Genomic DNA, 55,410 nt, shown 5'->3' with positions numbered 1-55,410 from the left:
CGTGAAAACGGACAAATCATAAAATATTTGATAAATACACAATACAATAAATTCCAAATTATCCACTAATTATTACTTATAACGCTACAAGTTACACAAATAGCATCGTCAGTTCTGCTAAGATTATGCAAATACAACGAGGGTAATACTAATTTACGGAATAAGAATGGTCGGAATGGTCGGAACGCTCACTAATTTAAGTGTTACCCCGTTAAAACAATTATTAAACCAACGCACAATATTTGGGTTAGGGTGGGGGTTAGCGTTTGGGTGAAGGTGGGTCAAGTGGTATTATATTTAATAATAATACTGTGCGCGTTCCGACCATTCCAACCATTCATCATTCCGTAAACTAGTGTTACCCATACAACGAAACACCAAAATTATATATAAATAAAAAAAACAACACTGCAATAAACAAACATCTGCGCAGGATTTTAAAATTTTAGACATGCAAGTTGTACAGAATTTGTCCAGAAGATTTAATATAAAAGAGTAAAGTGACAAGAAAAGTCAATCAACTAAAAAAAGGGAAAATTAAAAGAAAATAGTTCAGACAGGGTATGGCCCTGTTTTGAAATCAACAAAAAGTTTGTATATTAAAGTTTTGCAAACATTTTAATTGGCAGTTTTAAAAAAACAGGCCATATTCGATTCCGTGCACAAATATATAACTTAAATCTAGTAAAATCTAGGCTTACTTTCACCACAGCTCCAAACATTACTTTAATTAATAATATATGTAATAATAATCTGACGCAACAATCGATAACAAACCATCTTTGTTTTGCTGCAACTGTTTCTTTGTTTACAGTTCGGTTTAAAATGTTGCGAACTGCGGTAAATTACAAACTTTTAGCTTGTATTTTGTTTAATGAAATTCGCGTTTTAAATCAGCTTGTTGGTTAAACATTTGGCAGATTTGCGTAGTGAGCGTAATGGGTAAGTTTGTGGTGAAACGGAAACAAATACCTAAGACCCATAAACCTACAAGAACTACATCGACCCATATTATTACATTTAACGCAACAATTGTATCCGAACCGGAGCTTAATGAACTGGTTTAAAAGTAGCAATGGTCGAACCAGAACTTTTAAGTTGTTCCGCACCGAACTTGAAAAGCCAAACGGTTCGATTCTTGCTTCGAGATGGATTGCGGCTGTTTAAAAGTGCGCGAGACTATAATAATCAGTGACCCGTAAAGTTTTGTTTCTAGGGCGACCAGTTGACCTTTTCAGCCAAATAACAGAATTACAACATACAGGTGTCTAAAAGGCTAACATTGTCAACACAACTTGAAGCAAGCGTCTCAAAATGGTAAGTTAGATTGTTTTTCGGTGCTGATCTAGAATTATTTGGGTTAGCGTTTGGCTGGGTCAAGTAATATTATGAAACAGTGAATATAATAATACTTTACCCACCCGAACCTAAACGCTAACTCACATTAGGGTTCCTCTTTTTCCCGGATTTTTTCACTCCCGGGAAACGGGATTGAAAAATGAAACTTCCCGGGAATCCCGGGATCCCGACGAAAAAATTATACATAAAATTACGTCATTTTGAGGTTAGTATTTTTTTATTTTAGCTCCAAACATTTAATTAAGCTCATTCATGGGCGTTCTTTCACTTATGTACGTGGAAAGTTATGCAAAAAAACAAAAGAAAGAAATACCGCATACCACAGGTTAGCGTTAGAGTGAGGGTGTGTCAAGTATTATTATGTTTATTTTTAATAATAACCCTTGACCCACTCTTACCCAAACGCTAACCCGCATTCTAACCCAAATAATTTGCGTTGTGGTATGGTAAGCAGTATTTAAAGACCGTTTTTTTATTGATTTGTACGTTCATAACTGAAGGAGCGCCAGACCTTCTCTAATACGAGTCAGGACCGTTATTTGTACATGCATGCGCATGCATGACGCATTTTTTTTGTTAGAATAAATTTAATTAGGTTTTTTCGCTGGTAAGCGCAAATAAAACAACTCAGGCAATGACGTTAACATGGTTGGTACTATTTTTTTTATTTATATTAGTCAAAAACGGCAATATTTTTTAAGTTTTGCTAGGTTGCCGAATACCCAGGATTATAAAAAAAATTTCCCGGGATTCGGGATTGTTAATTCGCTGGAAATCCCGGGAATTTCCCGTCGAAACATTCCAGGAGAGGAACCCTAACTCACACCCTAACCCAAATATTGTGGGTTGATTTAATAATGTGGTAGAATTCTAGACCAGCGCTTACTGTTGTTTATATGCTCGGATTTGATATGTAGCAGCTTGCCAGATTACATTCCAGCCTGAGGTTTTTGATCAAAAGCTAGCCAGCACACAAAATCCCTGAAGAATGTTTAAAAAATATATTAAAAAGTAAAATATGTTAGCCTAAATTTGCCATAATTTTTAGGAAAAAATATTTTACACAGCGGGAGATCAAATAATTCGTGTAGCGCTTGATCATACCTTTCTAACGATGCCGAACAGGACCTCTTAAAATTTGAGTATATCGGCTTTTATCGTCGATAAGAGATACTAATATTTACAAGCGATCGCGGTCATTTTTAAACGCCTGTCACTTGCTCAATGTTCGAAATGACTTCTAAAATCACATATAGTGTCAAGAAAAAAGACCTTTGTTTAGTTACGTTGCAGGGCTAAGCTTAAAATTTGTAAAAGGTTGACGCTAGTTTCTGCTATGATTTGAATCCGAGTTCGTTTGTTAAAGGTTGATTGAAGATTGCGTGTTTCAACAACTTAGCCACAGCAAGGTATTAAACGGATCTGAGTTTATTGAATAACATCAGAACGGCAATCAACTTACAGGAATAGCTTAAAGTCCATGCACAGTACTAACAGTCCAGCATAATAAAGTCTGTCCATTACATTATTTAGTTGGGTGGGTTGTCTAGTTCAGTTCCAGCCACTGATTTACTGATTAAGTTAAGATCCCATCTCGTTAGGCTTTAGTACACATTGCCTGGCCATAAAGGTATTTAGCAGAGGCGTGTTAACGGGTAACGTCTCCGTGTTACTTGTTTATAGACACGGTCAAATGTTTAGCGGGGACAGGTCTGCGGTTTGGTCACATCAATAAGTTTGTTATAAAACAGTAAGTTTGAATAATACCAACAAATAGCAATACGTACCCTACAACGTCCTCTCATTCATTGTCTTTCTTTAAGTCTATGCGCCAAACTATTGTTCTTGTGCTAAAGGATCTGTTAACTTTTCGCACCGATTGCCAAACATACGAAGCAAAAAAAGTTCCTAAGTATGTTACTCGGTGAAAACTCAATTTCGCTGTTAACAATTCAAATATCGAATAATAAATCAGCATTTATCTTGTAAAACAACATCGAAATATGCAGGAGGACGTGGTTAGAACAAAGTAATTTTCTTGTTACTATATGTAATAACCTCTTCCATGCAACGGGGTTGTGACTTTTTAGTGACACCCTGTCACCGATTTAATGACACCTGTCACCGATTCAATGACACCCTGTCACCGATTCAATGACACCCTGTCACCGATTCAATGACACCCTGTCACCGATTCAATGACACCCTGTCACCGATTCAATGACACCCTGTCACGGATTTAGTGACGCCTTGTCACCGATTTAGTGACATCCTGGCAACGATTTAGTGACACCTTGTCATCGATTTAGTGGCACCCTGTCAGTGTCACCGATTCAGCGACACCTTGTCACTGATTTAATGACATCCTGTCAATGATTTAGTGGCATCCTTTTAACGATTTAGTGACACCTTGTCAGTGTCACCGATTTAGGCACCCTGCCAGTGTCACCGATTTAGTGACACCCTGTCACCTATTAAGTCACAACCGTTCCTCGTTCCATGTTTTTAATAAAATTAATCTAAAATTAGAATTGGCGTTAGAAACTTATTTACCTCTGGGAATCAAATGGCACTCTTTAACAAAAAATTGTATCAAAAAGTTTGTTCAGCCCTTATTGTTCATTTTTTTGACAATTAAGATGCCAAAGTTGAAAATGTAGGGGATCGCCTTATTATTTGTTGTTATTATAACAAACTAAGTCTTATTACCAACTTTATGACGTGACCCGCAATCCTGTCGCCATAAAACACTGACCTCATTAAGTAACACGAAGATGTTATTTGCATTCCGTTAACATGGCTCTGCTAAATGATGGCCAGGCGATGTGTACAAAAGATGTTGGCATTAAGCAAAACAATACTTAACACACTTAATCTTAACGTATTCAACTAAACGTAACGGACAGAAATTATTATGCTGGACTGTTAGTAGGGGAAAACCGGGACCTGTGAGCCACTTTTTGAACTTTCGCCTGTAACTTTTGCGTTTCTAACCCATTATGGCTAATAATTGGACAAATGGTGCTTTAGAGCTTTAGGTTGGCTGTGTTGAAGTTTTAAATGGTTTACGTTCAAACCCTTTAATTGAGAAACTGAAACGTCGGGGTCTTTAAAATGGCTCAAGGGACCCTCATAGTCGGGTCCCTTGAACCACGATGAAGGGACCCTTGAGACACGCTATTTAAAGGTTATTTATTTTTCAAAAACCAAGTCAAACAGCACATTGCTTTAAAATGCCTATTTAATAGACGAAAAACAACATTTCAAATAACAATACAAGTTTTCATTTGGAAGCAGCATTGGTACTCAGAAAGTTGCACAGAATATCTTTCATTGAGGACTCAACAAATCCGCTTTTATTGTCCTTACCTAAAAATATACTTTAAAATCACAATCTTTATCATAACAAATCACCCACATAATAATGCTTATTATCTTTATACTTATACACAACAACATAACTATTAATTTTTGCAGTTGAAGAAACTGTTATTATCCTTAACTTAACGTTTTTGCTGCATTCTTTTTTGTATCAGACTTGTGTTTCCAACAGGCATAGCAGTAGATAAATAAAGCCTTTAAACACATCTTTTTCATCTGAAGAGGGGCATTTTAGGAAGAGGGGCATTTTTAGGAAGAGGGGCATTTTTTTTGTAAACTAAAAATCAGGCTCTTGAAATCCAACTTGGCAATTAGACATTTGCAAACATCTTATGGTGCAAATAGTTGTTATTTGCAAGAGATTCCATGTCAATGTTTGTAAATGCCTGTAAAATGTATTAAATAAAGTTATTTGACAAAACCAAAACTATCAACAGCTCAAAAAGAAAACGATGGGTAAAAACTAATGATTAGACCAATAAGCAAACTAAACAGCTAAATTTATTCCAAAAGCCATGTAGAACAAAAATTCCACTTTAATAATAAACTTTAAGTCCTTATTGTGGTATTTTTTACATTTTCTTACCTGCATTGTGACATTTTAAAAGCAACTTGATTTTAACCCTTTAGGCTTGCTGTCTTTAACATATATTGACAGGGTTCTTTGGTCAACGAGTGAGCTTCTGCTTACAATTTATTGATTAAAATTTATCAGCAAGCTTCATAAAACCTGCTACAAAGGTGTCACATAGTATTTCTGCAATATTTTTTTAACCGACATTTTGTATTATGTTATTTCAACTGTAAATATTAATAATATGTGTTACATTGGACGCAGTTACCAAGAGACCAGTGGCTCAAAGGTCCCTGTTTTTATTGTCTCATCGGTCCCGCACCACTAATGTTGACTAAATTACCAAAAAAAAACGTTTTTAAAAACTTTCAAGTTTGTAAAATACTGGCTTATCTCAAAGAGTACTGTCCATACTTTGTATACTAAGTAAAGATAATTTTAATAATAACTCTTCGAAACACATAAAACAAAAATAGTAAACACCCAAAAATTTAGTGTCAACATGACAAAATACATTTTTCTACCTAAATTGTACAACATACGACCAATCCTGCTGATTTCGTTGTTAGGAAGCCATTATAACATGCTCGAAAGAGCTAACTAAGTTGGAGGCGCTAAAGTGTTAAAATATTAAAGTTATTGGGGGTGGCTCATCGGTCCGGCCTGATCATAGCAGTGTTGTAAACAAGTCATTTTGAAATGACTTAAGTCCCAGTCAAGTCATTCGTAAAGTAACTTAAGTCCAAGTCAAGTCTTTTCAAATAAATAGCCAGTCAAGGCATAATTAGAGCAAGTCAACTTCAACTCATGTCCTTGTCATAAAAATAAAACGTTAAACTATTAGAATTTTTAAACTCGTATGACTATGAACAATAACTGAACTAAAAAATAAGGAAAACGGAACATATAGCAAGCAATTTGTTTTTTGTGCAAAAATTGGACAAATAGCTTTAATTTAAAAAAAAAATACTTGCTTTATTACAAACCCAAGTCATTTGTTCAAAAGACTTAAGTCAAGTCAAGTAATTTGTCCAAAAGACTTCAGTCAAGTCATTTAAAAACAGTGACTTAAGTGCACTTAAGTCAAGTCATTGTCAAGTCATTGACTTAAGTCATTACAACACTGGATCATAGGTCCCGGTTTTCCCCTATCGTGCATGGACATTAAGCTATTCCTGTAAGTTGCTTGCTGTTCTGATGTTATTCAATAAACTCAGATCCGTTTAATACCTTGCTGTGGCTAAACTTTTAAAACACGCAACTTTTGATCAACCTTAACAAACAAACTTCGATTCAATCTTAGCGGAAACCTGCATCAGTGTTTCAAACTAATCAAGCTTAGCCCTGCAAAAACCTCATGTTATGTGCAAATGCAAACCATTGCTGAAATTACTTCAAACATAATAAAAAATATTTTTTTCTACTTACAGAAGATTCATTTCGCTTTTGCATGAGATAAGCAGTTTACCTTAACTCAGCAGTTCAGCAAAATTAAATGAATAAATTCAATTTCAAGTATTCATAACCATTACAAAAAGTCAACAACATGTAGTATTTTAATCAACTGTTTGAACTTAGGGATCTGGAACCTCCAAAACCCAAAATGAAATCTCCGATCAATCTGAAAGAGCGGCTTTGCAAGCTAGAGGTAAATTATTGTTGCTCAACCACAAAGTGAAATAGGAGGTGTAATGTTGTATGTTAGTTGGCCAAATGCTTTCGCACTGATGCGTGAATACATCTGTGTTATTTGAAAATACTGCAACGTTGCAGATTTATTTGTTATACGCATTCTGTGTCTCTTGCGCTCATACAAATTCAGGACAAAAAACCTTAGCATATTTAGGATCAAAATACTGGGAAAATCTCCAATTAGAAACCATAAAACTACCATTTAAGTTGTTTGTGAAATGGAATCAAAATAAACCCTGAGCAGATTAGCTGACTAGTAAAAAAAATAAGATACGCTTGGTTAAACAAATAGAAACAATTACTAAATAAGTGTCGCAATATACACAAATTTAACACCAAAAGATGTTTAATACTAATACGTCCTACGAAGTTATATAGTTTTTTTTCGACATAATCTAATTTGTCTTGTTTCATATATACAGTATAGTTAATATTCCGTCTTGCTTCATCTATATATATATAGAATATACCGGTCCGGTATTTCGTCTAATTATAATATTTTGTGATGTTTTTTTTCCGTTGAATATTTTTGAACTATTGGTATAGGTAAATTTATTGTTGGTTGATTTTTTTCCTTCTTTTTTTCACTGCGTTTCCGTCACCTACGGCGATAACAAAAATTGCTGTTATTTTTGATGTTTTTTCTTTTAATCACTTCAAGGTTTTGTTATGTGTAAGAATATTGTTCTTATCTCTGCGTTTTTATCATTGTATTAAAAAGAAATGCGTTTTGGTTGTTATTGTGACTGATTTTGCATCAATTTTCTTCCAAGTCTTTGTATGAGTAATTGTATTGTTGTTTTTGCACTGCGTTTACGTTGTTTTTTCTTTTTTTGCTATTATTATATGTTGCTGCTTTTCCTTTCAATCTCTTCGAGCTTTTCTTACACGTAAGAATCTTAATCTTTTGTTTAAACATTTATATATCCGTGTGTTTCAGTCATTTGTGCTTCCACTATAAAATTGCGTTCCTTGCTGCTATTGTGAATGAGTTTTTGCGTTAATCCCCTTGAACTTTTTGGTGGTAGTAATTGTATCGTTGTTTTTGCACTGCGTTTTCGTCGTTTTTTTGCTGTTATTGTTGATGCTTTTTCCTTTCAATCTCTTTTGTCATGTGTAGGAAACAACTTCTTACGTTTTCCTTATTTATGATTCTGGAAAAAAAATGCGCTTTTTGCTGTTATTGTAAGTTATTTTGCCTCAATCTCCTGAACCTTTGGTATGAGTATTTGTATTATTTTATTTAAGCTGTAAATATATCACTGCATTCCTGTTATTCCGACAGTAAACTTTCGTTTTGTTAATGACTTTTCGTTTGTTATCTTATATTTATTGTCAATTAGTTGTGTGTTGGGTATATGTTTTTTTGTTTTTTCTAATGAACATTTGTACAAACAGGGTGCAGTTGACTCGATGTACCTTACAGTCTTTCACTGCATCCTGGAACAAACAACTGTAATTTTCCTTGTAACTTTGTACTGGGTTCTAGTTGTTTCGGTTCCAATAAAAATAAAATCTATCTATCTAAACGCTCACTACCATTTGTAAACACATAAAATTGATCTGTAACGTTGTGTAAGGTTAATGATGATTTACAAACCTTGAAATTGTATATTTCTAGCTGACGGCAAACCTGATGAACGCTCCATTGCAGAGGCCGGTGAGTCATAGATACTTTACTGTGTTTAATACATTTGTTCTAAAATCAACAAAATTGCCCTTTTGGGGGTTGATGATCCCCAGGTTGGAACCACTTGATCTAAGGAAAATTATTTGTTTTTTAACTTAGGAGCTGGAACCTCAAAAAACCGAAATGAAATCTCCGATCAATCTGGAGGAGTGGCTTTGCAAGCAAGAGGTGAATTATTGTTGGTCAAAAATAAAGTTAAATGGATTGTTGATAACCAATTTTTTAGAAGTATTAGCTAGAGTTAAACATTATGGTTGAACAGCAGTTCTGTATGCCATCTTTTGCATGTAACTTTGTTTAGAAAGCAATATTTGTGTTTTGAAGCAAAATTCCTGTTTGTATTGTTCTATTGACTTAGTTTAAAACTTGCAGACAGTAAATAAATCCTAATTTTCTAAGCTTGTTGTTTATTCAGATAACGCCAACATCAATAACAGTATACTCGCCAATGATGTCCACATCATCCACCCACCTAATGGTGAGTAAAGTGATGCATTGTGTCACACATATAATGGATTGAACAACACAAAATTGTATATTTATTTCCTTGATTAGTCAACATTTATCCATGTATTTGGCCTTGTGCATTCAAACTAATGAGCTGCTAAGAGCTGAGTAAACTGTATTAATGTTTCTTTTTAACTCTTGTGTGGTGTTTAGTGTATGCAATTCACGTAATCTAATTTCACAATTCTTTAAACCTGAACGCTCACTACCATTTGTAAACACATAAGATTGACCTGTAATGTTTGTGTGGTTAATAATGTTTTATAAACCTTGATATTGTATATTTCTAGCTGCCGGCAAACCTGATGAACGCTCCATTGCAGAGGCCGGTGAGTCATAGATACTTTACTGTGTTTAATACATTTGTTAATTGGTGAGATGAGATTGTGGAAAGCATCCAGTGGATGCGGGAATTGAGGTTTACGTTTACAGTTAATTAATTATATTTATTGCCAGTGGTGTAGGTCTTATAACCCAAGGCTAAAATTATAAAGTGCTTTGAAATATTGCAAATCTTTACTGTTAAATAATTTTACTTATAATTATGTAAAAGCATCACAATTAATAACACTTTAACTTCATTGTCTTATGGTGTTTTTCTCAATTCCAATTGGTCTAGGACTTATAACATTTACCTTTAAAGTAGCAGTGAAACAAAATGCCAATCAACAACTTCTGTAATTATGTTTTATAGAAACCAAATTGAAAATTGAAAAAAAAATTTAAGTGGGTTCAAGACAAAATCTACAAAATTTAATATTTTAAATTGAGATGAATATAACAAAAAAACAAACAAATTTGCCATTTTAGCAATAAAACTAAAAAGCATTAGTTTTTCTTAGTTCCTAACTATTGAATTTACATTCATAATCTATAATAATATTTTAAAACCTCAATATATACATGACGGAATATTCAGGCTAAGTGTGAGTTAAAAATTAAAAAAAAATGTAATAAGTACCACAGTTAACGCCACTTTAACTTCATTGTCTTGTGGGTCGAACTTTTAATTTTTTACCAATTCTAAGTGGTCAAAAACAAACCTATGAGGTAGCAGTGAACAAAATGTCAACCAACAACTTCTGTAATCACATTTTTATGGAAACCAAAGTGTTTTATATTCACTGTGTAACAACATACTACTGCTGGCGAACCTAGGCATGTATAAACTTTTTTTTAACATAACTACACTGGTAAACAGATATCAGACGTGTAAGTAGTTACAAAAAAAAATAGCACTAAACAACTGATCTCAAGAGTTAGAAAATTGTGAAATAAACAGCATTAAAATAACTTAAGATTAAAAGTTTACAACAATGCTGCATCATTCTGTGTCTTTCGCAGCATTGTTGGCTGCGATTTGTTGGTAGTAAGTCGATAGAGTGTTGAAAGACAAACATAATTGTGATTTGTGCCAACAACTAATGGCATCTGGTCGGTTTGTGTTTGCCTGAGCTCAATAGATTTACCCCTGGTTCAAATCGCAGTGTTTTAACATATTCATAATATTGCAGCATAATTGTACAAGCACCCATGTAATGAACGATATTTGTTTAAAACGAAAACAGTTTTACAGAGAATGTTATTTTGTGTTTCCAGATGCATCCTTAAGAGAAGCCCTCAATGAATATGCTGAGAAGATCATTGGAACTCTGCCGACTGATCTGTGTGAACTTGAGGCCATAGTGGAGCGTCAATCAACACCGGAGATGTTTGGTGCAAAAGGATTGATTCCCAGCAAAACATCAAACTCTACCAGGGTTACAGTGGTTGAACTGGGTGCTACTGCAAAGAAAAATGCAGTTGAAGAGGCTAAAAGTAAGAAATTCAGCAACAAAGCTGCATTTAACGATCATATTAAAAGGTATGGGAACATTATTACTTTGATTGGTTCCGCTGGAATTGGCAAAACTACATTTGCTAAGCAGTATTTCAAGCATAGTAGAAACATATTAGAAAAGCATGTCAGAGATGCAATAACTGCTCACGATAGTTTGTATTTGGCATTTCTATATCTTAAGGAATTAGATAATGATAAGGTTATGAGTGTTCTTGAATTTCTTACAACCTCAACCAGAAATTCCAATCTAAACTGGAAGAGTGAAGCAGGTTTAGAAAATCAACTTTTGGCCAGAATTTCTAAATCCAATAACGTATATATTGTAATGGATGGTATGGACGAATGTAGGTTTGAAGGCCTTTCATTGAATGCTCCAGTCATAGGTTTGTACGATAGCGCTAAGCCAGTTGTCATTCTCCAAAACCTTTTGCGAAGCGACATTCTTCCAAATGCTCACAAGCTGCTTGCTTCACGACCGGGGGCTTATCACAAGCTACACCCAAGTTGCAAGCCCCACTTTCCAGTACGGGTAATTGGCTTTAATGAAAGCTCCCAAGATTGGTACTTCAGAAAGATTTATCCGAGCCAAAAGGATTATGACAAGATTAAAAAGTCACTAGAACAAAACCCATCAGCTAATGCTTTGTGTTTTATTCCAATGTTTGCCAAAACCATCGCACCATATATCATAAAGTGTCATGCAAATGATAGCTCATTCACCCTTAGTGATGTTTTTGCTGAGTTTGTTGCCACCCGTATTCGCTCAGATAAGTTAAAAGATAATCCTGATATTTTGCGTAAACTTTCAAACTTGGCTTTCAACGGAATGCTCAATGACAAGCTACAATTTGACAACGAAGAGCTTGTAGAAGTAGGGCTTGATTCTACTGTGTTGGAGGATTTTTTCCACATGCAAATCGACATGAAAGTTTCTTCCACAGACCTCGATCTTGAAATACTAGACGGGGACAAAGTTTTCTTCTTTATCCACCTCCTTTGGCATGAATTTTTTGCAGCACTCCATCTGATGTTTGATACAGACCTAGACACTTTTTCGAAACAGCTTCAAAGCATGGAAAGTGATGAGTGGGAGATGGTTCTACGATTTCTTTTCGGGTTGCTGAACACTGAAATCCATCGTAAGCTAAAGCCCATAATTAAAATCTCTTCTGCTGATGTTGCCAGGACGAAAAGTTTGCTTAAAGATCTAATCACTTCGCTTGGGTCCCAACTTTCAACATGTGATTATGACAGCTTTAACTCCCAATTGTTTAAGCTTTGCAGTTTAGCACAGGAATCCAATGATGATGGCATCACCAGGTCTCTGGCTGATTCCCTCCCTGGAGAGCTTCATATAAGTGGAACTATCGTTCCCAGTGAAGTGTCAAGTCTCTGTCACGTGCTTCGAGCAACACAAAGGGAGATGGTCATCAGCATTTGCTATGTCACATTTACCGGCAACGGTTTGGAAATGTTGATGGATACAATGATGCACACCAATCACAAGGTTTGTCCTACGCAATACGTGCCAGTTACGAATGAATGAATTCCAGTGACGTAATCTGAAATATTAATAATATAAAAAAATATTTACACAAACTAAATCGTCTTTTCAACTTATTAAAGAGTAGTACAAGCAATGTTTTGTTATCCTCTATTGAAAGAGCTCAATGTTTACATGGTGTTTTTTTGAACTAATAACTTTTTCCGTGTTTTCAACGTGAGTTTCTATTTTTAAAGAAAGAAATCAACAAACAAGTTCATTAAAAAAACAAGATAATAAGACTTTGTAACGCAAAATATTTATTTGCGTAATAGCCTACACCAAAAATTAATTGCAATTATTAATTTATTTTTTTTTTGCTTAATTGGCCTTAGCAATGACTTCTCCCTTCTATTGGAATGCATTTGTATTTGCGGAAATGCAGTTATTCTATCTTGAAATGTAAAAAAATATGTTTTTTAAGATTAAAGATAATTTTGGCCAGATAAGTTAAAAAATCGAGCTTTTACGTATAAATATGATATTTTGCTTGTGCGAGCACGATATTAATAAAGTAAACTTAATTCGCGACGATTTATACTTTGAAAGGTGGTCGTGTAGAACACGTACATTTATTGCTGATTGTTTTATTAAGATATCATTTTTATTTCAGTAACTGCACATTCTTACAATTGTGACAAATTCACGAATTTTTTTTAAATATAACGTAAACCTGCATTTATTTTATTGTGATTTAGTTGGTTCCATAAACTGGGCAGACCAGCAGACCCCGTACCTGTCGCCACTCTCGGCCGCTCTAATGGCAGCCAACCATTTACTTGGAAATCAACAATTTATAATGAATTTCACACATTTAATGTTTTATTCAATCGCTGTAATTTCGGCACCACCATTTTGTTTTCCTAACCTACAATTAAACAATTATCAGTCTGCCATATGCAGTCGTTTTAAAGTTGTTTTATGTTTACGACGCTATATGTGTAAAATGTCTCATGTTTTCAGTAAGGTCTAAAAATGCATCTTTTACTTTTGTATCCTGTTATTAACTTATCCTAGTTACTCGTTACATGTGGAAACTATAATACGTAAAATAAGAAAATTGTTTGTTTACAATTTTATGTGAAGATATAATGTGTCAGTTGAAAGTGAATAGCGACGCATTCAATAAATCTCTTTATTTCCATTAATTAAGCAACAATAAATCATGACGTCATCAACTCAAAATGTCGTGGTTATTTTAAGACAACGTGGCGCATCTGTAGAGGCGAGTGCGTAATAACTCAACTTTCTTGTTTTATAGATGGAGTATTTCACCCTGAGTGAAATCAATTTGGGGTCACGTGAGTTGAGTTGCCTGGTAACAAGTGTAAGCAACATAAACCAGCTGGTGTTGGGGGGTTGCGAAATCGCTGGATCCGATCTGCAACCTCTGACTGACGCCATCTCACGAATGGATCGACCGGTAAAATATTAAACAGAGTATTTGTGGTTGTTGGAAGTGTGACGTCACTACGTTTATTACGTCATTAGCTAAACAAAACGTTATGGGAGTGTTGTTGCTACGCATTCCCGCCACAATACAAACCAGTTGGTGTTCATTTGAATTGAGAAAAAAATCAAATAATCAGTTCAAAAAATACAAAATAGTAAAATATAACGTAAACCTCCAGTTATTTTATTGTTATTTAGTTGGTTCCATAAACTGGGCAGACCAGCAGACCCCGTACCTGTCACCACTCTTTGCGGCTCTGATGGCAGCCAAACATTTACTTGGAAATCAACTATTTTTATTGAATTTCACACATTTAATGTTTTATTTAGTCGCTGGAATTTCGGCACCACCTTTCTGTTTTCCTAACCTACAATTAAACAATTATTAGTCTGCCATATGCAGTCGTTTTAAAGTTTTCTTATGTTTACGACGGTATATGTGTAAAATGTCTTATGTTTTCAGTAAGGTATAAAAATGCATCTTTTACTTTTGTATCCTGTTATTAACTTATCCTAGTTGCTCGTTACATGGGAAAACTAGAATACGTAAAATAAGAAAATTGTTTATTTACAATTTTATGTCAAGATATAATATGCCCGTTAAAAGTGAAAAGCGACGCATTCAATAAATCTCTTTATTTCCATTTATTAAGGAAAATAAATCATGACGTCACTAATTCAAATGTCGTGGTTATTTTCAGCCGACGTGGCGCATCTGTAGAGGGCGAGTGTGTAATAAGTCAACTTTCTTGTTTTATAGATGGAGCTTTTGGACCTGCATGGAAACAAGTTGGGGTCACGTGGGTTAAGTTGCTTGGCAACAAGTGTAAGCAACATAAACCAGCTGGTGTTGTGGGATTGCGAAATCGCTGGATCCGATCTGCAACCTCTGACTGACGCCATCTCACGAATGGATCGACCGGTAAAATATTAAACAGAGTATTTACGGTTGTTGGAAGTGTGACGTCACTACATGTTAATTACGTCATTAAGGCAAGGCTTCCAAAACTTTGTAATCTGCGATTCTTTTATAATTTATTGAACATTTTGCGACCCAATCGACATTGATAAACACCTTTCTCGTTGTCTGTTTCTGCACGTCTATCCTAAAGCAAACATTCGTTTTAACATTTGCTTTTCTAGACAAATAATAATTGCACAGACGTAATACTTTGTGTTAAACCGATGTACCTACTCGCGACCCCTAAAACTCGTTAGCGATCCCAGCATGGGAAGCTCTGGTTTAAGATATGGAAAATCAATGGTAACGTTATTTCCACACGTTCCCACCACAATAAAAACCAGCTTGTTTCAATTGGAAACATTTCGTAAATTCAATAAATAGGATTTGTAAATATTACCCCCAAGTCTGGCCGCGGGAGCTTTTTACTAAAATGACACAATTTGCACAAATTATGCAAAATTTTTTATGCTAAAAGATGGAAAGTGTGTGTTTGTCCAAATTGTCTTTTCTAGTTTGAAACTCTGTTCATGGCCCGTAAACATAAATTAATTACTTATTGTAAGGCATCAAAATGTTTCTAACATTTGTTTTCTTTTAATAACTGCACGTTTTCACAATTGCGACAAATTCGCGATGTCTCATAAAATATAAAGTAACTGTTTCAATTTATTTTATTGTAACTAGATGAAATGCCTGGCGTTTTGCCAAAGTTAAATAGAATTTCTAACTGATAAAGGACTAATTTATTGTACCGGCTATGTAAATTAAACACACAATTTGCGAAATCAACCTAAATTTTTCGTGGTTAAACAAAATGAAGCAATATTTTATGCTGTTATTCAATATTGTATATTGCGTTATTGTTGGATAGGTTTATTAAAGATGCGGTAACTCATGTACGGCCTTCAACATATATCGCCCTTAAAGTTGCACTACACGGCGATACACGTTTGGCAAATAGAAATTTAACACAAATGCTACGTAGTTTTTTTAAAGCCGCTTATCATTGCCAAACTAATCCGCAAATTTACTGATTACGCCTTATAATTCCATTAAATTATTTTGTTCAATTTAAATAATATTCAAGCAAACACGTAATTCCGATACAAAATGACATACAACATAAAAAAAATCAGTAACGTGTTTAAAAGTAAAAAATGCTAAACTCCTGCAGTACTTCATATTTTGCGAACTTTATCAAATTTGAGAGATCAAACATGCTGTACTGTAAGAAGTAAATAAGCTTTCAACCCGTGACCAAAAAGTTAAAATTGACCATGTTTAAGAGTATTGCGACGACGCTCGCTTGTCGAGCAGTTTTTTCATTATCGGAGAAGTGTGAGCGAAGTTGCTCTGTCTGTCTTTTTATGTGAACATATGCCGGCGACCAGCGGACAATCAATGACATTTTTTATTGTGATTTAGTTGGTTCCATAAACTGGGCAGACCAGCAGACCCCGTACTTGTCGCCACTCTCGGCCGCTCTGATGGCAGCCAAATTATTTACTTGAAAATCATCAATTTTATATTAAAATGCCATTTAAAAAATATTTTTATAACTCTTTACAATTTTAAAAAATAAATCATATTTCAATTAAAAAAAAATTATTCTTATATTTCAGACAACGTGGCGCATCTGTAGAGGGCGAGCGTGTAATAACTCACTTTCTTGTTTTATAGATGGAGCTTTTGAACCTGGGTCACAACAAGTTGGGGTCACGTGGGTTGAGTTGCCTGGCAACAGGTGTAAGCAACATAAACAAGCTGATGTTGGTGAGTTGCGAAATCGCTGAATCCGATCTGCAACCTCTGACTGACGCCATCTCACGAATGGATCGACAGGTAAAATATTAAACAGAGTTGCAGGTGTTGGAAGTGTGACGTCACCACATGTTAACTACGTCATTAAGGGAATAAGTAAACAAAACGTTATGGGAGTGTTGTTCTTACGCGTTCCCGCCATAACACAAACTAGCTGGCGTTCATTAAACAAGAAAAAAAATATTCAATCCCAAACATTCAAAATAGTAAAAGTATATTATCTATAAATGTTTCGTTTGTGTTTAAATTACAAACTGTTCTTCAGCCAAAGTGTCTTTGTTAGTTTGGAAAATATAACGTAAACCTCCATAAGTTATTTTGTTGTGATTTAGTTGGTTCCATAAACTGGGCAGACCAGCAGACCCCGTACCTGTCGCCACTCTCGGCGGCTCTGATGGCAGCCAAACATTTACTTGCAAATCAACAATTTATAATGAATTTCACACATTTAATGTTTTATTTAATCGCTGGAACTTCGGCACCACCATTTTGTTTTCCTAACCTACAATTAAACAATTATTAGTCTGCCATATGCATTATTTTCAAGTTTTTTTTTTTATGTTTACGACGATATATATGTAAAATGTAAAATGTCTCATGTTTTCAGTAAGGTCTAAAAATGCATCTTTTACTTTTGTATCCTGTTATTAACTTATCCTAGTTGCTCGTTACATGGGAAAATTGGAATGTTTAAAAATGAGAAAATGATTTGTTCACAATTTTATGGTTAGATGGAATGTATCGGTTAAAAGTAAATAGCGACGCATTCACTAAATTTGTTTATTTCCATAAATTAAGGAAAATAAATCATGACGTCATTAACTCAAAATGTCGTGTTTATTATTTTAAGACAACGTGGCGCATCTGTAGAGGGCAAGTGTGTAATAACTCAACTTTCTTGTTTTATAGATGGAGCTTTTGGACCTGAGAAACAACAAGTTGGGGTCACGTGGTTTGAGTTGCCTGGCAACAAGTGTAAGCAACATAAACAAGCTGGTGTTGTTGTTTTGCGAAATCGCTGGATCCGATCTGCAACCTCTGACTGACGCCATCTCACGAATGGATCGACCGGTAAAATATTAAACAGAGTATTTGCGGTTGTTGGAAGAGTGACGTCACTACATGTTAATTACGTCATTAAGGGAATAGGTAAACAAAATGATATGGGAATGTTTTTCCTGCGCGTTCCCGCCGCAATACAAACCAGCTGGCGTTCATTAAATAAGAAATAATAATAATCGGTCCCAAAATAGTAAAAGTATATTATCTATAAATGTTTCGTATTTGTTTAAATTACAAATTGTGTGACCTTCAGCCAAAGTGTATCAGTAACTGCACGTTCTTACATTTGCAACAAATTCATGAAATATTTTTATTAAATATAACGTAAACCTCCAGTTATTTGATTGTGATTTAATTGGATTCCATAAACTGGGCAGACCAGCAGACCCCGTACCTGTCGCCATTTTGGTGGCTCTGATGGCAGCCAAACCATTTACTTGGAAATCAACAATTTATAATGAATTTTACACATTAAGTGTTTTATTTAATCGCTGGAATTTCGGCACCGCCTTCCTGTTTTCCTAACCTACAATTAAACAATTATTATTCTGCCATATGCAGTCGTTTTAAGGTTATTTTATTTTACGACGCTATATGTGTAAAATGTAAAATGCCTTATGTTTTCAGTAAGGTATAAAAAGTTACTCGTTACATGGGAAAACTAGAATACGTAAAATAAGGAAATTATTTGCTCACCATTTTTTTGGAAGACATAATGTTAAGGTTAACTGTAAATAGCGACGAATTCACTAAATTTGTTTATTTCCATAAATTAAGGAAAATAAATCATGACGTCATTAACTCAAAATGTCGTGGGTATTATTTTAAGACAACGTGGCGCATCTGTAGAGGGCGAGTGTGTAATAACTCAACTTTCTTGTTTTACAGATGGAGCTTTTGGACCTGAGTTTCAACAAGTTGGGGTCACGTGGGTTGAGTTGCCTGGCAACAAGTGTAAGCAACATAAACCAGCTGAGGTTGGTGAGATGCGAAATCGCTGGATCCGATCTGCAACCTCTGACTGACGCCATCTCACGAATGGATCGACCGGTAAAATATAGAAGTGTGACGTCACTGCATGTTAATTACGTCATCAAGTGGCGACAGATTTTTTTTTAAATAAGTACGTTAAAAGCAGGGCTGCGGAATCGGACCCTAGACTCGGTAGAAAGTACCGATATTACGGGCTGATATTACACGATCTGTTTCTAGTTAGAAACCTTAATGCAGCCAAACACGTGCTTGTATCTAACATTATGTTGTGCTTATGTAGATGAGGGAGTTGGGCCTGGGCCTCAACGAGTTGGGATCGCAAGGACTCGCTTTCCTCCGAACTTGTGCCCACAATGTACAAGAGCTGGGGTTACATAGATGCGGCATCGATGAAGCTGATGTGGATTCTCTGCGCAAGGTAGCTTACAAATATAAGTGGCATGTAGCTGGAACAAATGCATATGCGCGATGTCACTGTTAAACTGACTATGACGTAACACTTGTCCATTGTGAACAAGTCATTAAGCACAGCGGCGTCAAACAAATACAGCAATACTTCGTAAGTGAACAAACAGAACTTGAGTAAGTTTCATCAGGTTCAATTCGGTTGGATCTTAGACCTTAAGATATTTGTCGTTGTAATAACATTAAATTCTACTTAATGAAACGCCATCTGCACTTAAATAAGAATTGTTACCAAACTAATTAGTCCCCTTAAGGCCTAAACTAAAAATAAAGAAAGAAATATTATTAACCTTGAAAAGTTATGATTTAGGAATGGGTATACATTTTGCTTCTTATTACAAACAACGATCAAGTGTTTTGTTTGTATTCTCACTGTAATTTAACTAACGTTGGGGTTGAAAACACTGGTTTTATGACAACGCTAGTCGTTTGTGGTGATTGGATGCCCCTGGGAATGGATACCCGGGGTATTTTCCCTCTGTACCCCAGTGTATGTACTACACCAGTGGTCGGCAAACTTTTTTTGTCGCGGCCCGAAGTTCTTATTTCAAAGTTATGGATGGCCCACTACGTAAAACCACCACGAAAACAGTGGCGGATTCAGGATATTTGGTTTTAGATAAATTATTTCACGGAGCCTTGATGCCAAAACACTACCATGCCATAATGTAAAACATAATATAAAAATTGAACGCGCGGCGCGAAAAATTTTGCGTCTACACACAGTTAAAGGTGGCAAAAAATATAGTTTGACAGGCTCTCAGGCCTAATTTGACACGTAGGCCTTTCCAAGCTGAGCCAATTACAAAATTCATGCCACACCAACTTTTAAAACAAAGTGCAATGAATGTATGGCTATCACGCGGCTCACAACTACATGATAACACCAAGCTATCTAAAAGTAACTCGCGTCCACTAAAAATGGCTCTGCCGCCCACTTTGGGGCCATGGCCACAGATTGCCGACCACTGCACTACACCAGTGGTTGCAAACAGTGTGGTCGCGGCCCCAAAGTGGCCTTGCAGTTATTTTTAGTGAGCCGCGAGCTGTTGTATAGTAGCCGTACATTCATTCTACAGTATTTTAAAAGCGTGGCTAATAATTTTAATTTTGGGTAATGTTTTTAGTATTAATTAATTTATGACTAAATTGTGACGTCATAAATCTCATTACAACTTGCTAGACATTGTAGAGAGCATTTCTTGTTTTGGCGCATATCCTTAAGCAGAGGGGTTGTTTGACCCCTTAATTGCAATTTCCCGCCTAGGTATAGTTGCTCCCCTGTGAGGCAAGTGAATCACTTTCGGTTCTAAGTTGTTGTTACAAATTGTATTTACAGCAATATCAGCGAAAAGAAATCTTCCGATGAAAAAAGCCAATCTTCCGATGAAGAAAACCAATCTTCACATGAAGTTGCGGAATCAACGCCAGAACCAGAAACAGAGCCGAAAAAAAGCAATATTCAATGAGGATCAGTGGGACAATACTGCTCTTATGACATCACAAGTGCACATTCACAGTTCCAGATTGCCAACAACCAAAACACAGGAAAAAGACAAAAGCAAGCTTCTGAGCTGGTGGGATTAAGCTGGCGATTCATGTGAGAATATTTGTAAGTTCTCCTTCAACGTAATATCCACTCACTGGCGCACGCAAGCCAATCAAGAGTTTAAGTTATTTGCAGCAATTACCTTTAGGTTAAACCTAAACTACAATGAGATTTGAAAATAGATTAAAAACATACAAAGTTTTTTTTTGTGTGTGTGTGAATCCATAAATATTGTTAAATTTGTTTAAATACTTTTTATTTAAAAATTTCACACAATGTTACCCATTCTTCCACCTCCTAACACTACAACCTCCTAACATTATGCTCCACACTACAACCTCCTAACATTATGCTCCACAATGTTTTTTTTTGTTTAACAATGTGTTTTTCCCTCATGCAAAGCAAAGTTTAATGAAGCAGCAAAGATGCGATTTCGCCAGATCATTTTGCTTTCCGGTGTTTGAATCTACCTTATTTTGTGTTGCACTTTATCTTTTGCTGATTTTACACTTTTGTAGTATTTCATAGTTCGTTTGTGTTTGTATTATTAACACGTTCAAATATTCCCAATATTTGTCCTCCTTGAGCGTTAGAAATGGCAGGAAGTCAGTAATTGCGTTTTTTTCCCACGTTGGAAGTTCACTTTTAAAATAACGACGTAAGAAAACATCAAAGGGAACACAGCAATATAACACACCCTAAACGTATAAATTGCCTGCTATTCGGTAAGTGTTATAATGAATGAAGGTAATTAAGTGACTTTTAAAATGTTTTTATTTTTATTTAAACTAATTTAAAGCCATTGCCCACATAAAAAGACAACTTAAACATAATTTGAGGTTTGTAATCACCAAAGCAGGTAAAAGGTCTTAATCCAAGGATAAATTAATTCTACCACTTTGGTGTAGGGTAGTGAATAAATCTAGTCAAATATAAAGGTTTTAGAAACCTACAAGAACTGTAAAACGAAATACTTTGCAACTTAATATAACTTATGTTTTTAACCAATTTACACAACTGTATTATGCTTATCTATGCTAAAATTTAAAGTTTTCAAATCGTTGATGCACATGTGTTGGGTAGAGCGCAGGCGTTTAATTCGCACAAACGTAAAACAATAATAGAAAATATTTAACTAATTTTTGAAACACCTTTTTGTTAACCAACCTTTAAATTAAACGCTTCTTTTGTGAAACCTTTAAATAATGGAAGAAAGCAAAAAACAAACAAAATAATGTTTACTTACTAGAACACGAAGAATTTTTAAGGAAAGTTATAGAATAATTCGCGTTATGCTGTTGGATACTGTATAAGATTAAATAAATATGAAAGTCCATCAACCTCCAGCCATTATACTACAAGGTTTTTATTTGTGCGAGTATATTTTCGTGCATTGCTGAAGAATTCCACAAACAATAAACTTCAAGTGTTTGTTGCCGTTGTCGACTTGCTCAGGGCAGGGGAAGTCCCCGAAGTGCGACTGCACAGCTGTGGCAAGTCGGAGTAGAGCAGCGGGTCAAGCGCGCTGGTGACTGGCAACAAGATGATGGCAGCGGCAGCGTAGACCTGCTGTGACATGCTGACACCTGCCAGCTTGACAAGTGCCAGGACAGTGACAGGTAGCCAGCAGGCGAGGTTGCTTGCCACTAGACGGAATATTCGTCTTTGCATGGCGATCGCTCGAGCTTTGGACTGGCGACCTCCTCGTTCTGTGATGAACACATAGTGTGAGTGGTTCGCGGTGGTTTGCATTCACTAGCATTGTGCGATGCTTTGTATTTGATTCTAATATCTGATGTTTTATTCTAAAAGCACATTATGATATAATTTTATGAAAATTTTCGTGCGATTTCGGTAAAAAATATTTTACTTTTAGCATTGGTCAAAAGTGGAAACGTTCAATTGGTTTGTGAACTTTGGCCGAAATGTGGAAATTACCTTTGTATTGGATCTTGGTATCAGGGCAGAGGCACAACACTATCCTTTCTCCATGTTACACACAAAACAAAACCCACACACACACACACTTCTGTGACAAGCGCATACGCAACAAATGCGTGCTTGTGTGTGCGCGCGTGCAAATCTAATCCAAACAAACCTTACCTTGCCCTGCCATCAGCTTACTCGCTTTTGTCGCTTTCTTGTAGATCATCGCGTACGCTATTATGACGTAGGCCATGGCCGCGAGGTTAAAAAGGTTCACGGCGGCGGAGAACCCTACAGCGGGGTCAGTTGGCCGGGGGAGCATGTTGGGGATACACACACTGTGGCTCCCGTAATAACCCACTTTAGAGAACCTATCACTTGGGGGGAAGTACCGGGACAGGAACCGCTCGATTGAGTCCCAGCTCCAATCTGACGAAAAAATCGACAAAAAATGTTCCGGGATGTAAAAATCGAGTAGGTTTTGCTGTGTCATCCGATCAAAGGAAAAGGTGAGGGTGACTCAGCAACATTTCTTTCTTAAAAAAGTCTTTTTTTTCTTGTCATTAAATTATTTCAAACCCTATCTCATAAATTAAGTTAAATTCCCCCAGAATATCGCCCCCGCTTCTATCGGACCCTATGCCCGTGTTATTATCGCATGCGGTTAATTGCGAGCGTTGGTCTGTGACGTCACAATTCAAATAAGTTGGTTAAAGTGTTTTCAACTTACCTCTAGGTGGCAGAACAGAGTCGTTGGCCAAAACGTGAAATCTCTGGATTGTTTGAACGAGCGATTGTTTCGTCACAATGTCGGAAGAATAGAAGGGAGAGAAATACCACACAGACCCGGAAAAATAGTCGGAAAACCTGAAGATAAAAATTCATTTGAAAGCTCAGTTTGTTTTTTGGATAAGAAAATTTAATTTGTTCCACTCATTTGAACTAGAGTAAAAAGCATAAAACATATTAAACAACTTTGAAACATTTAATAATGATCTTCAAAAATATATATTAGAAATCAAAATAATTTACGCGGGATTTGGATTTCTTCAGCAACGATGTGAAACATTTACTCTTAAACACCAAACAATCAAATTATTGTATTATCCAAAAGCTCTTTAGCGCCACAACTACGTTACGTCATCAATACGTTACGTCACAGCTCTACTTACATGTGCAACCTTGGGGGTAGCATTGTTGTGATGGAGAAAGCCCACCCGATGGCGCAGCAGAGCGCAGTCCGTTTAAATGTGAATCGTTTGAAGGGGAGATATACTGAGTGGAGTCTGTTTAAATGTGAATCGTTTGAAGGGGAGATATACTTAGTGGAGTCTGTTTAAATGTGAATTGTTTGAAGGGAGATATACTTAGTGGAGTCTGTTTAAATGTGAATTGTTTGAAGGGGAGATATACTGAGTGGAGTCTGTTTAAATGTGAATTGTTTGAAGGGGAGATATACTGAGTGGAGTCTGTTTAAATGTGAATTGTTTGAAAGGGAGATATACTGAGTGGAGTCTGTTTAAATGTGAATTGTTTGAAGGGGAGATATACTGAGTGGAGTGTGTTTAAATGTGAATTGTTTGAAGGGGAGATATACTGAGTGGAGTCTGTTAGTTGTAAACATTCACTCACAAGTTTATTTCAAGCAGCTTTTCACTGTGAGTTTACTTTTTATTGCTACTATCGACTTTTACCGGTTGTCCTTCTCAATGCATCCGGTTTACTAAGAACATGTGCCGTTATATTTGATCAGTACACCTTCTGAAAGTGAGATTAACGAAAAACGTGATGAATATTTAACTTTGAAACACGCTTTAATTAGGGTTTAGCATTTTCAGATTTAAATAACCTTAGAGGAAAAATTTTAAGAAGGTGTCTTTGGAAAGCCGTAGGAAACGGTATTATGTTTCTTAGTAAGAACTTACAGGAATAATTAATGGATATTAGTTTGTTTAAAAATTAAAAAACATTCTTTACCTTACTGACGTCATAATAGTTAGAATGACAACCGACGTTTCCGTGGCAACCGAATTAAGGTAGCCGAGATTCCGGCAGGTGTCCGACGTCCGCCATGTTTTGTCCATCTGACAATAAATGCCGGAGAACTTAACCGAGTGGACAGCCACCGTGAGAAGGTAAATCCCCGTGAGTAGATCAGCAACCGCTAGATTTAGAATGAGGAGGTGGTTGCTAGTAGCAACGCTGTTGACGTGCCGGTTCTGTGACGCTTGCCAGAGTAGCCACAGCTGGCGGGTTGCCACTGACGAGTTGCCTAATTACAAGCCAGTTCAAGTACAATTACGAGGTCAATTGCTGTTGTGATTGAACACAAGAATGTTTTTTCAATTATTTCTTTTTACTTCTTATTAATTAAATCCCAGTGCCATTTACTTTATTATATCAGCTCATATTTCTTATATTTGCCCAACGTACTTACATAAGTTCATGATATTATATATGGTCATGCTATTTGTATGACGTCATAACACTGACGTGACGTCATCATTGTAACCCACCAATAAGCGCGAGGAAGGCCATGATCCAGATCATGACGCGGAAGAATGGAAGCGCGATCATCTCACGAGCTGACGCGAAAATCGTCGCCATCGCTTCTTTGGGACACTCGTCGCTTATGTCGTCACAATCGACCTTGCCGTCGTGCATCGATGATCGCGGAACGAACAATGGCTCGCCGCCCTCACAATAGAAGTACTGGAACAACGTAACAATCGATTCGAATGGATTTTATTCGGTCGTGTTTATAGAATCGAAACCTATTATGTGAGGGTTATAGTTATAAGGTTTGACATAATCGCTGAATAATCCAGCTCTTCAGCATCCGATGTCTTTTCCCTTTCAAAAAAAATTTGTCCGTGATTAAATTAATTATGTATTAGTGAGTTGGGCGTGGCTTCAGAATTAACTTTCCAAAGCCAATAAAGTTTCCTGGGAAAGTTCGAAATTATTGTTGTTCTGAACGAGCAACGATAATTACAACAGTTATCGTACACTTGCTGCGATATTATCGGTCAACAACAATTATAGTTAAGTGTTTCTGCTTGTTTAGTTTTGATGTTTTTTAAACTAAGAAAAGCATCGAAAAACCAACCTCAGAACAGTTCAGCTCGTCACTTCTGTCCAAACAATCCAACGTTCCGTCACACACCTGTCTGACGTCAACACTGGTGATGTCATCACCTACGTAATGAAACGAGAAATTAAATATTCTTGGGAAATAAACTAAACAGCGAACACATTGGTGCAATGTATTATAAAATTGTCTGTCAAACACAAATACAAAATGTGAATAAACTGCTCAAAAGGTTGTGAATAAATTTATTTTATTGCAAACAAATGAATTGTTAAGAAAATAAATCTATTTAAAATTAAGACCACAAATATCAATCTGTGTTGTTTCGTTTAACTACAATCCAAGTTGCGGCTTAAACCAGCAATTATCAGTTCAACATTCCAGCTGCTGACACAAAATGGCGTCCAAACCGACCTGCGTCGCAGTTGAATCGGTGCGGACAGAAGGCTTCGTCCTCCCCCTCGTTGCAATCCTCCCTCCCATCGCAGACCGCTCCCCCCAGCAATCCGATCCCTTCTGACGTCATACCCTCCTTTAAACCTGCGAGTGACGTCATCATTAGGAGGCTGCATTATTGCAGTAGGTTACACCTTAAAATAAAGTAAATATTAAAACCTTGACAACTTTAAATACACATGGCAACAAAATAAACTAAGTCGTCGAGTTTAGTCGCCTAGTTAGTAAACATTTAGTAAAAAGTCATACTAATTATCACTTTGGGTTTAAAAATCATTCATATTTAAGTACTGACATCACACCCCAGTAGGGTGATGACGTCATACCGATTACATGATTACGTCACGTGCTTGCTTAGTGCAAGACTATATTCCTTAAGGCTCCTGATATATCGCTGATATGGAGTATGAAATATTCCAGTCACACCTCCTATGACGTCATACAGTATTGCTTGATAACGTCATGTTGTACGATATTATGACGTCACACACCTGACGAACAGTGGAAGCGCTTCTCCCCTCTCCACGACCAGTCTTTGGTGAGGTGACGACAATATCCAGCTGTTACGTCACACACAACCTCACACTCGTCGAACAAGTCTGAACACTCGGGTCTGCGTCGGACGCACAAAAGTCACGCCTCAGCTTCAACACTTAACCTTCTTGTCGCGTTGTGGTTTAGCACCCAAGTATAAAGTGGTTGAAAGTATGGTTTACCTTAAACTGGGACCCGTGGACCACTTGGGGGACGTGAACTAGTTTTGGGGTTTACGGTCTAATAGAAACCTTAGTGTATAACTTAAAATAGAAACTTTAGACTTAATTTAAGTTTTATGTTTGCACACAAGTTCCACCGGAAACAGCAGGTTGCCTCAGTCTAATTGTTTTATGTCTGCAGATTTAAATAATCCTTATAAATATAAAAACTAGATTTTGCTGATGAGCTTTCGGACCATAGTAAAGAATTTCCTTTCGAAGTTCCTGTTTATTTAAGTTTCTTTAAATAATTAAATCTTAATAAAAAAGAATGAAACAGCTGACCTGAGGTCACATTTGTTGGCGACCTTTGGCCTCAACACGTCAGTTCCGCTTCCGGTCGGGCAGGAAATGACGTGGTCGTCGACCCTATGACCTTTGACACAGTAATCCTCGTCTGCGTGTTGATACGTGGCGTCCTGTGAGTGGTTGACGCAATCCACGTGACCATCACAAACTCGGCTGAAGGGAATCCACAAGGTGTCGCTGCAGCTTATAGTTCCTGAAACAACGTTTTTTTGTGTTAAGTAAGAAATAATATGTTTCGCAAAAAAGATCAATGTTGAAAACATATATTTAGTGTTTCTCAGAACACTGGATTACAATGTAAAAAAAATGCTTTAAAATAAAAGCATAAAGGATTTTGGTTTAAAAGCTATTTTGGATCAATAAAACTAGGCATATTTTGTTTTAAAAGCTTCATTAAAAACAAATAAAGTATTTTAAGCCAAATTATTGATGTGAATTCATTAAAAACGCATCTTAGTGCGGACCCAGAGTGAATTATTGTGTTTGTAAATCTTTTAATTCATTATAAACCAAGTATTTTGTTTTAACCGTCTTTGTGTTTTTTCTGCGACCGCAGGCAATTGTCTGACTTAATATTCATAAGTTAAATCCTCCTCGAAAGAAACTTACTTACCTCGCGAACAGTTGGTTGTTACGTCATGAGGATCGCATATGACGTCACAAATGGGAAGTCGTTTCGTTTCGTCACAAAGGCATTCGTCGGACAGGTCGGGGCAGTCTATTATGTCGTCACAAACCTGGTGAATTGAAATTGTGATGGAACCATCCAAGCACCGGAAACACCTGGGGAGTATTTAGGGGATTACCCGGAAGTATTTATTTACTACGATTTTACAAAAAAACAAAACAAGAATACAAATGAATGCAGAAAATAAGGAATTAAGTTGGAAGCAGTGAAAAACATGAAATAGTTTTTGTAATACAAAAAAAAAATAATTTCATTGGGGACTAAAAAATGCAATGTTATAACCCCAAAAAGTTTCAAACAAAAATATATTTTTTACAAAATAGCGTCACGCTTCACGCTTTACTCAACAATACCAAACTTAATTCTACCTCCACTTGCCGTCCCTCATGCATACGTCACTGCTGTCTACGCAATCGATGACGTCATCATTCACCATGAGCTGGGGAATGACGCAATCACCGGAAGTCTTGGAAGCGTTGAGGTGACATTTGAAGCCGAATCCCGATATTCTTTCGTCACTGTCACCGTCACAATGGGACACTCCGTCACACAGGTTGTGACGTAACAAACACTTGGTCGGTGGTTTGTCTTAAAACAATGGAGGACAATTATAACATTGTGGAATGATTACATAACCAATAAAAACCATTGGGAGCAGATAGAAATATTCAAGATAAAACATGGCTGCGCAGTTAAATAACGAAATGAAACATTTGGTGAGGAAATGCAATTTTATCCCGAGTTTCCCAATCGTGGTTCTCGGACCCCTGGGACCACTAGTGTAATAATTTAATTATTCATCATATAAACTAGAAATCGTGGTTGCCATTGTGACGACAGCGATCTACCTTGTGACGTATTGTGACGTATTTTACTGACACGTGACCCGTGGTTGGTTGGAAGCGGCAAAACACCTTAAATATCTTCCTTAATAAAATCAACAAAACTTAAAAAACAATTTCTCACCAATCCCGAAAATCTCGAGCGCAGATCGATCCAAGATCCTCGCCCCTGGCATGACGTCATCATCGAAGAACCTCCCCTCGTTCCTGGTGACGTCACTGCGTCTGGGGGGGCAAGGCAGGGAGTCTGCGCATGCGCACTCGTCGCTCCCGTCGGCGCAGTCGGCCTTCCCGTCGCACCTCTCGCTCGCCATGACGCAGGTCTTGACGTCACGAGTGATGACGTCACTTCGCAGCTGTCGTGTTGCGTCATCACATGCGAAGGTTCGGTTGCAGCCGAGGATTTGTTCGTCGGTGCAATCCAACACATAGAAGGTTCTGGAAAGATTTGTTGGAAAAGCGCTAAGATGAAACTGGAAAGTTAAAAAATACAACAAAATAATTTAAAAAAATTTTAGAAAGGTAAAAAAATAAGTTTAATTTTATAAAGTGTTGTTTCCAGGCATTATATTAATGATAAAATATCTCCTCTGGTAATTTTATTGTGAACCAACTTTTCGGAAACCTGTTCAAGGCGAAGGAAAAACAAAAGATGAAATGAGCGCAATATTTACAGAAGAGAGGTTTTTGCTTAATATAAAAATTTGGATCCAACATTAGTTTTTCTAACTTAAGAAACTTTCTTTTCATGAAAGGTGATTTATTGCCCGTGTAAGGTAAGTCAAGCATAAAATCGGCGGAGTCGCATATAATTCGCGTTAACTTTCGATGCGGAGGGGAAACCGACGATTAACGCGCGCGTTATCGATCGAAAACAAAGCGGCATATCGCGCTTACTTCCTGCCAAATGTTTAGGACGTCCCTGATTTGGCGAGCACCGAAAACTAGCAGTGGATTTAACAGCATTTTAGTTTTCAAACAGGGCGTTGTCTGGTTTGCTCTGGTTATTACATCTGAAATCTGTTTAACTAATTTTTGTAGAAATATTTTAAGACTTGACTTTCATTAAGTTTTGTCGAATGACTTGTTTACAAAAATCCTTGATCATGTAAAAAAAAGCATAAGAGCCGAAGCTTTGGCTTTACCGAGTTCAATTTTCTCAACCGTGAAATAATTAAGTCTTCCATATATAAATAAGAAATGACGTCACTCAATTAAAACTTGGTGTTGAAATTGTCACCTGTCGTTCGACTTTATTGCGTAACTCCCACAATCGATTTTTCCGTCGCAAATCAACTTCTTGTCGACACACGTCTTTGTTTTCACGCAATGAAACATCAGAGCCGTATCTATGTCGTCACAATGACACTCGTCACTTCCGTCGCTGCAATCCTTTGTTCCGTCACAAAGCTGCCTTTGTTGAATGCATCTGAAAAGAATTTGTGGTTTTCAACAACAACTTTCTATTATTTAATCTTCTGCGGCAGGGAAAAGAAGAGAATAAAGGAAAAACAGAAAAAAAAGTTGGCCAACTTTTTTATGATTACAATTGTTTGGTATTTTTAGTAAAAAATTATTAAAAAATCTTTAAAAACAAAACTACCCCCCAACCTTTTGTCTCGGCAGAAAGCTGTGTTCGGACAATCACATTCGTCACTAGATGTCGCATCACGACAATCGTCTATTCCGTCACAAAGCGACGATTTCTTGATCGTTTTACCATTATGACGACATAAATGCCAGTCGCATACCTCGTCATCACCTTCCGCGCAATGTATTATGTCGTCACAGATGTTGGACGGTGGAACGCATTTCAATCCCCTATTGTGACGATAAAATAATGCGTCTGAATATGACGTCACAGTCTAGACATCCTTATTATTTTATTCCGATAACTAAATGCATTGTTAACCAAACTGTATCCCGAAACAAATGATAAGTACCGATACCACCCTAGTATCGGACAAGTACCGATACCACCCTAGTATCGGACAAGTACCGATACCACCCTAGTATCGGACGAGTACCGATACCACCCTAGTATCGGACGAGTAGCGATACCACCCTAGTATCGGACGAGTACCGATACCACCCTAGTATCGGATAAGTACCGATACCACCCTAGTATCGGACAAGTACCGATAACACCCTAGTATCGGACGAGTACCGATACCACCCTAGTATCGGATAAGTACCGATACCACCCTAGTATCGGACAAGTACCGATAACACCCTAGTATCGGACGAGTACCGATACCACCCTAGTATCGGACGAGTACCGATACCACCCTAGTATCGGATAAGTACCGATACCACCCTAGTATCGGACGAGTACCGATACCACCCTAGTATCGGATAAGTACCGATACCACCCTAGTATCGGACGAGTACCGATACCACCCTAGTATCGGACGAGTACCGATACCACCCTAGTATCGGACGAGTACCGATACCACCCTAGTATCGGACGAGTACCGATACCACCCAAGTATCGGACGAGTACCGATACCACCCTAGTATCGGACGAGTACCGATACCACCCTAGTATCGGACGAGTACCGATACCACCCTAGTATCGGACGAGTACCGATACCACCCTAGTATCGGACAAGTACCGATACCACCCTAGTATCGGATAAGTACCGATACCACCCTAGTATCGGACGAGTACCGATACCACCCTAGTATCGGACGAGTACCGATACCACCCTAGTATCGGATAAGTACCGATACCACCCTAGTATCGGAAAAGTACCGATGCCACCCTAGTATCGGACAAGTACCGATACCGCCCTAGTATCGGACAAGTACCGATACCGCCCTAGTATCGGACAAGTACCGATACCACCCTAGTATCGGACGAGTACCGATACCACCCTAGTATCGGACAAGTACCGATACCACCCTAGTATCGGACAAGTACCGATACCACCCTAGTATCGGACAAGTACCGATACCACCCTAGTATCGGACAAGTACCGATACCACCCTAGTATCGGACACCACCCAAGTATCGGACGAGTACCGACACCACCCTAGTATCGGCGAGTACCGATACCACCCTAGTATCGGACGAGTACCGATACCACCCTAGTATCGGACAAGTACCGATACCACCCTAGTATCGGACGAGTACCGATACCACCCTAGTATCGGACGAGTACCGATACCACTTGGCATCGAGTATCGGTTCCGATCCGATATTATCGGGCATTCTCAGCATATTAATTAAAATTCATTCTAACTTTAGACAATCAGCTTAATCTTCGCGCTAAAAACATCAATAAACTCACCAATTGTTGATCGATCGGTTGCACGTCATCGAACCATTGCAATCGCACTCGTCCCAACCGTCCACGCAATCAACTACGTCATCACACAATGACGTCACCGGTATGCACGTGACGTCACTCGACGGAGCGCTGGCGTTCTGTGGAAAAAATGACTTTTGCTGTAAATTAAAAGAAAATTCACCATTTTTAATGGACGGTTACAAAGATGTGACGTCATTGGAATTTTATATTACGTCATTAGAATAGTAGTGCAAAAGTTGTAAACATGATCTTTGACACTTACACCTTCGGTAGGTGTGTTATAGTTGTAAGCGTAGTCGCCATAATAACCGTCATTGGAACGAGTATCGGTGTTGGTGTTATAGTTGTTCGCATCGTATCCCTGTTGGGTGTAGGTGTTATAGTCATCACTTTGTTCGGGGGTCAAACATTTGACCTTGCCAGCTGGACACGAGGTTTCTGAACGGCATTGACAAGACGTTATCCTGTGGTTTATTGCTAAGTAGTAAGTATATTTAATATGACGTCACAATTCACATTCTTCCATTTTCATTTGTCAAATCAATTAATTTTCTTTCATATATATTTATATTTGCGGTAGAATGTTTTATAATGTTTCACCTTTGCCTTAGCCATTGTATAAATATAACATATTAAAGTTATATGGCAGTAATAATGTGCGAAGGTTTTGAAAAAGTTTTTTAACTTTTTAACATAAATGATGTTGAAATTGTAGAAAAGTGTTTATTTAAAAACCTATATAGCCGCTTCACCTATATACCCGTGAACAAGCATATCAAATCTAACTGGTTTCAAACTACGCTTTACTATAAATTATAAGCATAAATAAACAAAATATCTAACAAAACAAAACTGCATTGTTATCCTCATCGCGGCACAAAGCAAAATTTTACTAAACCAAAGTAAACAACACAACAAAAAAATAATAAAAAAACCTTACCTGCAGAATGTACTTCAGTAACCCACAAGATTATGGTGATTAATAGATAGAAGCTTCGAAGCTCAACCAACAGCATGTTGGAACATGTGAGCAACATCTTCAACCACATTCACCACTCAACCTCGCTCCAACTAATTTGACCGAATTATTCCAAGAATCCAGTCGCCTCATTCATTCACATCCTGGCCATCCAAGCACTGGCGGAAACATCTGAGCCGCGCGTGCCGTTTGTTAGCACGATTACCTTATTGTGACGTCACTGTTCAAAAGTGTAATAACCACGCAAAGCGCGGCTCAAAGGGATTAGGGATAAAATCTATAGAAATCATGCACTCGTAGTGGACAGAAATCTTTGTTGAAAGCTGTCACGTTTATTGAAATTGTTACGTCACAAGTTGCTTTTGTTTATTATTACGAAGCAAAAGATTTTCCGAACAACTTTTGAAAATTTTAAAGAAGAGGTTGTTCGTTTGTGGTCTTGTGGGTCTAGTCGTCCCGCACCCTACGGTTGGCAATTGACGACATATTTCGATATATTTAGGACTGATCATTTTGTTTTATCCTACATTACACTATTTCTTATTGCTAGTAATAAACACAGCTTTCTGTCAAGTACTTCATGTTTAGCCCAATAAAGATAATATTCGAAACAGAAGTTAATTTATGTGTTATTTACACTAAATTCGCCATCAACAACATCTAACTTATATCATTAACCATTAAAATGTTCTTCAATAATGAATCCAAAACAATGACGCGTAGTTAGATGATTGAATGTTCGGTCATGCGTGAAATTACTAATATCACCGATCATGAGACGCCATTTACACTTAATGGAAGAACTGGCGCGTAAAATAGTTGCAGAACAGCAGAAAATGATGCATTTAAAAATAAAGTAGAAACCGCCTTTACGAGTTTGACAAAATATCCTTATTTTAATGTTTTTGATCGAAGACTCAGGAACCTCAGGGATGGTGGGGAAGCAAACTGCTTTGTTGCAAGAATTTATTGTCTTTATTCACTTCCATTAAAGGTTTTCCAAATTCATTTATGACTCGCTGATGCCAACAATTTTAATGTTCGGTGGCTGTTTATACCTTTTTTCTTTATAGAGAAAATATGTCTCGAGATAGTCTTCGTGCGGTTCACATTAGTTAACATTAAAATGAATATCATGTTGTTATTTTCACACCGGTCAGGCTAACGTCGGATCTACGGCGTGAATGCGTGTGACGATTATTATTGACAACGATGCCTTCTGACTTATTAGCTTGTGCTTCTGTCTGTGTAGAAATCAAGCCCCCTAACCTCTACACGTTTTCATCTATTGCCCTTCCACCTTAACGTTTTCACTCCTAATCATTGATTGTTTTACGCATTATAATTCGCCCTAAACGGAAATTAATTGGTTAATTGCGACAACATCAGGACAGTCTTGTTATTGCTGTTTTGTGAAACGGTTGTATTTAGTTTCCAAGTGAGCTAACATACGTGCAAGCCGTGGCCCTGGGCGCCATTTCTAATGCACAAGGGTGCCGAGAGATATTTCAAAATCTTTAAGAATCTGATTTTTGCTCAACTCTTACATTTTTTTGTATAAGATTAGAGTGAAATAAATCCACTTAAACTTCGTACGTTGTGTAGAGTTGATGTGTGTTGTTCCACTTTCGTTTATTGTGACATTAAACTACATTACCGACGAACATATTTTGTAGCGGTGCCGCAAGCCATAAAGGTTGGGAACCACTGTATTACGGGCTTCGCGTTATCGTTCGTGCATGGAGCCGAGTTCGGCCTTACAATTCGTTTGTGCTTTTCCAGGTTTTATAATTTTAAAGTTTAGTTAAGTGACATTGTGATGCTCTGTCTACTACAATCGCGTGTTTCATCAACCAACGAAAAAGTAAAGAAAGTAAAAGGTGAAGGTAAAGTTTTGGCGTTCGTTCTTCCTATCGACCCAAGGGTGATCGAGAATATATCTGACTTAACTGTGGTGGCCTGAGCCGACTCCACTAGGAGACGCCACGAAGAAGGTAGGGTCTTCGTTCCTTTTTATTCTGGTCTAAGTGTTGGTTAAATGCGAAGATTGGCTGTTATCGTTCATTTGTCCACCGCCTAGCAAAACTCAGTTTTCGCGAGAAAAGGCATAGGTCTAAAATAATACGCATAAAAGTCCAAAAGTTTAAAATCAATTTCAACAGACATAGTCAAAAAACTAGATTGAAGTAAAGCAGGGAAGCGCAAAGAAAACCAACCTTTAAGTTTTGTTCCAACTGCCAGTTATACCTCACCTTATATGGATAAAGCAGATCAGAATACAGAAGTGTTAAGCTTCGAAAAAGTTGTGTTTATTGTGTGGCTGTTATTATATGACAACTTTCCGCTAGGTGTCAACAAAGAGTCATCTGTAGCAGCCATTAATTTTGTGAATGGTGGCGCGCGTGTGTACGACTTGTACATAAGAAGTGTGTGTCCGATATTAATAATTTTATAGAAAGAAATTTAGCCGAGTTTATGCAAAATGGTTTTGTAGTTTGGCTTCATTCCATAAGTTCGGAAAAGTTGTAAAGAGGTCCTTATAATTCACTTTTATACGCAACATAATTATGTGTTACATCAGTGGTTCTCAAACTTTTTAGCATACGGACCGGTAAAATTTTAAAACAAGTTTTGCGGACCGGTGGACCTTCAAAAATCAAAATCAACCCAAAATTTAATAACGCAACAGTATGCAACTAAACCACTTCTCAGCTTTCACATACAGCTGGTCCTAAAGTTTAACACTTAAACGAGTTGTAGCCTACTTTTAAACAGTTGGCCAAAACACTTGCAGCATTGTGACGATACAATAAAGTTCAAAGTAGACCATTAACTCTATGCTACGTGACAATGCTGCAAATTACTGAGCTGGTGAAGTTCTAAATTTGATGGACAAGCCTTTGCAACTGAGAAATAGAATTGTAATATATTTGGCGGACCGGCAGAAAGGTGGACGCGGACCGGCGGTTGAGAACCACTGTGTTACATAATCTAATTGAATTCTGATATTTAGAGAGACTTTTGTCTTGACATCCGCGTGATCACAGCCTGCAGTTCCAAGGTGCCCACAATATTCTCCACATGTTTTACTTTCAGTATCTGAAGCAAAAAGGTTGACATTAAGATTTAATTGTCTCAAAGCATTAGTAATTTCAACAAAAATGCGCTGTTGTGATTATTGCTCAATGAAGTGAGATGTTCGATGCTCGGTTGGTGTTTCTCAGGAAAGTCTTAATAGCTTTGTTGTTTCGCGTTGCTTCCAACGAGGTTCGAACCCAGTTTTAAAGCTTCTTCCCGGAGTGTACAAAGTGTATACAAGTCGCGGCCCATTTTAAGACATAAAACATTATTTTTAAGTAATTAAGGACATCAGCTGCAAGAAACGGAAGTTATTAAACTGCCCTGAATGTCACAAGGGCCCGATCTTATTTCAGATCTAAAATTGCCAACTCAGCTTTGACATTAAAAACCCTTGAAAATTGACTCTTTTTATAGTTTAATGGCCCGGTCCTGTTCAAACTACCTAATAATGCACTTTGTGTTGTCACAGTTTCCTATAAACGTCACCGCAGTTCTCATTAAACGAGCCAATGATTCAACTTCAGCCAAATATCAAAAGCGGAAAGTAGTTTCAACAAAACGTCGCTATATTTGCTGAGTTGTCTCACTTAAATATCACAGACACATCGACAAACTACAGAGCTGCTTAAATATTAAGCAATAAGTCATTAAATTTAACGAAAATGGCGAACCTTTGGTGGAGTTAATCACTAAATCCAAAAGTAAATCATAAAATTTTCACAGAACAGACCAAGACGGTTAAGCAAATATTCCCTTAGAAAACGCCCACTTGGCAAAAGTAATTTAGCGGAACCGCCCAGTAGTGTTAAAGCCAAGGTAAATGTTAAGTTGTGTTACGTCTCCACCTCAAATACTTTGCTATTAGAGGAAGAAACCAGGAGACGTTAAAGGAATGACGTGTTTGCTTGTGGCCGTTAAAAATTCAAAAGGTGGATATTTAATACGTATGTACTTAATCTTAACCCAAACAACATATGCAATGCTAGGGTGTGGATCAAATTGTCGATGTTGTACAGAAACATTTATCTTGGATGGCAGTATGGTACTAAAATTTGATGGCCATATTATAATAAAAATTGGATGACATTTTTTTGTTTTAAAAATTGGTTTGCAATATCTAACCAGTGTAGATCACATTGCAACTGAATTACCAGTGGATTAAAAACCGTAAACTGAAAGCCCATAAAGTTGTGAATGTGACAATATTTTGGTAAATAATTCAGCTAGCCATATTTAGCTAGTTCAGATTACTCTGTAACGGACCTTAACCACCAATGTGTTAAAAACATTTGCTACAACCAAATTGAACGACGATTTTGTTAACACTTAGAAAACGCCGGTTCCACGAAAATTTAAAATTTAAGGCACGAAATAGCTTATTTACGTTGTCAGAATCTTCTTGCCCAGTTTAAACTATACTCCACAAGTATCGATATTTACGCAGCTAAACCAACGTTGTAGCAAGCTTTTTGTGAGGCGCTCCTTTAAAACACACAAGGCATACTTGCTAATGGAATCCATACGTGCCTCGTATAACGCTGTGCGGTCGCGGTTACATCAAAGCCATTCAAGTGGTTTATATACATCAAGTGAAATTTCACAAGCGTCCACAGAATGGCTTTATTTGTGTTAAGCCTTGCTTTGTAAGTTTTGTTTAGATTTATGATTAAAGTGTTTTGAGGAAGGAAATACCCTTTGAATTTCTAACGATTTCTGTACGGCCAGAAAACCGCACCTTAAACCAAACAATGATAAAGCTACATGATCCTAGTAATGTTCGTACGTTATCTTAGTCTTCTTGGCATACGTTGCAATGCTTTGATATATGTACATTTAATAATGCTTTAAAAGCTCAATAATTTTAACAATAAAGTATAACGAGCTAGAGCAAGTTATTATCGATTTTTTGTGCGGGTTGTTTTGTTTTACTGCGAGTTGATCACAATTTAATAAGAACATTTGTTTATTCTGATTCAAAGTAACTGGGGACGAACCAGACAATGCGCCAGTAGAAATGACCTTGGCGCAAATATTCGACCTTGGCTGTTGTTGAAATGAAATTTCCAGACAGAATCGATTCCAAGATGTTTATCGCAAGGAACGCTTTCACGATTAGAACGATTTGATTGTCTGCCCATTGTGACGTAACACGAGCGAATTGCAAGCAACCTTCGGCTGACCTTTTGTTAAAAGCGTTTGTTTCGAGACAAACGGAACCAATTGTCGGCGCTCGACGTCCTTGAAGCCCAAAACTTGACCTTGGCGAACGGCAGGAAATATTCAAAGCACAACATTGTCTGTTACATCACAATGCATTCTTATAGCGACACAATCAAGCGTTTTTTTGACGATATTTGGCCAATAGGAAGCCAGAGACACGGTTTGGGGTGTCACGTGCTTCCTGGATGGCGGGAATCGATAAAGAATGTCTGCTGGGGATCGATAAGGAATAACAAACGTTAAAACTTAAAATGTTCAAGCTATATTTAAGGAAATACTTGGATCGTATCAGAAACCGTGTTTCGCAAAATACTTCAGCAGTTTGGAGATTTAAAAGTCTGTGTTTGTTGAAAATGCGGAACTCGGGAATTGTAAGTTTCGAGTCAAGCTTCTTGTAAACCGGGGCTTTATTACTTGGTGGGAATTTTACTCGCACGCAAGCACAAGGCAAAGATGCTGTCTGATTATTGAAATTATTCCCGGTCTGACCAAATGTAATTAGGTGCTTGACAGTGACAAAGTAATGACGTCGTTTTAATAATTTTGCTCATTTTATACGGAACACGTGGGAATGACGTTTCCAATTTTGTCGAAACCTTCTTGGTGATGCAATTTTGAGCGAATTTCTGTCACAACAGATATTTCACGTAACTAGTAAGTGTGTAAGTCTAATCAATTTGCAAACAACTTGTTTTGAAGTAGTTTGAACAACCTGACATGCGAGAGAGACATAACACTTATATAAAGGAACATAAAGCAGGGCGGTTCATTTTAAAATCAAATTAAACAAATAAAACCCAAATCTATCTGCTTTGTGACGTAACACCGCTTAGAAAGACCTCCTCAATTTTCCCAATCTAAAAAAAAAAGAAAACTTTCTGTAAAACAATAGAATTATAATTTATTAGTCACACTAGCTAGATGGGAGGTAGTAAGTAAATACCATAACATAGTTATCCATTATCGTGCATTTAAGGTAGTGGTTCTCTTTCAGATTGTTGCACACTAATAGAATCTTAAATATTTAGCGGCGCGCATTTAACAGAACAACAATATAATAACTTTACAATCTCCCAACTATATGTAAACGTTTTCATAGTATCAAATTTTGTAAAGGATAATTCATATTCAAGTCTGAAATGCTTGCGCGTATGCTTATTTTTAATACAAATAACTTATTTGTCAAATTTACTAAAAGTTCAGCGGCACAATTTAAGAATCGCTTTAAAGCTTTAGAGAATATTCGTGCAGACAGAATGCGTGTCCTGCCAAACTCTTGTCGAATGGTTTCAATTACAACGATGTCATTCAAGTTCTTGTTGACCAAACCCGAAACTCACAAAGCGGAAAGCTCCTCGCTTGTTTGACGTGCAATTACCGTGGGGGAATCCCCGCCTGTGCAAATACGCCTGTGGATTGCAGAGCAAAGTTTAAGCCGACGATTAAAGGTCAGCTTTGCCGCGCTGGTTTCCGGAACTTTGCGACAAAGTAAGCTGATAATGGCGCAGTGTTTGATATTTCATTCAGGGAGTCGAACCGTTTCAATATTTTCAGGTCCGGTTCGGTTCGGGTTTATGATTTCGTCGGAATCCGGTTCGGTTTCGGTTCGGAGTAATTTAAAAGCCAATAAACATGGAGATTTAGTTTTGAACTATTATAACTCTTATTAAACCTAAGTTTCAAAAAACAATTTGCAATTTGGTAATAAACTATGTTAAAAATAAAAATTCAACGTTTTATTTAATAAATACTTATTTTTTTCATAAAATTTCGAACATCACGTAAAGCAAGTTGCGAATGGCGTTGTGATAAACATTTTATTCAAAAAAAAAATTCGATTACATTGGAATGCATATAAACTTGCCTGATTGATTTGAAAGACTTAATGGCCAATGGCAGAATACAGGGGCTTTTAAGTGCGTTTTTACAAAATTAAATTAATTTACTGAATTTTAAATTTAATTCAGTGCAATACCTTTCACATGTTGACATTAATGTTTTAGATACAATGCTGTTTCTTAGAAGGCTACAATAATGTAACTGAATTAGTGAATATGCATTCAAATTGAGGCCAATTACCTTTTATTCAAGGCTTAATTAACAGGTCGCTATATAAACAACATTTAGGTTGTTTTTTCCAAAGTAATATTCCGAAAAAGTTTAAAATGTGTACATGAGAAAATAAGTGAAAAACCAGTGTATGAGGATTAAAAAGTGATGTTTTAACTGACATTCGTGCAAGCTGGAAATATTTAGTAAATCCAGTTATCGTATTTAGCGAACTTTGCAAAACCGTTTAAAAGGAACAGACCGAGAAAAGTACATTCTCACGAAACCCGAGCCCAAAATACCAGCTTTTAAAGTGTCTTCTTAAACTTGCTTGCCATCAAACAGTAAGTGTTCGTCAAAACTCGGGATCAGAGCTGTTTTGACCTTATAAGGAGCCGGTGCTCGCCCGAACTCATCCATGCGTCAACATTCACCAACAAGACATCACCACGTTGCAATCCTAGTGGCTTCAAAGCACACACGCTAAAAGCATGGGCAGGTCGTTAAACGAACCGGTGGACTGGCACTTGGCACTTAACACTTGTCACTAGCCACTGCCATCTTGTCAGTTGGCAGTTGACACCTCTTAAAAAAATCATTTTGTTAAAGGTTTCTTATGTTCGACTTTTAAATCCTCTCAGCCAACAGCAAAAACACTATTTTTGGGCTTTAGAGGGAAACATTACGCGAAACATATTGGCTAGTCCTAAACGAACTTATTAACTGTTAACTCTGCCACTGGTCACCTTAAGTGTCACTCGCCACTAGTTACTTGCCACTTGGTATTTGCCACCTGTCAGTTGTCCCTTGCCACAATAGGCACCGGCCGCACTTACTTGAAAAGCAGCGCAAAGTAACGTTTATTTGCACTGGATGCAGCAATATGTTTTTTCAACGGCAAACTTTTAATTTAAAAGAAGGCCACGGGGCACTGGTTTTGCTCTAAACTACTTGTTTAGTAATTAGACTAAAAATCTAAAAGGATCAAAAACTAACTTTCAATTATTCGTCAAAACACGTCATTTTATATGACGTCATAAACGAAAGCGAACCAAGAGCGCTAAAAAGCTTTCCGGCAATTATGAAGCACGTTGCGCAATTGTGACGTACGGTAAACGTCAAAGACACCTGCGCGATATTGGAAGACAGTGACGGGTTAACAACCTTGTTACGTCACACAGACACCCTAATGACGTCATTGTAGAGTAGGCGCTAATGCATTGTTGCGACAACAGAGGTCGGCATTGTTGAGTAAAGGAAGTCTTTTTTCCAATTAATATCTAAAAATAAAATGGCCCGAATTACTTCTTTGTAATATAATTTGCATTTGTGTGACATTCTTAGCTTAACATGTGCTTACTGGCTTTGCAGTGAAATACCAGCACTATAAATGTACTAAGTGTGGCTTGTGTCGGGAACTTGTGCTTCTGTGCTTCTGTGTGTTCACACTCAATCCTTTGTTATCAACAGTTCACTTGTAAAATCGCGCGGCGCCTTGATGATTGTTCTGGAAGCTTTGATTGTTATGTAACAATTGTTTCCGATTGTTATTTCTTTAATTATAATGTTTTAGGCCAATGGTTATTTAATTGATCGTTCTTGAATTAAAAAAAATTAAAAAAAGTTGCTTAGTATTTTTTTATCACGAAAAATCGCTGGGTTTTTAAAATTTTTTTCAGTAGATTCTTAACCAATTTAGTCAAACAGAAACTGTTAAAGCATTATAATTTATGTTTTTTTATGTGTGTGGGTTTCATTGGGTAATTTGTTGGTCTTTTTGTGGGGGGAGGGCATAATGGGGTGATGTGTCTCCTTAGGCATTTGGATCGGGGCCACGCGTGGTGTTTAGGTGGCTTACGCATCGTGTGCTATAGTTTGTGCTTGTAAGTTCCGCTTGTGTGCTCTGTATGCCTGTGTATGTCGGGGGTCATGTGCCCGCGATACATACCCAGGGTTCAGGTTTGTGGAGCATGACGCAGCAAAATGACGCATCACAAACACGACCTTGTGGGTGTAGTTTCAAGGGGATTACCCGGTTCACTGGGTTACCTTGCAGCGACCAAAGGGGGTAAATAATAGGGTGAGCTTTGGGGTCGGAAGGTTAATCACCATGAAAACGGGGGCCTGGGTAAGTTACGTCCAAACGTCATTCATCTTACTTGAACGTGAAGAGTTTGAGCTTAAGGCAAGGCAATAGCTTCCGAGCAAATTGTTTTTTGAGCAACTTTATCCAACCAGAAAGATTCTTTGTATTTTTTTAACCTTAATATTTTTTTGAATTATTGTTTTGGGTTGAAAGGGGGTCTCGCGTCGATACACAAAGCTGAGTCGCTTGCAGCTGATAAAAATAACGTCTCTACGAATGACGTAATGATAAAGAAAAAGGTTTGACAATCTGGTATAATTTAAAAAAAAATACTTTTGGGTAAATGTCGTGTTGAAATGTGCTGAATCTTTTGGGGGGCTGCCCAAATACTAAGCGGAAATTAACAACAAAAGTTTTCAAAACCTTATGTGCATTTTAGCAAAAAAAGCCAGAGAAAAAACGGTTTAAACTTATTGTTTGTACGAAAATTTCCTACAAATATGTTCGTTGTGATCAGTTAAAGTCTTATTGGTAGATACCTTATCTTCTTGACAATTGAAATAATTTTTACAAAACTGTAATTCACGCCTGAGAATATATTAAGATATTGCAACAAATATTTAAAAAAGTTGTCTAAAACATCAAGATGTTGCCTTAACTATTTGGCTTTAATCCAATATAATTACAAAAACTTATCTCATGCAGATGATTAGATAAATGTTTGAAGCACGTTTTACAAAAACCTTTAACTTGAAAACCATAAAGTTCTTACAGTTTAAGGTTTAAAGCAGCTTAAGACATTAACATTCCAGGAATACCACAATCTTAACAAACCTTGAAGATAAACGATTCACACTTCGCTAGAAACCCAAAAGACAGGCTTAAAACAAAAATCCAACCTCCTCCAAACAATTCCATAGCTCTTCAGAGCAAAACGTGATCGCTTAAATATTCTTTTTTGTTTATTCAATACATGTTCTGCAGTTTTTCTTTTATATCAGCCGTTTGGCTCAACAGCTTCATGACATAATTAACAGTTAGTGCGACTTCTAAAGTAACTGATCACAGTTATAATACACAGTATATAACCCCGAAGCTTTAGACAAAAAATAGAAATTAGACTAATAAGGCATCAACAAGGATAGGTAAACCTATGTTTACAACACCCCAAAAATAAAAAAATAAAAATGTCACACCAGGGCGGCACACCAGGGCGGCACATCCGGGCGGCACACCGGGGCGGCACACCAGGGCGGCACACCAGGGCGGCACACCAGGGCGGCACACCAGGGCAGCACACCAGGGCGGCACACCAGGGCGGCACACCAGGGCGGCACACCAGGACGGCACGCCAGGGCGGCACGCCAGGGCGGCACGCCAGGGCGGCACACCAGGGCGGCACACCAGGGCGGCACACCAGGGCGGCACAACAGGGCGGCACATCCGGGCGGCACACCGGGGCGGCACACCGGGGCGGCACACCGGGGCGGCACACCGGGGCGGCACACCGGGGCGGCACACCGGGGCGGCACACCAGGGCGGCACACCAGGGCGGCACACCAGGGCGGCACACCAGGGCGGCACACCAGGGCGGCACACCAGGGCGGCACACCAGGGCGGCACACCAGGGCGGCACACCAGGGCGGCACACCAGGGCGGCACACCAGGGCGGCACACCAGGGCGGCACACCGGGGCGGCACCCCGGTTGAGAACCATTGTTCTATAATAGTAATAATAATGACGAAAGCTTATTCCAGTGGTTAATGTCAGACTACGAAATTCGTGTTTGTGTGTGCCGTTATTGTTGGGTAAAGACAACAGTTTGTACACAAAACACACGATGGTTGCCGAAAATACGGCTTAATTTTCGCAATTCGTCACATCCAACCCATTTATATTAAAAATCCAAGTTGTGAATTCAATAAGCAGTTTATGCGTTTGAAAGTGTTTGGAATTAAACAAAATGAATAAATTTTCTTGTAGTTTCGTTTTAATTTGGAGGATATGCCAGTTTGTGTCTTAACAAGGCATAACAAATATGTTGGAGATTAAAAGAAATAACCCCAGTAATTGACACAGGGTTAAAACCACATTGATTACACGATTCTTGGTGCAACCCTTCACAAAATATCCCTTCTACACTTTGACTGATGGACATTGAATCACGTGACCAGCTGTCGCACACTTACCGCGGTCGAGTGGGACGGACGGATAATTATCAATCGCTGATCGGATTTAAGCGACCTCACACGAGGTTGAAAGAGTTAAATCAAAATTGTAAGAACCTACTTTACAATGGTAATTGAAATTCGCCGGATTATTTGTGGCCGTCGGGTTTGTAAGTTACTTTGGCTTTTCTGTCGGTGAATGTGGACGATTAAGAATATGCTGACAATTCTTTCGTTGTCATAATAGGCCTACTTGGAACCTTAAACCGGAAAAATGGATAATTTGAGTTGAAAAAGTAATTTCGCTTTTTGTGATTTAAATTATATCTTAAAAAGAAATTATTTATCATAAATATAATAACACTTGATAATAACGCTTTGAAACGCTAACCCGCACCCTAACTCGCACAATGTGCGTTGTGGTATTTTTTTTGTTTTTTTGCATAACTTTCTACGTGCATAACTGAAGGAGCGCCAAAATTTTCTTCCAATTTTGTTTAACTTTAACGAAACGAGTTGTTAAAATAAAATTGCAGGGAATAAATAAATATGAGAGAATAAATATAATAACAATACTTGACACACCCAAACGCTAACTCGCACCCTAACACACAAATTATGTTAGCAATACAAACTCGGACGAAAATGTGGTAGGATTCCAGCCTAGCGCCGAAAACTCTTGTATATTGTCAGTACAAACACAGTTCCCATACCTTCCCACCACCTAAATGCTCAAGCATATCAGATCACGAGTTGAGACCAAACTAAGGCTTGGAACGCTGTCACAATAAATCGTCGCAGTTTAAGCAGGTTCGTCCAATCAAGGCATGTCACTCATATGAGATCGAGGCTTCACGATCTGACACTTGGCATCGTTTACATAGGTTAGTGTGAATACACACTGGTCTTATATACTAGCGTGGGTGGTCCAAGCACATCGATATACCAACTTTCTGTGTATTGTTTTATCATAGTGGCTCTCAACTTTTTGTCCACCACTAATCGTAACAAATAATTTAATTTTTTTTTCCGAATTTACTATAATTTGTTAAAGCCAAAAATGAATGTCTTGCTCGCAACGCCAGCCACAGATTTAGATTATTTACATTTTGATGCGGACGTTATGAGTGAGGGTTGGGGTACAAACCCTCCATTTCCCTCTCAAACTGTATTTTGCCTGTATTAACTACGCTAATGCAAATTCACGATTGGCGCGATTCTAAATTATATTTCCAGTATATCTTAGTCCATTTTGTTAAAATGGTTTTATTCCAAAGTCGTCTCATCGCACCCTCGAAAATATAAGTTTTGGCAACATCACGGTTTAAAGGCGTTTTTGCTTTGCGTGGATCGATAACATCTTTGTAATGTAGCTTTTGTTCTGAAAGTATGAACCTAACACCAACAAAATAAACGAACTGTGTAGTGTTCTAAAGGTTGCTTTTTATGACGCAACGTTTAAATGTTTTTTGTGACGTAACTTAGTGACGTCATATCTGAAAAAAAAACTGTTGCCCTACAAAAACAAAAATCCTAGATACGCGCCTGATCAAGGATGAGTTTATTGCAAGCAGTGCGAAAATACCCCAAGAGTTATTTGATTCTACGTTGAATTCCGCAAGGTTGAACTGAGGTTGGCTTCAAACATATCGTCTTACTTGGTCGTTCGTCATCTTTATAGGCTTGTCATGGCGATACACAACCGTGGTTAACTCAGTGGTGGTATCACCTGTATAACTTGCCGTACGGGCTCTTTAAAGTTTCTGAATAAACGATCCTAGGAAACCAAACCTTCCATCAAACTCGCAAAACACGCGGAAACTTAAGTTATTGAATAAGGTGTGTTTTAATGAACAACCTTATATCAGGGTTATTAGCCGTTTAAAATCAATCCGTTAATTGTTTTGGCTTAAAACAACATGAAAGATTGAAAAGCGCAATGTATATTTTTAATCGATTGAAGTAATTTGAATTGAAGGAAAATATATAAAATAAAATTATTTTGAGAACGTTATGCTAGGATTTGCGAGTATTACAGAAGACTGATATTCGCGACATTAATCAACCAATAATAATAATGTTAGCTCCGGTTTTGGTTCGTTTTGTGTTTTCGCCAAATTTTCCAAAAAATATTAAAACAATTTTGAGATACGAAGGAACCACCTTAGAACTTCCAGCGGCCCTGTTTCGCCTGTTTTTTGCAAAAAAATATAACAAAAGCTGTGCTTTTTTAGTTGTGGTTTTTCTGCCGCCCTCAGCGCAAGGTTTAAGTTCGTCGATGTAATTCGTCAGCTTTAGAGCTGCCAGCTTGAATATACAGAGCTTGGAGGTTTTGACGGGGAGACCAAACGCATTAGATGCTGGTGGGCCGGTCGTTTGCCAGCAGTAAACAGTAGCTGGTGCTAGGATCGCCCAGAAAGCGGCCAACTTTGCCCGAATTCTTGCGCTCCACCAATTTGTGTGCTGCATACAATGACTTTAGTTTGGGGCAAAACGTAAATTTTAAATATTTTTTAGGAAGAACTTGTGTGATTTGTTAGTGCTTAGAATACATTTCTAGAATTTAGAATTAACAGTATTTTAGCTTATTTACCCAATAGTAGTTTCGTCATTTGATATTGTATCGGATGGCGATATCATTTGTCGCTAACATCGAGCATAGGAATTGAAACGAAATACCAAACATCGGACATTACTACTTGGGTCCACAAAAAGTTAATCGGTCTGCTCAAAATATTTTCAAATCACTTGCTGATGAATGTTCTTTAATACTTTGAAGATATTGCGCACGTATTTTTATAAACTTTAAAGCAGTCTACTGCAAAACTTTATACACCAACAAAATATAACTTACGCATTTGTCCTATATCTCGATGGTAGTGGAGGGCTTACAATGTTTTAACCACAAGTAGGGCTTTGGTCAAAAAAGTTGAGAAGCACCGGTTAAGCTTTGAGGGTTAAAATAAGCCATATTAAGTAACTCAAGTTATTCAGGCAATATCAAGCAGCTGACTCATGTTGTAAGGATTTCGTGTTCGCTTCTATATTTAGTTCCGAGCGTTCAAGCAAGGAAAGCAAAATGACTCAAATCCCAAACCGCCGAAGCCAAGTCTAGACTTCCAACCACCAATCCAGGCTTGCTGGAAGCTCAGTACATGCGACGTAATAAGATTAATGAGGAGCAGCGAAATCGGCGAGAAAAAGGACACATTTGACCTTTAAATTAGCACAGTGTGAAAAGTATGATTTACATATATTTTTAAACCTTGCTTAAAACTGGTTTTGGTTTTTAATCTACATACAAAAAAATCATTTAGCCATATTTTTCGGTTTTATTATGGTTTTGTGGGGTTTACTTTATTTTAAAACCGTCTGACACCTTGTCAATTTCAGCAAAAAGGCCACTACGGTGGTCAATTTTGCAGTTAAAATGAAAAAAAAAAGTTATACTATTTTGGCATTTTAGTAAATTTTATTTTGATTTGCGCACAAGGTATATTTCAAAAAATGGTATGTTGGGTCGCTACCACAGCTTGCTTATTTCGACTTGGTGTCGAAAAGATGGTAAAGTCACAACACCGAACATCGATAAGTGTAACAAAACACTTCCCAACGAAACCTAATGAAATCAGCTTTTCACGCAAAAGCTCTCTGGAATAGCGAAGTGCTAACACATCCCGAAGTAAACGATTCACTTTGTTGTAACCCGACACCAGATATTCACTTCATCGCCCCACGCGCGCTATTACCTGTGACGTCACAGGCGCAATTGTGACGGAGAAATGCACCAGGGTGAACGGTTGCAATAAATTCTTCACACATTAGGCTTGGTACTCCAATGTAAGTTGATATCTTGATGGTTTAGGTTGAAAGCAGCTGCCACAATTGCTCGGTCAAGTTTAAAATATTTCACGGATGTTTTTGCGAAACAGTTTGAATATTCAAAATCCGCCGAGAGTTGATAACGACTTATATTTGTAGTTATCCCCTCAATTGCCAAACACTTAACAAATCAGCCCTAATAAAGTTGGAAGCTGTAGAATTGTGGTAAGCGGTAATTTGCTTAACTCGCGCGATTATGCGAAGCGCCAATCTTCCACAAACCCATATTTTCAATCCGTATCACTTGGGGTGAAAATTAGCACTTTATGATCCAGGTGTGGGACACAGGGGGTCGTCGTCATAATTTGGGGGAAAACATGGAATTCGTAAAAATAACAAGTAGATGGTGACTGGGTTATATAAATATTTTTTTATTTTTTTTTTCGAATAATTCTTTATTTTTTCAATGTCTTTGGAGCATAATGGTTGGAGGTTGTAGTAAGACGCAGAAAGAATATAAAAGCCCATACAGAGGTAGGTAGCTTTTTGGACGTTTCAAATAATTGTTAAGATAAAGACTGGAAGTAAATTTTGGTTGAAAAACTAACTTTTGTTATTTAATCCGACAATGGCAAAATGAAAAAACGCACAAATGTATTTCAAATATTAGAAACGAGAAACCATAACATGATAAAGACATTTAAAATGTTTCTTACACTAATATGTTTACCTTTATTCAAACTAATGTAGATTGACGTTAAAAATAGATGTTTACGCAACCAAAAGAATATGTCGACCCAAGAAAATTCAAATGTTCATACACAAACACGCACACACGCACACATGCACACACGCACACACGCACACACGCACACACGCACACACGCACACACGCACACACGCACACACGCACACACGCACACACGCATACATTCACCTCCGCCTAAACCTCTTGTCATATCCAAATTTAGACTGAGGAAATCCGACCAATCAGAAAGAGGCACGTGTAGGGAGCGTTAAGTCGGATGAGAGGTTGCAGTTGTTGTCACATTGTGTCAAACATGGATCAATGTAAGTCGCGGCTAAAACATGGATTAAGAAGCTTCCGTTTGCTGAGAGACAAGGAAATTACATTCTGCAAGAATAACTTTGGTGTTCTTTCAAAGCGCGGAAATATCGTATTACGTAAATTGTTAGTCAGCGGTTTTCATGAGACCAACATATCATTTTCGAAACATACTATTTTTCTTGATACATTGAAAGCAAATGTTAGGCCTTATTATCACCTGGTATCCGTGTTAGGCCTTCAAAATACAAAATCATTTTTTTGCGTGAAATTTTATGATTTATTATGTTTGTCTACCTCATTTCATATTGTCCAATCAGAAGCTTAGTATTTTATTAATTTATAGTAATAAATAATTTCCAAAGAAAACCTTCAATTTGATAAATGTTAAATTCTGACTTTTAATTATCAAGTAATTACAATCATCATTAATTTTCAGTCGTTCCTTTGACTAAAGTTGCTATAAATCTGTCAGCTGATAAGAAAAGCATATTTATTTCAAATCATTTAAATCACGTTTCGATTCTGGATTAAATTAATTTATTCGTGTTTTCACTGTGATTTTTATGGAATTATAATTTTGCTATCAAAACATAAATTTAATTCAGCACTTTTTGCTCGAAACAATTCACATTTACTTTTTTTCGGAAGAAACATTTTGAGTGAGGGCTTAAAATTACGGCTGTCGAATTTCAAAATACCGCTATCGATTTCAATTGTGACGTAATTGCTGGCGCGCGATCGGCGATTAAGTTTCGTTCAAATGAGCTTTGTATCGATTTGGTCGCAACTCGAGAATAAATATTCATGAAGGAATAACCACAAGGTTGGCAAGCAATGAAGCAAGTAAAAACACAAAAACATTGTAATCAAGTTTAAAAACGTTTAACAACAGATGCCACCAAAACTTATTTGATAAAGAAGGAGATTTATATTTTGTGTCGAACTTTATTAACTTGATTATTGTTAAACGAATAAACCATTATTATCTTGCAACAAAACCGTAGTGAGCTTTAATAAAATGTCGCACAGCAATAAATATCATCAAAATTGATGCCAGAATTGCATCTGACAACATTCAACTACAATACTTCATCTTCATAAAGAAAATGTACCGAGACCTGGTGGAATAAACTCTGTTTTCCGATCTGGTTCGGGCTTGGTATCCTTGATGTACGTTAGCCTTTTCGCACTGTTTTTCGCCCAGTAAAACATTAATCTGCAACATCTGCTCGGCGATGGGTCAAAAAATACGGCCGTTGGCCAAAAGCAGTGATTTCCAAACTGTGTGCCTCGATAGATTGTCAAGTGTGCCGCGAAACTTCTTGTAATTTCGGAAAGAAGAGTAGTTGTATCATAAATAGGCATATACGCAAGCATTTTAGACTTAAATACGCACTATTCATTACAAATACTAATTGCGGTACATTTACGTTTAAAGGGCGATCGACAATTACTTTATTGTTGTTTGGAAGTGTGCCGCAAAATAGTTAAGTTGTTTTAGTGTGCTGCAAGCCAAAAAAGTTTGGGAACCACTGGCCAAAGGCTCAATTAATTCGGCCTACGGTATGTTCCTTAATAAGCATGAAGTATCAGGTGAAACGTTGTAGAATGCAATTCACAAGCGCTTGTAAATCCTCACAGTTATCCGACCATTTATGAAAAAAATTTGGCGACCCTTGCTCTAGAGAGGAATATGTGCTTTGCACTTTTATCTTCTCTCTGTTGTTCCAACCAAATCCAAAACAGGTGACCCTCATTAACCCCGGAAACAAATATGACCCACAGTAACCTCAATGTCAAGTTTTTAAAAAAACTCTCGAGTTACGGAGAAGCAATGAGGCTACTTTTCCAATATGACTCTCAATGTTAAAAGCATTTTACGTCAGGTTAGTGACCCAAAGTAACCCTATTGTTGCTGCAACCCAAAATAACCTAAATTTTTGACCCATAATAACCTTACGAAGTGTGCGATCGTGTTTAAGTAGGCGTTTATTTGTTTTTTTAATCCATTGACAACAGACGCGATATTTAAAGTGAAATATAATATTGGATCAACAAAATACAATCCACTTTTGTTGAGAGGGGATTACACTTGTGCTTTTTGCGTGAAAGCGAAATGAAGGAGTTCTATGTCGATTGGTGGGGAGTGACGTCACTATGAACAGAATAAACAACAAGTTTGTTGTAAATGTTCAGAATGCTGAATTCGGTTTAAAAATTAAATTTTTTTCTCAAAGTTCTCAAACTTTTTTAGCTTGCGGCCCAGTAATGAAAACGAAGCTAATGGCGTCACACTTTCTGTAAAAAACAACGATTTCATAATCGCAAGACACTAGATAAATGTGCTAATTATTTACTATTGGACGCGTGTTCAAGTCCTCGCATGATTGCGTGTATTGCCTGTTTGTAATACAAACAAGGTATATATTTTTTTAAATACCGGTAACGAAAACTTGAGGATCTGCCGCGCCACAGGAAAATCAAAGCGCATATAACACCTTAGCATATCAATCGCAACTCCATTCAACACAAAAAAATGTTAACTCTTCCAGCATCTGTATGGAAATAGATAGTTAAAATAAATTAACAGTCAAGTTCACGTTATTCAACAAAATTAATGCACCCTTTTAACAATCGATAGCAGCTTATAGTATCGTTACTGGTCAAATCACGTCGGTCATGTTTTACGGTTATGGAAATAGATTTAACACCAAATGTTACATTTTCCAATAAGCTTTTGTGCAAATACAGGTGTTTTACCATCGCTAATTGCAGCTAGTTTTAACCTATGCAGCTGTGTACAGGTTTCGCACCGATGAACAAACCACATCAGCTTAAAGCATTTGCTTGTTGGAAGCTCAGCGCAACTTTAGATAAGGCCACGTTTTAAGAGCTCAGTGGGTCAAAGTTTTGCCGCTGTTTGAATTGGTTCAACTGTTTTTTAGATTTGTTTTGAGCAAGATTTACTCAAAGTTTGGATAAATTGCGCTAATAATTCGCACCAATGTGCTTTGAGAGATTGTTAAATCTGACGTAAAAGTTTTGGTAATTTTGAAAAATAGGTTATTTGTTTATTTCTACCAATAGGCATACAAGCAAGCATTTTAGACTTAAATACGCACTATTACAAATTAATAATATTGAGGCATTTACATTTAGTTTGTCGTGTGTTAGGGGCGATTGTAAAATTACTCTATTGTTTGTTCTGTTGAAAGTGGGCTGCGAAATATTTAAGATTTTTTAAGTTTGCCACAGGCAAAAAGGTTTAAAAACCACGCCTTAAATGCACACTATCCTTTATATAAAGAATAATGCTATGAAATTTCCTCATTAGTAAACCCTTCCATGCACTTTATAATTGTACTGCTTTATATGAAGTCTGCCGCTGTTTTAGTTTTGTTTGTGTGCAACAATCTGAAAAGGTTTGCGATCAAGTGCGTTAAAAGCGCAACATGTAGGCCTTGTATATGTAGCTGGTCACAGACGCGTTTCGTGGCATTCCTCGCATTCCTCGGGCACTAGGAGTCGGAAACCGACAAAAAAACGTTGCGAAAATAAGCGACTGGTTTGTGGAGAGGCGGCGTTTTAACGAGCCACAAATTGCAAGTGCGATGATTACGGGCTCCTTCAGCTTATTCCAGCCAACTTATTCCAACAGCTTATTCCAGCCCTGCATGCTGAAGTTTGCTCGGCTTTAGGTTTATTAGCTGGAACGAAAATGGCGGCAAGCTCGTATATAGTTGTAAAGTGGATTTTACTGATGCAAGCATTTCTAGTTGGTTTGAATATGAACGTGTCTGTTGTAAGTATTTAATTAGTTTATTGAAATCGCGTTTTTATTTGTCAAAGCATTTCTATAATATACATACGAGAGGAATCTTAAATGCCTTCTACAACAGAAAGAGCAAGTGCTTAAAATATGTGAGGGTGTAGTAGAATAACTTTCTCACCGGAGCGATGAACAGTTTGCAGACATGACGTCACAATGTTACGTCATAACGTGACGTCTAAAACAAGTAACCTTAGGAATATATAAGCTTCGATGAAGTTAGTGTGCAACTGAAATCGTTGTTTAATCTATTTAAAGAGATGGCGGGAATGCAGGATCGCCTGGTAAATAGAAATTTCCTCTTAATAAAGAACATTTTATTTCCGGAAATATCGAAGCTGGAAAATGATTTTCCCTGAACTCCGCTCCTCACCGCCCCGGCTTGCTCTTGCCACTGGAATATGCTTTACGTTAGGTATCGAGAAATGTTTATCGATTCAATCGTTATCTGACGCGGTTCGTTTCATTGAGCTGCAGTCAAACAACCATTGTAGCTTGAAGCTCTTGATATTGAACTTTGCTGTTTGCTTTATAACGTACATTGCGAACATTGACTATAGTTTGCTGAACAGCAACTTAATGTAATTGCTTGGAACCGAAGTCCCAGCTATAATCTGATAAACTTTTGAAAGCTGTCAAAACGGGTATTTATATAAAAGTTAGTGCTTCTAAGTTACATAGCAAATAATTAGACAGAACGTTTTAAGGCTTGCGTTTCCGTTAGCATTGCATACCTAAGTTTGTATAATTGTGTAGATTTAAAATATTGTGCTTCTTGTATTTAACCAAATTGTTTTTACGCTTTTAACGGGGCGCCATTGCTTTGAAATATTACTGTAGCAGAATTGTGGCCGGTAAATTTGACGTTTGAATTGTGTATATGTCGTAAGACTGTACAGCTAATGTGTTGAAGTGCTACAAGTCATATCGAGTGCTGTTGGTTTTTTTAACAAACTTAGATGAAATAATTGCGGCCTCTAACATTTCTTAAGCGCTCGCCAAAGCTTTCTTAAAAAACTTGAGGCCAAGTATCACGTAAGACTACTTCAAATTTTTGTCTATTTAGTGTAAGGTGTGAAATGACAGCTTCATTTGATGATATCGCCTTACCAGAGTCTCTCCACCTCACATACTTTAGCTGGCATCATCCGCAACGAATTCCTGATGTGATATAACATCAGACGAGTGTACAGCAGTTTCCTTATAAGGCTTGGCGCGTGCGGCTTGCGCTAGACGGCTCATTAGCTCTTTGCACGCCTCGGTTATAATTACCAGCAGTATGACGACCGCGAATTCCAGGGGTTATGGGTTCGATTCCCGGATGCGGTCAACGACCTTAAAAACGTCGTAGGTGGCCTGGATAAATGTTTTAAGGGGATTAACTGTTTTCCGGTGAAACTAAAAGCGACAAAGAATGCTTTGCAACTTCTTAGGTGGTCTAACTTTGGATTTTAGACACACTTAAAACATGTTTTACGTTATAGATATATGTTTATGTCTCTTTCACCTTGATTTCTTTATAGTTTTGCAAAATAAGCAAATTATAAACGTAATTTATTTTAAGCACTAATTAGTTTTTTTTAAATGTCGTGTTTAAAGTTCCCTCTATTCACTTTATAACATGCTTCACGGAATTTAGCACAACTATTACAAAAATGTACCAAATGTTGCGTCACCTAACGTCTTGCCATTGTGACGTGAAAATGATCACAATCTTTTATTGTCATCGGATTTAAATGATGCCAACTTGAAGCTGACCTTGCGTTGTTCCCTGTATACGTATGCAGGGGATTTAAGGGGTGTAATTTACCCCCAAGAAATTTGTTGTAGCAT

At 37.4% G+C, this 55,410-nt stretch overlaps 1 protein-coding gene across 1 annotated transcript; it reads right to left on the bottom strand.

Annotated features, from left to right (window-relative positions):
• Positions 1-22,314: 22,314 nt before the first annotated feature.
• LOC146137173 (uncharacterized) lies at positions 22,315-33,310 on the bottom strand. Its single transcript, XM_083393740.1, has 18 exons — positions 33,214-33,310; positions 32,536-32,711; positions 32,253-32,389; positions 30,200-30,373; positions 29,084-29,397; positions 28,486-28,705; positions 28,043-28,212; positions 27,406-27,622; positions 26,857-26,978; positions 26,324-26,449; positions 25,928-26,016; positions 25,335-25,530; positions 24,796-25,090; positions 23,991-24,104; positions 23,549-23,685; positions 22,991-23,247; positions 22,871-22,874; positions 22,315-22,595 (listed from the first exon to the last, which is right to left on the bottom strand). Exons 1-18 carry the CDS (start codon positions 33,308-33,310, stop codon positions 22,315-22,317), a joined length of 3,126 nt encoding a protein of 1,041 aa, XP_083249866.1.
• Between the last annotated feature and the right edge of the window lie 22,100 nt (positions 33,311-55,410).

The sequence above is a fragment of the Ascidiella aspersa genome, chromosome 7 (genome assembly GCF_963924565.1).
Source record: "Ascidiella aspersa chromosome 7, kaAscAspe10.2, whole genome shotgun sequence".
Lineage (NCBI taxonomy): Eukaryota > Metazoa > Chordata > Ascidiacea > Phlebobranchia > Ascidiidae > Ascidiella > Ascidiella aspersa.
Note: the sequence above shows the minus strand (reverse complement) of the source record. Positions and strands in the feature narration are given on the sequence as shown.

Excerpts from the sequence above, each read along its gene's own strand:
- LOC146137173 (XM_083393740.1), bottom strand. The coding sequence starts at position 33,310 with ATGTTGCTCACATGTTCCAACATGCTGTTGGTTGAGCTTCGAAGCTTC. Across the intron at positions 29,398-30,199 it reads GCAATAAAGTCGAACGACAG|AACCTTCTATGTGTTGGATT; the intron begins GTGACAATTTCA and ends AAATCTTTCCAG. Across the intron at positions 24,105-24,795 it reads ACTATTATGACGTCAGTAAG|ACTCCACTCAGTATATCTCC; the intron begins GTAAAGAATGTT and ends ACATTTAAACAG.